Genomic DNA, 67,739 nt, shown 5'->3' with positions numbered 1-67,739 from the left:
GAATGAGATTTTGTGTTATTTGACGTCATTCTTCCCTAGCAAAGAGCCATGCCCTTGGTTCGGTATTTCGGGTTCTAATGGAAGAAATGACAATAGATCCAAACCTAATGGCAGAAGGCTCTCTTATGGGGGTGCCGTACATGGTGATGTCCTTGGAAGATTGTGGCTGTTCTGTTTGTGCATAGAAGGCTCAGTCATATATTTAGATAGCCTTCATTTTTGTTTGTACTAAACCCTTTGTTGTTTGTTACACAAACATTAACAGAATTCCTCCTTCTTCTTCTCTGTTTCGCAATTCGATTTGTTTGTGGTTCTGTTGATTCACTTGCTTCCCTCTGCAGATGGGTCGGAGCATCGAACATGAAAGCTCATCATCTACCTTGCCTTACTCGATATGACTGCTGAACGCGTACACAGACAAAAGTAAGAAAGATCTGCATTATCATAACTAAGTCGAAAAGCACGTAACTGGGGTCGAGTTTCTCGTGGGCATGGAGCAATTAATTAAGGGACTGTTTGTTGATGATGACATACATACAAGGGGACGTGGGTGGTTCCAAGTTCTTCCCATTATTTACTTTGTCCTTTGCTCTTACTTTTCCAAAAGATAGGACTGCAATTGAATTGAATCATCACATCTATATAGTTTTTGGTCACGTCTAGGAAAGCGAAAGGATATAACTTACTGATCTCGACATAATCTTCGTACTACGTCGGGATCTTAGTACGTCGAACTTTACTAATATTTTTGCTAGTAAGAGAGACATGGCAAAGTGCCTCATTTGCTCACTAGCACAGACAAACGACCATATGTACAATCATAACGATTGAATTCGGAGGACGATGAATCGAACTCACTCGGCCGGTATAACCGATTATGCTGCTGAGGACGAAGATTAGCATTAGAGAGAAACTCAATTTACGGATCGACCCATAAATAGTGAGGCTCGGCCTATAAACTTGAGGGCCTGCACTTCCAAAAATGGGTAGACGTCCATAGACAACAATCGGAAAACCCACCAAAGGCGGAGATCGGTCCTCTCGTTCGACCGTTAAATGGGTCTCGAGTTCGGCCCATTGAGATCGGTCCTTCTCATTGACTGTCGGTGTCCGAAAGCATTAACAAAATTTTTTTTATGTAAGAATAAGAAATTGAACCGACATGGTTGAGCTGTACATGTATTGACTTCAGAGACTGTAGATAATGATTAATTCTTTCATTGAGAAAAAGATAATTATATATAATTAGAGTAATGCTATTTGAATCGACAATTTCTGCCGAACTCTACCCCCGAATAGCGGTAATGGCAGGCGATGTAATATTTGACAACTTTATGGGCAATTTTATTGCCACTCTCATTTCGGCAGATTCGGAGGAATCAAATTCGCAGGAAGAAGCATTTTTCAAATAATTAACTTGACATATCAACCCTGCATGTTCTCAGCTCATGCGACCTCGTTCACAATCGTGCCCATCACCCTGGCACTGACATAAACCAATAAAATTATACTTGATCTGTTTTTTTTTTTTGCTCTAAATATAAGGACTATTTTATTTATACATATATTATTTTAGGACTTGTTTTTTAAAGAATTATAGGACTATTTTCATTGTTCAAGGAATCCCTACAAATCAAAGCAATAAATGATGTCAAATGGCAGTTTTTTTATAGTAAGAACATGGGAAGTATTATTCACCTAATTCTCGAGGGTAGAGCATTTAAAGTTTCTTCTACTCTCATTAAGTATTCTTCTCGAGATTTTTCTTTTTAGTTATAAGAGAAATTAATGAATCTAGTATAATGAAATAGAACTTTTAATATTAATGAAACGACATAAGTAATTCCATTGAGAATCGAACATGATGTAACATGATGTGTTTTTCTCTCTCTACAGGAGTTGATGTAGGTTACCATACCCAACCAATAACTTATTAGTAAATTTAAACGACAAACCTTTTGTTCATGGCAAGAACTCACAGTGAGCTCCATCAATATATCCAATGGAACAAATTTAAAGAAAATGGATGGAAGCCTTCCGTCAGAGTACTCGGGGTGCGGTCTTCTTTCGAATTCTGATAGCTGCGAATTACCAATAGTATTTTTTGCAATCATTTTGACCGGATGACAACGGTCGACCGACGCAAACACGTATTCATCATGTGGACAAACTCTTTAATTTGTGCTTTGCTGCTAGACTGGAAGGTTCTATGCTGTCATCAAATGATTTTCCATGATATTGAAAACATGATAATACGTAACCCAATTGTAGATTTGGTTTATCATCATCATCAAATGTGCAAATTATATATATATATATATATATATTATTTTTCGGTGTCAAAAGACACTCATAAATCTAATAAAATGAAATAAAAATCGTTATCTTAATAGCTAATTAAGAAGTACGGATAATCATACAATGATAATCGAATCTATAATTTATTTATTGATAGGCAAAAGCCTGCATCCCTATACTACATTTTGTTTTTTAAATTTTTTTTCCCAATTGATTATTAATCTATTTTTTTCCCTAATTGATTATACAACAATAAGTTTTCCCCTAATCGATTATTAATAATAAAAAAATGAGAGAAAGATAGAAGAGTAGCTGGCAGCTAATAAGAGCCTACATGAGGAAGCAACATATCAACTTGAGTTGAGACGACTGTTCTTGTTATTCCCAATGAGACACATAATGCTCACTATCGTACGTAGGTGGCCACAACACCGATTTGTCAATCATATTATGTTACCTTGCATGAATCATATGGCAAGAATTAGTAATGTGCGTCCACCTCTTGCAGCAATTGTATGTATCAGATCTTCACGATTTCATCGGTCCCATGTGTTCTTCTGTTTCATAAGCCAGCAAAGATCACACTGGCAAAGATCACCTCTTGCTATGTTTAATAATAAAATTTTTATTTTACTTAACTTAACTTATATTTTCTCTCAATATAACAACACAATCATTTTTTTTAATCTTTTTCTTTAAATTATCTTTTATATATATTTTATTTAAATTAATTTTTTAATACTAAATTATCTCAATTATTCAATACTTTTTTTAATTTCAACAATTTTTTTTCAATTTAACAATATAATCATTACTATTTTATCTTTTTCTTCAAATTCTCTCACATACTTTTCCTAATTACTTTTGTTTTCATCTTTTCAAATCAAACTAAATTAAATTAAATCAAACTTAACTTCGTTACCAAACGCTATCACAATATTTACATATGAAAGAATCCGAATATGATAAATCTAAGTGTAAAAGCATTCTGGCTAACATCTAAATGGAACGTTAATAAAAAACGTACATATGACGACTGTTTCGTTAAGGTTATATATGGCTTGTACCTTCTATAACTTGAATCTTTGTTATTAATTAGTATTTTATAAGATCGATATAGAATCTTAACAACGACTTCTGACATTACCCGTTCCATTTTTTCCTCATGCAGTGTATGGCGGACCATCTTCGTGTTATGTTCGACTTGAAGGCGATGCCAAGACATGAGACACACGTCAGTGCAATTTTTCTTAATAAAATCGCCATATATACCACATATTAACTCATCACCCTTAGGATCAGGGGCGGAGCCACTAAGGCTCCAGGGGGCAATTGCGCCCCCTGGCTTTTTCAATTTCCAATAATTACACATACAAATTTGTAAAACTCTTTAACTTTTGGCCCCAAATAAAACGCCAATGCTCCCCTAAATTATTTAATTATTTGACTTTTGCTCCGAAAATTTTTTATAAGTCCTACTAATATTTAGCAACTTTTTATTTGCCCCTGAACATTATTTCTAGCTCCGTCCCTGCTTAGGATGCCACTACTCATTCTAGCTTTATGGCTCACCTAAAGGCCGAGTGTCACGGCTTAGCTTAAACCAAACCAAAGTTCATGGTAAATCATTTGATGTGCATCATAGTGATAGAATGTGTCTCAACGTCAGAAAAATGAGTTTGGGTGGACCTATGGACCATGGTGGATTAATTATGAAAACAACTTGATAGAGTGAACGAACAATATTGGTGTGACTAAGAACATATGAAAATTAATTGATCCACTGTCTTTGTGCTCTGCACGTCACTCTCACTTGGTTGCTTTGAGCAAGCTTCTCATGACCCTACTCAGCGCTCACTCTCTTCATCAACTTTTGGGTAGAATTAACTTAGGATCATTTAAGCAGTTCGATATTTATTTCCCTTAAATAAAGTTTCGCATTTGAGTCTTATGACAAGAGAAAATTAATATACACCGGGAGATCTTTACTCCATAGTGGGTCAAACCAACTTGACCAGATTAGTCGAAGTTCAATTGGACGTTCGGACATCGCGATGCATATTGAAAAATAAAAACTTGTAGGTCGAAAAAGCTATGGATATACTCATATACATTGACCAGGAAAAATCCATCTTTTCTAAAATTCAAACATTAAAATGGATACTATGTTTTTTTAGATTATGATATATTCTCAAACTATTAACTGAATGTATTATTCAATGTAGAATTGTTTTTTAGCATAAGCTGCCTTCAATGTATTTGGAGTATGCTTCGATTGCAGTATTCATAACACGACAACAATTTCGATGAGCATAAAAACAAAACAAAAGTCAACCCACTTTTCACAAATGTGGATCCGATTTAAATAAAATAAAATAATGGTAATGTCCTTTACAGATGTTCGTGGCCCTTTATTATTGGCACATTTATAATAGAGTTTTATTGTCAATGGACATGGACAAAATGGTACGTGGACCTGAGCTTTCTCTTCTTCTTCTTTTTTTCTATTTAATTCACGCTCAGCTTTGGCAGAAAATGATTGCAATTATTTAATAAAAGAGAGAATAGAAATGATGGCAATTATGTAAATTAAATGACCACTAGTGGCGATGGTCTAGTGATTTCAATTTCACTCCCATATGATTTGGAGATCCTCAAGTCTTGAGTTTGAATCCATCATGGGATATATGTTAGGCTAGACTTTTTGCCTTGGGCCTAGTGTCATCTCCAAATTCTGTAAATTATACTAGACCTCTGGTGGTGTTATGTTAGAGAAGTCAGTGCTTACAATGATTGTTCAGTTTGTCTGATATGTTTGTGGTTGACGACGAGTGCTCGAACATTGCGTAGTGAGGGACAGCAATGTTGCCATTACTGCTGCCTACTATTTTATGGAAAAGAATTATGTAAATTGAGAGGACCTACTTTTATCAGTTCGAAAAGACTCTTCTGCCCTCCGTGACAATCCCAAGCCTCTCCCGTCTCTTGGGCAAGTAATTAACACGAAGACCCTCCCTATTGCTTTGATTCTACTTTTTTACTGATATGGTCTATTGTTGGATTTTATGTCTTAATAAACCGAGAAATCAAAGGGGAAAAAAAAAGTGTGTAGCAGTGACACACAACTTTATTCCAATTCGAGATTAGTTTTGATTGAATTTTTCATACTTATTTAGTTTTTCTCCATACTAGATAATGAGTTTTTTTTAAGAAAAGAAAAGAAAAGCGTATGATTACCCTTCAAAATAAAAATTTATTAAATCCTTTCAAGAGATATAAATTATGCAAAACAAATTCACCAAAAAAAAAAGATTGTGCAAAACAAAATAAAAAAGGGATGGAATCCGTCCACACTCCCTATCAGGTCCATTAATACACAAAGTCCCCTTGCGCCGAAGTGGAATCATTTTATATAGCAAAGCAATGAGCAAGGATCGAGTGGCACTTATAATTAACCTGTGAAAGGATTCTGAATTTGATTTTCTTTACTGAAACTTCTTATAATTTTTTTATTTCTCATTCTCCTAACCTTTGCTGGATCTACCATTCTCCCCTTGAGACGTGAAAGAAAAATGTTCCATGGTAACCCAGGGCAGTTCTATAATTTTTTTTTTGGGTGAAAGCCACTTGCGAAATTTTCGATATGAATATTGGTATTTAGAAATCCAATTGGACTACAACTAATCTAATTGAGCTGGGTAAGCTCATTAAGGAATAAAGCTCTGCCAGCATGAATTTTTTTCGTTTATAAGACTCGAATTCAAAATCTTGTTTAAAGAAAATAAACACTGAACCGTTTAAACCAACCTACGTTGGTTCTCTTTTGAAATTTTGAAAGCCATTGTGCATGCTTTATTTCTTATTCGAAAAGGAAAGAGAGGAGAGAAATAAATAAGTACTAGATGAATTTTTACATCCAGTGTGCATTATGATGATATTCAGAGTTTCAACATGTTTTGAATAATTCAATTCATGTTGGATCAACTAATTAAATGATAAGACTCTTCAAATCATGAATATTTTTTTTCCATATACAAGACTTTGAACTTAAGATTTTATTTGAGATAGATAAGTGTTAAATTATTTGAATTAATATATATTGGTATTAGATGAATAATTATAGCTAAACCTAACCTAACCTAACCTAACCAGCACAGATTTATTTACAGTAATAATTGTGGAGATTGTCAATGGCATTTTGACCAAATCACCCCTCACCTCCTCTCTCTCTCTCTCTCTTCCACTGTTTCTCCAACCTCCATAACAATAGAAGAACCAGGAGAACACTGCACAGCGGGTCTGTTCCTAAGCTTCAGCTCTCACCCCCCTCAACAGCACAACGGACAGCAAGCCCTGCAACTGCGAGGACTGAGAACAACGCAAGGCAAAGCGGAGCACGAGAAGAGGAGGAGGAGGAGGAGGAGGAGGAGGAGATGGGGCTGACGAGCCCATTCAAGGAGCAGCCAGCTCAGTCCCTGACCAGGAAGCTCCTGCCATGGACCATCTATGCTCTGGCCTCCATTGCTCTGTTCCACCTCTACTTCTATCCTCTCACTTTCAACGATTCTCCGGCGTACGAGCTCTCTCGGCCCACCCCCATCCTCATCTCCTCTTCCTTCTCCTCGTCGTCCCCTGCTCCTTTCCTTAAAGAAGGTCGAGGTGTGTGCATTCCCAGAATACTATGTGCATTGTGGAAAGGCAAAGTTCATTTCTTTTTTCCATCTCCCTTCCAGCTTTTCTAAGCCAGCGAAGGCATTTCAGAGTACCCATTGAAGTTTTTGAAGCCAAGATTTGCCTTTTCCATTAAATCATCCCAAGCTTGCCTTTTTCTATGCTGTTCTTGTCTGGTTTCCCTCTGAATCCCTTTGATTTTGGGGGTATTGGTGGGATTATTTGAGCACGAGATCTTGGGCATTAATCAATGCTGTTATGTATTGCAGAAGAGAAAGAGGGAAGGGAAAGGGAAAGTGAACCACAGCCCAGCTGTGACTACACCAATGGCAGGTGGGTCCAGGAATTAACCGTGGGGCCCCTATACAATGGCTCGAGCTGCGGTACGATCAAGGACGGTCAGAACTGCATGGCACATGGGAGGCCCGACCTGGAGTTCCTCCAGTGGAGGTGGAGGCCCCACCAGTGTTCCCTACCGAGGTTTGACCCCAATACGTTTCTTGACATCCTCAGCAACAGACACATTGCCTTTGTTGGGGATTCCATGGCCAGGAATCAGCTAGAGTCGCTCCTCTGCATGCTGTCCTCTGTGTCTGCCCCTAACCTGGTCTACACGAACGGGGAGGACAACAAGTTTAGGAAGTGGCACTTCCCCAGGGAGAATGTCTCTGTGTCTGTTTACTGGTCTCCTTTCCTCGTCAAGGGGTTGGAGAAATCTAGCGCAGGGCCTGAGTATAATAAGCTCTTCTTGGACTCGGTCGATGAGAGGTGGGCTTCAGATTTGGGGAGCTTAGATATGGTAGTTCTGTCGATTGGGCACTGGTTCCTCCACCCAGCTGTGTACTTTGAAGGGGATTCCGTTTTGGGCTGCCACTATTGCCCCGGTGTGAACTACACTGAGATTGGGTTCTATGACGTGCTGAGGAAGGCCCTAAGGACGACCCTCAAGGCTGTGTCGGAGAGGAGCCGGGCTAATGGCGGGAAGGGAAAACACATGTTTGTTACGACATTCTCACCCTCGCATTTCGAGGGTGACTGGGACAAGTTCGGGGCATGTCCCAAGACCCGGCCCTATGAGGAAGGCGAGAAGCCACTCGAAGGCATGAATGCAGAGATGAGGAAAATCGAGCTGGAAGAGGTCCAATCTGCCAAGGAGGATGCGCGTGATATAAACGGGTTCAGGCTCGAGGCCCTGGATGTGACCAGACTGTCACTGCTCAGGCCTGACGGGCACCCAGGCCCGTACATGTACCCATCCCCATTTGCAGATGGGGTCAAGGATCGAGTCCAGAACGATTGTGTCCACTGGTGCCTGCCTGGGCCGATCGATACGTGGAATGAGATCTTGCTGGAGGTGATCAAGGGGTGGACACGTCAATCACTCCGAAGATGAACTACGATAGCGAGGGAATGAGGTTTTGTGTAATGGACATCATTCTTCCCTAGCAAAGAGCCAAGTGGAAAGAGGAGAAATGGTCTCGGGTTCTAATGGAAGAAATGAGGATAGATCCAAACCTAATGGCAGAAGGCTCTCTTATGGTGGTGCCAGACATGGTGATGTCCTCGGAAGATAGTGTTAGGAAAGATTCCTCTGCAATAATGTTGGTTTTGTGAATTCAATTGATTGTTGTTGGAAGATTGTGCTGTTCTGTTCGTTTGCAGAAAGCTCAGTCATACTTGGGTAGCCTTCATTTTTGTCTGTACAGAAACCTTTGTCATTTGTTACCCAAATTTACAGCATTCCTCCTCCTCTTCCTTCTCTCTGTTTCGGAATTCGATTTGTTTGTGATTCTGTCGATTCAGTGCTTCCCCGTGAAGATGGGTCACTCGGAGCATGGAACATGAAATTCATCAAAGTCCAAACTAATCATTTCATCATCTACCTTCCCTTGCTCTGCTTGCTGGAATGCTGACCCAGCGTCTCCTGTTCTCCTATTTGATTAGATGCATCGATAATCTTATTCAACTAGTACAAAATGACAATTGGTCCATGAAAAATTCTGGCCCCCGACCCGAGCCTTGTGCACGTTAGAAGAATCAATGTGCAACTTGGTGCTGAACAAGTCTGTAGTGTCATTTTAAGGTCATGATCATGCCTAACCTTCCTTGGATGCTACCAAGGTTCCAAAGGCCTAGTGGGGACCTCCCATCACCTCTCTCTCTCTCTCTCTCTCTCTCTCTTCCTCTTTTAAGATTCAGATTTAAGGTGGGAAGGTGAGTGGAAAGACAGACTTGTTCAACTTCCGGCCATTCGGTGTGAGACCGCTTGCTCTAGATTACACATGTCCGAGGTCTCTCCATATCCCGTTTCTGTATGTCTCAACAATTCTTTTGTCGTTTTGGGTCTTCATCCCGTGCTTCACTAGGGATGGGAAAAAAAAGCGGAACTTGCCTCGTACAACATTTTTAACTCCATAAAGCAAATAGAGATATATCCAAACTTTGGTGGTTGGCTGATTGCTGTCAACTTTAGATCTAATTATTGGATACTTTACCGTTTTCGTGAATAAAGTTTATTCCTTTTACAGCAAATTACAGATGTTCCACAACAATGACATTAAAATCCATCAACATGTTCTGATGAGCAAGTCACAACCAGAGGAGAATCCCAACCAATAGATCGAAAATATCTTGTCATCTCTTTGGAAATAAAAAATTCAACATTAAGTTTACTGTTTTGGTGATTAACATGTATTCCTTTCCGAGCATATTACAGTTGTTCCACAACAATAATGTCAACAAAAAAAAAATCATCATGTTCTCATGAGCAAGCCGATGCCCTAAGGAGAATTAATCTCAACCAATAAGTTGAAAATATCTCATGATTTCATAAAAATAACCAAAGAAAAATCAACATGTCAATTATTTTTTTATCTGTACTTCCTCTTCATTTGGGTACAAGGATCTGTCTAATGTCAAAATGCTGCAGCTCCTTCCCTAAAGAAAAGTAAGGAAAATTGATTATTAGTGGATGTTTTTCTTAGTTCAATCCCAATTTGTGCAAAGCCATGCTCAGTCCCTTTGAATTCGTGCGCAAGATCAGTTGAAGCTCTCGGATGCATTCTTCCATCGAGGGTCGCTCGGTGCTGTCGGGACGAACGCATCGTGATGCTAAGTTTGCAAACATTGCAACTGACTCCAGGGTGTATGAGTTCCGACTCAGCTCGGGATCTATCACTTTCCTCAATTTCTTGCGGTCATTCAGTGTATTCCTCACCTGAAAATTCAATGCGTGTCGGTTTATCTTAATATGTATAAGACATTTTCGAAGTTCAGGAAGACGAATTCTTCCAAGTATACCTGAAGTACTAGACTTTGGTCATTCGGTCGTTGGCTCAGGTCCACAGCTCTTCGTCCAGTCAAGAGCTCGAGAAGGACCACTCCGAATGCGTAAACATCGCTCTGCAAAGTCAGTTTTCCTGTCTGATTCCCAAAGAGGACAAGATCAATGCTCATCTATTTTATTAGTTTAAGACAGAGCAATTTGAACAAAGATGCTGTGAGAAACATTCTCAAGTTACAAGAATGTGTACCGAGGCATATTCGGGATCGAAGTACCCGAAAGTGCCAAGAACTTTGGCAGTTACATATGCTTCCTTCCCTTCAGGCATCAACTTGGCGAGCCCGAAATCTGATATCTACTCAGGAATGAGAAAATTACAAAGTCTATTAACCTTAACTAAGCTGTCAATCATATGCATAATATCCTTAAGAAGTTGTGACTTACCTTTGCTTCAAAGTTGGCAGTTAGGAGAATATTGGTGGACTTCAAATCTCTGTGGATAATGGGAATCCCGACAGCTGAGCCCGAATGGAGATACGCAAGCCCCTTTGCTGACCCGAGCGCCACTTTAAGCCGTAAGGGCCATTCGGTTATCGGCTCCCCAATTCCTGGAATTAAGCTAAAAGCAAGAATTAGTGGAGGTCTTGGCAAAATAGTTACGAGTTGAGATGATGTATGTTTGAATTTGTTCTGGGTGGTATAGGAATTACCGTTTAAGTGATCTTGGAGGTTCCCTTTGGGCATATACTCGTAAACCAAGAAGCGATTTTTCCCATCTGCGCAATAGCCCATCAAGGAGACCAAGTTTGGGTGATCAAGCCTGCTCAGGATATCAACTTCAACTCGGAATTCTCGTTCTCCCTCGGCTTCTTTCACTAGTGGAAGATCCATCTTCTTGATCGCTACGACCTTCATTTCCAAATACATCAATGCAGATCTAAAATGTATGCTCTAAGTAAGTGTTGAGGATATTAATCTCAAATGGAAAGGGTGAATCAAAATCTATTAGCCTTGAGCTTTGAAGTGAAAATGGACCAAAGCCCGTGTGAGCTAAATAAAAATTCAATATGGTATCAGAGCTCAGGTTACGCGTATGCACGCTCACACGCATATGCGCACCCACACACGACAAACCCAATATATCCTAGTGCGGCCAAGAGTGCGCATCATGTTATTGTCCCCCCTCGCCCGAGCACGGAAGATGAGCCCGGCTCGAGGTCAATTGTTAAGGGCGAGTGTTTAAAGACACATGACAACGTACATTGCATGTAAAGGCGAGTGTTGAGGATATTAAATCCACATGGAAAAGATGAATCAAAATCATTGGTTTACATGAGACTTCGGTATCAATACTTATAAGTGGAAATACGTACAAGTCCGTATGAGTTTAATGAAAATTCAATAGTAAGTATTCGATTTGGTTTCCATAAACTCACCTCCCCTGATCTCAGAATTCCCTTGTAGACTCGCCCAAAACCTCCTTTACCGAGGAAGTTCTCGTCACTGAAACATAATGACGCCTCTTCCATTTCCTTGAGTGTGAACACTGAGGACCCATGCAGTCTCTTCGCAGGTCGGGGAGTTAGATCTTCGTGTTGCCATCGCTCAGCAGGTTTATATGTCCCTGGGTGGTTCTTGCCATATTTAGTAAGGCTACAGGACTCCAAACAAGAATTAAAATCCAAAAGAGCATTGAAAAATTAAGTAAAAGGAAAGGCCATCGAGTACACCGAACGGAGTACGTGGAATCCCGCGTGAATCCGCAAAGACTCAAAAAGGATTAACTAGACCAGGTTTATATTCTCCTTCCACATTATATCAAGTGAACGATTAATAAAAACAGCTCAGGCTACAAACAGACGTACAGGGGTCAGTGTGGTCTTGGGACTTGCTTCTTCTACGCTTGTTCCAAGCAGAAACCAACCCGAATGGCATTGTGAGAATCCGCTGAGACTATACAATATGTGAAAATTTGGACAAAATGGAATTCATCATTTGGCTCCGAGAAGGGGTTCTGGCTCATTCTTTGCATGAATATATAGGCTTCAATGCACACAGAATCATACAATTGAGTATGTATAGAGCAAGGTGAAGTAGAAGATTCAATTTTTGCTATAAGCTCCATCCTCCAACCACCCTCACACTGTCTCTTACATGTGCTTGAAGGAAAAGATTGTTCAGACTAAGGAATCTGTCTGTTAAGGACAATATAGGGAAAATTTTTACTTTTAATGCTTGCTTTAATGAAGGGAAATAGGCTGCTACTGACTGCTGTTGAGATGATCTTTTCATTCGTTCAGCAAGCCTACTGTTGGTTCTTTTTTTTTTTTTTTTGCGGGCCAAGTCATGGTGAGGCTTTGTTTTGAGAACATGGCTCGAGAAGCCTTCTGATTCGGGCCGACTTGTACTTTGCCTTGATAGGCTAGATTCCTCTGAAAAATCAAAGGCTGCATACTGTGAAGAGGCACGGACTTGTCCGGTTCCATGGATTTGTAATGTGTTCATGTGCTTGCATAGCCCCATCTGAAGCTCGTAATTAGAAGAAGCAAACAAGATGAAGATTCATATGCCCAATACATACATGCATATTGTATTTGGGAAAATGCATACTATGAGATTCCTACTGATTTTCGACATCGAATCGTGAAGTTATTTAACTGTCAAAAAGCATAAAGATTTATATATCAAAGTGTTTTTTCTGCAGAAGAGGTTCCCGTGGAGAGGACTTTTCTTCAAGCTTGTCTTCTTGGGCTTTCCCCCAGAGGACAGAATAGAATCCGAGAACTATCACGATTCCTCCGATCACACTGCACCCAGTGATTTTACAAGATTAACTTCTAGTCTTTTCATCAAATCAAAGATCTGTATAGCATATGATTCAATATGCCAGAGAATATTGTCTATACCTTCCGAGGTAAAGTGTATCACCCAGTAAAGAGACTCCCATCAGGCTCGCGGCGATCATGCCTATCGGTTTAAACATAGACACAAACAATGGCCCTTTCATTTTGCAGGCCCATGTTGTGATTATGTTCCGAAGTCCAACTCCCAAAACTGCCTGTAATACGACACTAACCCTGAGACTGACTTATTTTCAACGTAAACTAGAGAAATCCCGATTAAAGTGATTCCTAGGATGGTGGGTTTGTAGTAAATGGACCTGGCACACAACTGCTATCAACTCTATGTCAGGCTTCAGAGTCCAGGCTCCTGGACGGCCCCGTTCAGCTATCAAAGCCACCCCTGCAGATTCGAATGTGACAATGATGCAGCCAATAAATGCCATCATCAGCTCCGAAGGGTAATCCCGGATTATCCACGTCTGATGAGTTGCAGCAGAGATTTCATTACTAATTGAAACAACTGTCATGGGGAATTCTCAAGCAATAAAAAATAAGATTTTTTTTTTCTTTACCTGGACGATGATCAAAAGGGAGAGGAAGAAGGCAGAACAAGCAAGGAGGAATCCCCCTATTATCCAACTTTTTTCCGACGGTGAGACAAGCTGTAGAGTGGTACTTGTGGAAGTGTTCATAATAGGAAATCCTTTGTATAGAGTCACTATGAGTGCTCCTGTGATCGATACCATCGTCCCGGTGAACTTTGCCAAGCTACTCTGAACTCTCAAGTCTAGCGTCTCCATCCTTCACCAGAACTTGGTGTTAGTATCCCGATTAAAATTTACTTCGTGTTTTTGCGCCATATAAGAATGATGATCTAGGCATTGCTTGCAATAAGATAATGAGTCTTATAAGTTTCACGGCGACTCTAATCCATTACTGATCGGGTGGATAGTGGATCCCATTCAATCAGGTGTCTCTGCACATTGTCGAGACAACAATATCGTCGACAGCGATCGGTTGTTGTCCACGACTCTCGGGGATATTCTTTTGCACAAAGAAAGATCTCCAAGTTGTACTATCCCAAAAATTCTAACTAATCGGGGACAAAACTTGACGATTTATGAAAAATTCTCAGAACTCATCAACTAGCGCTCACAATTTCGTCAGGCAGCCCATTCAGATATGAACGAGGGGCTGCAAGAGACAATAAAGTATTCATCTGACGTCGTCCCTGACATCATTATAACAAGTTGGGCCCACAGGAATCATCGCCATTGATGTCCTTGTCCAATTATTCAGTCTGTGCTTCCATGACAAAGATAACAAAAGCATTATGGTGCAATAATAAAGTAACCAAAGATCTAGTACTCGACAGTGTATCACGTATGATTATGTTATAAGATATATAAAAAATATTATTTTTACTAATAATGAATTATTTTTGTTAATAATAAATTTTTTCTATTAAAAATCAAAACGACAAACCCTTATTGATTTGTAATAGTATCACCGTTGCATATAAGACTTTCTCCATCTACTAACAATTATACATGATTAACCAATAAATTAAAAGATGGAAGAGTTTTATTCCTTAATGGGTCGATCCGGCTCGACTGAATTAGTCGAGACCAATTGAATTTCCGGATACCATGATTCACACCCAAAAAAATTAAAAGATAATTTAACAATAAAGATGCTTCTACGGTATAAAATTGATTATCCGACCCGGCATCATTCATTGATCAATTATGAAAATGTGCCGTTTCGTTGTGATAATTATATACCTGGAGAAAATGGCGAGAATGAATGTGAAAGCAGGAGTTAGATCAGTCATCACCGAGCCCAAAGTCGGGGAGCTGTACGCAATTCCGGCATACAGCGATAGCTGCAAGCAGCATCTTTCACACCAGCGAAAAAGATGTACAATTACCATCAGGAACTGATAAACAGAGTTCACTAATAACTGATCAGTTGTGTGAATTGGAATGATACCCGAGAAACGCAAGCAGGAAGATTTTAGAAAATACGGGGAGGGTGAGCTTGGGAAGAGGCCTTTTCCTGCAAAAAAATCGATTTTATGGAACCAAAGACCAGAAAGATGATTCAGTAACTGCTACGGATTTACAGAAGCAGTACCGGTAGAAGAAGACGCAGCTCGGGAGGAGAACGAAGAAGGCAACGAAGTTGGAGTAAACCACGAACACGAAGTTGCTCATCCCTCGGGTCATAGCTGCTTTGCTCAGCGTGGAGAGTCCCTGCTCCAAGAACTCCGCCATCACCATCGCCAGGGTCACCCCCGACGAACCCGGAAACACCATCTTGGCTCCTTGAGTGGGTTTGCTGACGCGGCGCCTTACGTTTGGTCCCTTAGGAGTTTCGCAGAAAGAGAGAACTCGAGTGGATGTTAAAGCAGCAGGTGAAGGTAATCACTGAATACTGAGGATTCTGCTCGAGAGTTTGCTTTTGTTCAAAAGATCTTTGTTCTGTATGTTGTCTCCTTGTGTTTGTTGCCATGTGCTCTTTTGTATTTGGCTGGACATGATTACCTTTCAGACAAAATATTCTTCGTGTATTACTCATCCGCTTTGAATAAGCAATAATCAATCAGAATAAGTGGGAATTTATGAACCCGCTGTAGAGTAGTTTTTCACTTTTAAATATTATAATCAGGTGTTACATAACCAAGTAACTAAGTCATATTCACCAAATATTTGCTCTACCTTTCCATTTCTTTTGGAGTCAGCATTGCTAGTGACAACTCTAATCTAAAAGTTAAAATGGAATAATTCTTGTATGGCGAAAACGGTTTATTATGATCTAATAATTAAGAGGAAAATGAAATTTCATACTTCCTTACTGGAGTCATGGCATCTTACCATGCACGTTCTCCATGCGTTGCTTTAATATGCTTAAACATATTTTCATCAACAACCTTGTTAGCTTTTACATTTAACAAAGGAAAAGACCTTCAATGTGTGGAGTTATTGTACTTATGAACTCAGCTTCACCACGTAACTGTATAACCAACTAATGGTGAAATGCGTAATTGCGCATGTACTTGTCTGCAACTCCAAATAACATTTTCTCGAGAATCAGCCTTCCAGCCCTTGAAGGTTGGCATTATATTCGGGGCACTGGATCCCCGAGACACAGCCGTGTCTTGCATGTGGCGTTTCATTTGTTGGCTCTATAAAACTCGGGTTTTAGGGGGGGTCATTGTATAACTTGACTAATCAAGAAGATAGCATAATGCTTATTACTAAAGAAAGGTTTACAGTTCTTCCACAAAAATAACACATTAAAATTCATCATGTTCTCATGAGCAAGCCAACCCTCCAAGGAGAATCAATCTCAATTAATAAATTGAAAAAATCTTGTGGCCTCATCAAAAGGGAAAAAGAAAAAAAGAATGAACATGTCAATTTTATTTTTCTTATCTGTTCTTCCTCTTCATTTAGGTCCAACTACAAAGATCTGTCTAATGTCAAAATGCTGAAGTTCCTTCCCTACACAAAAGGAAGGATAATTGATTATTAGTGAATGTTTTTCCTAGATCAATCCCAGTTTGTGCAGAGCCATGCCTAATCCCTTTGAATTCGTATGCAAGATCAGTTGAAGCTCTCGAACACATTCTTCCACTGAGGGTCGCTCGGTGCTGTTGGGACGAAAACATCGTGATGCTAAGTTCGCAAACATTGCAACTGGCTCCAGCGTGTACAAATTCTGACTCAGCTTGGGATCTATCACCTTCCTTAATTTCTTCCTGTCATTCAGTACGTTCCTCACCTGAAAATTCAATGTGTGTCGGTTGATCGTAGCATGCATAAGACTCTATCGAAGTTCAGCAAGAGGAATTCTTCCAAGTATACCTGAAGTGCTAGATTTTGGTCATTTGGTCCTTGGCTCAGGTCCTCAGCTCTTCGTCCAGTCAAGAGCTTGAGAGGGACCACTCTGGATGCGTAAACATTGTTCTGTAAAGTCGGTTTTCCTGTCTGATTTCCAAAGAAGACAAGATCAATGCTTATCTATTTAATTAGATAAAACAGAGCAATTTGAACAAAAATGCTGTGAGAAAATTTTTCAAGTTTCAAGAAATGTGTAACAGGGCATACTCGGGATCGAAGTATTCAAACGTGCCAAGAACTTTGGCTCTTACATATGCTACCTTTCCTTCTGGCATCAACTTGGCGAGCCCAAAATTTGATATCTAATCAGGAATGAGAAATTGAGAAGGCTACAAACTTCATTAGCCTTAACTAAGCTGTCAGTATATGTATTATATCCTCAAGAATTTGTGGCTTACCTTTGATACTGTTGATGCGTAATCCGTTTTGATACCGTGTAAAATTTTTTCTAGACTTATAAGCAATTGGGTCATCTCTAACTCAAAAGGTAGAGCTTACAAATTGTAGTATCCAATCTCTTAAAAACCAATGATTTTCTTGTTAACTTTCCGATGTGGAATACTTCTTGATCCATCTCAAGACCAAGAAGGGTTTTTGGCTTATTCTTTGCATGTATGTATAGGCTTCAATGCACACAGAATCATACATTTGAGTATGTATAGAATAAGGTGAAGTAGAAGATTCAATTTTGGCTATAAGCTCCATCCTCCAACACCCTCACACTGCCTCTTTCAGGATGTGCTTGAAGGAAAAGACCGTTCAGACTAAGGAATCTATCTGTAAAGGACAATATAGGGTAATTTTGACTTTTAATGCTTGGTTTGATCAAGAGAAAATAGGCTGCTGTTGTTGAGATGATCTTTTCATTCATTCGGCAAGCCTACTGTTCTTTTTAGTTTACATCTCTCAATAAGCGGGCAATGTACTTGATCATGGGCCAGGTCATGGTGAGGCTTTGTTTTGAACAGATGGCTTGGGAAGCCTTCTAATTCGGGCCAACTTCTAATTTGCCTTGATAGGATTGATTCATCTGAAAAATCAAAGGCTGCAATGAAGCATTGTGAAGAGATCCGGATTTGTCCGGTTCGATGGATTTGAAGGGTGTTCATGTGCTTGAAATAGTTCCATTAGAACTTCCTTACCCGAAGAAGGGGAAAGAAGATAAAATCCTTACACCCAATACGTACACACTGAACCTGCATTTCTGTCAGCGGCAAAATGCATAATACAAGATTCCGACTGATTTTTGACATCGATGGTGAGATGGTAGAATACAACTGTCACAACACGAAAAGATCTGTACATCTAAGTGTTTCTTCTGCAGGAGAGGCTCCTGTGGAGAGGGCTTCTCTTCCAACTTCTCTTCTTGGGCTTTTCCCCAGAGGACAGAATAGAATCCAAGAACTATCACGACTGCTCCGATCACACTGCACAACGGGTTCACTAGATTAACTTCTCATCTTTTTCATCAAGTCAAATATATATATATATATATATATATATATATATATATGAATGTACATGATAAAGAGGATAATGTGTATACCTTCCGAGGTAAAGTGTGTCTCCAAGTAAAGAGACTCCCATATCGCTTGCGGCAATCATACCTAGCGGTTTAAACATGGACACGAATACTGGCCCTTTCATTCTGCAAGCCCATATTGTGATCGTGTTCCCCCGGTTCCCAAAACTGCCTGTAATTCGACACTAACCCTGAGACTGACTTATTTAAACGTAAACTGGAGAAATCCGGATTAAAGTGATTTCTAGGATTGTGAGTTTGTAGAAACGGACCTGGCACACGACTGCTATCAACTCTATGTCAGGCTTCAGAGTCCAGCTCCTGAATGGCCTCATTCAGCTAAGCCACCCCAGCAGATTCAGCGACAAGAATGCAGCCGATAAATACCACCATCGGCTCTGAAGGGTAATCCCGGATTAACCGAGTCTGGAAAGACGCAAAAGATATTTCATTGCTTGGAACAACTATTACAAGGAATAAAAAACCAGATTAATTTCCTATTCTTTACCTGGACGATGATCAGAAGGGAAAGGAAGAAGGCAGAACAAGCAAGGAGGAATCCTCCGAGCATCCAATTTTTTTCCGGTGGTGGGACAAGCTGTAGAGGGATACTCGTGGAAGTGTTCATAATAGGAAGTCCTTTGTATAGAGTCACTATGAGCGCTCCTGTGGTTGACACAATCGACCTGGTGAACTTTGCCAAGCTACTCTGGACTCTCAAGTCTAGCATCTCCATCCTTCACCGGAACTTGACTGTGTAAGTATCCTAAAAAAATTTACTTCGTGTTTTTACACCATATAAGAATGATGATCTAGGCATTGCTTGTCTATAGAAAAATGAGTTTACAGGTTTCACTGCGACCTTTATCCATCAATGATCAGGTGGATAGTGGATCCCATTCAAACAGATCGGGTGTCTCTGCACATTGTCGAGACAACAACGTCATGAACAGCGACCGGTTGTTGTCCACGACTCTCTGGGATATTCTTTTGCACATAGAAAGATCTCCGAGTTGAAATATCCCAAAAATTCTAACTACTCGTGAAAAGAAACTTGAATGTTAACTTATCAACTATCGTTCACGATTTCGTCAGACAGCGCATTGAGATATGTGCGAGTGGGCTTCAAGAGACGGAGTATTCATCTGACATCATCTCTGACATCGTCAACCCAAGTTGGGGCCCACAGGAATCATCACCATTGATGTCCTTGTCCAATCATTCAGCCCATAGGAAGCTCTGTGCATTGATGAATGAGCAATATGCCAAAAGCATTATGGTGCAATGATCCAAAGCTGTCATGTTGGGTTGTCCTGACAATTCCATATGATTAACCACAAATTAAAAGATAATAACTCAACAACAAAGAAGCTCTTGCGGTATGAGATTGATTATCCGACCCGGAATTCGCTGATTAATTATGAAATGTGCTGTCTCGTCGTCCTAATGATATACCTGGAGAAAATCACAAGAATGAATGTGAAAGCAGGAGTTAGATCAATCATCACCTAGCCCAATGTCGGGGAGCTGTATGCAATACCGGCATACAGTGATAGCTGCAAACAGCATCTTTTGCACCGGCAAAAACATGTAAAATTCCCATAAAAAAAAAAACTAAACAGAGTTTACTTGATAACTGTTCAGTCGAGCGAATAGGAAAGATACCTGAGAAACGCGAGTAGGAAGATTTTAGAAAATGCGGGGAGGGTGAGCTTGGGAAGGGCCCTTTTCCTGCCAGAAAAAAAAAATCGATTTTATGGAGAATCAAGAAACCGATGACCTGAAAGGTGATTCAGGACTGCAACAGGTCCACGGAAGCAGTACCGGTAGAAGAGGATGCAGCACGGGAGGGGTATGAAGAAGGCGGGGAAGTTGGAGTAGACCACGAGAACGAAGTTGTTCATCCCTCGGGTCATAGCTGCTTTGCTCAGCGCGGAGAGTCCCTACTCCAACAACTCCACCATCGCCATCGCCAGAGTCACTCCACATGAACCCGGACACACCATGTTGGTTCCTTGATTAGTTTTGCTAATGCGGCGCCTTATAATTCGTCCCTTCGGAGATTTGCAGAAGCAGAGAACTCTCGTGGATGTTAAGCCGCAGTTGATTGGAATCCCTGCATCCTGAGGATTCTGCTGCAGAGTGACTTCTCCCATAATATCTTTGTCCTGTCCATTGTTTCCTTGTTTTTGTTAGTAGTCATCTGCCCCATGTGCTATTTTTGCATATGGTTGGACATGATTACATTTCCATTCCTTTAGGAGGCAGCATAGCAAAGGACAAGTCTAAACAGTTAGAACTGAACAATTCTCGTATGGTAGAAACGGTTTATTATGATCCAATACTGAGGAAAAGGAAATTCGTACTCACTTATCAGCATTGTGGTGCCTTACCATGCAGATTCTCGATGCGTCACTTTAATATGCTTACCGCATATTACATCGACAAGCATATTTACATCAACAACCTTGTTAGCTTTTACATTTAAGAAAGGAAAAGACCTTCATGGCATGGCGTCATTATATTTATGTCCCCGCTTTTAGGGAGAACTTGGATACCATGACTACTCAAGGACACAGCAACACTGCTTATTACTTAACAGAGGTTTACTATTTTACCCAGCGTTCCTTCTGCAGTTCTTCAGGAACAGATTTAATGTCAAGGGTCCACTGCTATGTAGTCTGCTTCGTTCCACAGTTCGGTAATGATCCCAATATGACCCGGAACAGGTCATGCCTTCAAGTTGTCGAGATTCAACCACGGTTCATTGCTTTCCTTCGAACAAAAGAAAATGTTGATCTTACTCTGAGCAATGCCCATCACTCCCAGCAATCAGCTATGCCAATAGTCTAATCATGAAAGCAGTCAAGAAATTGTAATGTCTAAAAACCGAGAGACCACTCATAATTTAAAGCAAATGAGCAAGACTACAACACAGAACACGAAACTTCGAGTACTGTGGGTTGTACAAATCCGAACTAACGTCAAATGGATTCCCCTATTCTTCTCTATAACTCCAAAATGGAGGTGGAAAAAGTGAGGCAAGTTCTTTTAGTATCAATGAGGCTTTTGGAGCAAAAGCCACTCAATGAAAAGCATCAATTTCGTCCTTGAAGAATTTTAGAAGGTCCTCAGTGCTCATGACGGAGTGATCAGCCTTGTCTCTTACCCGCACGCTGACCTGCAAGGACAAGCACGTTGCACGACTCAAGATTTGTTACAGTTGGAAGTAAAGATTCCTCCCATTCTTCAAGCAAAGGACGTTGGACAATTCTAAGAACGGAATCCATAGGCAGTTATAGTATACACCGGCTTCATGAAATTAGCATGTTTCAGTCCATAAAATCAGCAATTGGAAATTTGAGTTTTTGTGGAAATGTTCATTTGCCTCTAAATGGATTAGTCACTACCTTTCCAGTGTTGGCCTCTTCTTCACCGACGACTAATATGTAATTGTATTGGGCCAATTGAGCTTCTCGAACCTGCAGGTAGATAGTAAGTCAACAACCATGCTGCTAGAATGACTGGAGAAAGAGAGACTGAACCCAACTTAAAAAGAACACAAGACAAAAGTTCGAGTTTGAAACAACTAAATGAACTAAAAAAATGTTTAATGAGCCACGGGACACAGTATCAAGGAACAGGCAGCATTACGCGAGATATCAACCATGAGGTCTATTAATAGTTAGTGCAGATAGAAATTATTGGAGGATGTCTAAACTTTGTAATAACCTCTGGATATTAATTCAAGAATGTCAAGAAGTTTCAATTACAATCTATCAGTTCAAACAATTGAAAGCAACTATCATGGACTAAGTAGACAAACAGTTTGCTAGGGAGGAGTTTAGGTTCAGGATGCACCTTTTTCTGAATCTTACGATCAGTTGTGTCGACATCAACAAAGTAACCGGCTTCATGAATCTGATCCCGCACCTGTGAGTAGGCACATGTAAAAAGTTACTAGGAGAAACGAATAACGTATAATTATAGATATCCTTCAAGGAAGGTGAAGTTCATCTCCAGCAATCTTTTCTCAGGCTGACAGATAATCAAAAGGCGGTGTATCGCAAACATCGTGGGCCCAAAGATTTGACTTACCTGTAGAGCATATGCCTGGGATTTATCCGATACAGGGCAAACAATTGCCTGACGCGGACTTAGCCAAAAGGGCCACTTTCCTTTGTAATGCTCCAATAATATAGCTAACATTCGTTCAACTGAACCTAGGATGGCCCTGTGTATCATAACAGGAGCCTCCGTCTTCCCTTCATCCTCTGCCGAATAAGAGAGCTCGAATCGGGCAGGGAGCTGGAAATCCAACTGCAACCACAGGCATTCTTATCTGTTATAAAATTGCGCGGAATGCACATGAAGTTACCCTCGAAAGTGCAGAAATACTAAATGGATTCAATATTACACCTGTAGTGTTGCACACTGGAACTTTCTCTTCAGTGCATCAGAGACGCTGATATCTATTTTCGGTCCATAAAATGCACCATCTGCCTCATTTATCTGGCAGACACAATTCAGAACATAAGCATCAAGGCAACAGAGAGAAGCACGGATACTTATGTGAAAAGAGAAAAACAATTGCCGCATTCTGAAATTATTCGATAAATTGGCAAAACCTGAATTATAATTTCAGCAGAGAGATGCATCCGGTAGAAACATAGCAACAATAAGAATGATAGGTTTCAAGGCACTTTTCACTAGACTCAGATTATGGAATCTGGTAGAGAAAATCACCTGCCATGGCTGCCCAAACTCATCCAATGCTTCTGAAAGGGCAGCTTCAGCTTTGTTCCATGTTGCTAAGTCTCCCAGGTACTTCTCTGGCCTCTACAGTTCATAAAATGTTACAAAATATTATGATAGGCAAATACAACTGAATATCGAAATTATAACTGGTACTATACAAAAAGAAAACTTCATCTGCTTCCCCATCCCAAGAGATAAGTTACCCTAATAGTTATTGTAAACTAATTACATCTAGAACAAAAACTTGGATTGTTCGGCCACTAAAAATCACAAATGCAACAAGTATCAGACTTCCATGTGACAACCACAAGAAGTAAAATTGAAAAGGAAAATATATCAGGGTTGAATATTTGGGCTTGAGTCCCATCTCATGTTTATTTTAGTGATGATTGGAATTACACATAAGGGCTCAAGCAATGGTTACTGAGATAAGGTAAATTGCTGAGAAATGGCATCTTTGCTAAGCAAATTATGCAATACCATCAATCACCTATGATAAAATGCATATATATGTAGTATAAGATATATATGCAGTCTGAAAGCTTCTTTAATCAATTAAAGTGAAAGCTCAAGTTAGAACTAGGGGAAAATTATAGAAATTTGAATGAAGACTTTGTGTTAACTTTTTATCAAATAAACAGTAGATCCAGAGTAGCATGGAAAAGATTATACAAATCTAATTAATCCTTCTTCTATGTTGGCAGTTGCTACCTTTGCATTTTGTGGACATAGGTCCTCATATCAAGCACATGTTCTCACCTAAAAATAAAAGGAGGAGCTCGACATATCTTTGACTTCATCAAAAAGAAGAGGATATAATCCAAAAATACAGACTGAATATTGTCAACCAACCCGTGTCTCTCAGCCAAAAAAAAAGGACAAAAAATCAGCACCTGTTTTAAATAAAAGAAATATCATACCGTAGACAACTTCAGATCAAAGGTGAAGCCAAAAATTCCGTAGACATAACTGATAAACTCCAAGACACCCCGAACTTCGTCTTTTATCTGCATATACAGAACCCAATAATTACTAAAGGGGCATATGCTAGAAAGCTTGACTCTTGAGCCACATTCACTGCAGATTAAAGATCGTTCTAACCTGAGATTCTTTGCAAAAGATATGAGCATCATCCTGCAGCAAGAGAGATAATATTTTAAATACCAAGTAGCTTATAGCTTTAAGCTGATTCAGAGTGCAGGTTTAAACAGCTCAAAGTTTAAAAGATGAAAATAACATATTTAACATGGTTGCTCAATATAGTCAACATTATTTTGTACTTATATGAACCTTCAAGATCCAAAATATCAAAATATGAAACTTCCCTAAAACTTAAGAAGTGGCGAATTAAATGTTGCTATCAGATACACGGAACATTATGATTATTCAAATCCTGGAAATAGTAAGCTCCTTACTCTACACAATATGCTATACAATCCAAATGATCAAACACATGTTAAATGATACCTGTTGAAATCTCCTAACACGTGTTAATCCAGTCAGAGCACCACTGGCCTCGTTACGATGCAAGACACCAAAATCAGCAATTCTAAGAGGAAGCTCTGCAGAATAACTCTACAGTAAGAAGGATAAAATATGCAGAGCGCCAGAAAGGCCTATAGTTAAAAGAATAAAGCCCAAGGAGAGCAATATCGAGAAAATCATCTTTCCCACTGATTCACCTCTATATGAACGAACTCTATGCTTGAACATCAAGCAGTGTCCAGGGCAATTCATCGGTTTTAACCCGAATTCTTGTTTCTCAATCTGCAAGAAAGATGAATTATTAAAAAAATCTACAAGAAATGATGAGAAAGGCATTGACATTTCAGCATCAGCATCAAATGGAGTTTACCAACAGTACTAATAAGTGCAAGGATTCCAATTCCAAGGTAGTAAATTTTACCGGAGATGCATTGACTAAACGACTAGAGTAATAATTTCAAAGCAATACAAGGTCTCACCTCAAAGACAAACATATTCTCTTTGTAGTTGGCAGCATGACCAGATGTTTCCCAGAGTTGCATGTTGTACATATTTGGTGAAAGAACCTGAGCCAATTAGGTAGACTGAATACTCATCTATAAAGTTATTTCAACTGTATCGCAAGATCTGCTTCTCACCTCCTGGTAACCTCGTTTTCTATATTGTGATTTTATAAAATCAACTAATTTGTTGTAAATTCGAGCACCATGAGGAAGGAAGAACCAACTTCCTGGGCTGCAATTCAGAAAAAAGTTCAAGCAAGAATTATTGGCATTCTAGTCGAGATAAAGCAAAACAGATCAAACTGACATACAACATACCTAAGTGGGTGGCAAAAGAAGAGTTCCTGTTTTGTACCCAACAACCTATGGTCATACTTCTTTGCTTCTTCTAGCTGCTGTTCATATTCCTAAAAGATGAAAGAAGGTAAAAACATTTATCAGCTCTGACTCATATTATGTTAGGAAACTTAAATGTGACAAACAAATGTGCCAGCATATTTATAGGAATTACAACAGATTTGCGGATAATAAAAATCTGAAATCACCTTCAATTGTTTCTTATCTGGGAAAGATATCCCGTAAACCCTTTGCAAACTTTCACGATCTCTGTTACCCCTCCAATATGCTGAAGAAGCCTTATGTTGCAAGACAATACATAAGGAAAATATAGTACACGTAAGCAAAAAAATATTTCAATATAAAGGATAACTACTATGCCAAATCACCTTCAAGCAGTTAAATGCCTTGACATAAGAAGTATTTGGAATATGAGGCCCACGGCACAGGTCTACTAAGGGTCCACATCTGTAGACTGTGATGGTTTTGTCGGCGGGCAAGTCATTGATGATTTCAACCTGACCTTGAAAGAGTAGAAGACATAAGTATTCTATGGTAATACAACATTCATATATAGGAGAAAAACGTAGAAATTGGTTTAAACAATTCCTTCTTGCCTTAAAAGGGTTGTCAGAGAACATATCAAGTGCCTGATCCCTCGATACCTCAATGCGCTCAAAAGGTTGTCTATCCTGAGCAAATTAGAACATTCATATTAATCATTCAGTCCAGAGAGGAGCACCACTATCTAGTGACAGAAGATTTCAATGTATTCAGTCGGTACATAAAAAGGAAAAAAGCAGTAATCAGCTAAGTAAGAACAGTTGATCTAGTTCATTGAATAAAATGTTATCTTGAAAGCACTTCACCAATGAGAGGAAAAATGTATACTTTACCACATCGTACTGTGCTAATGCATACAATCCCAACACAACAGAGTTAACCTTTCTTGAGATTGCCAAATGTCCTAATGGCATTTACAATTACTATATGCAAACGAGCCTTTACATAAAAGCACATACTGGAGAAACAGGCATACTTGGTAGCATTCAATTTTTTATATTTTGGATTGAAAACATCCACAAGACAAGATAAGCAGCTCCCATAGTGTCAAATGTGCTGTGTAAAAGCAACGGAAAAATTCACATTCTTTAGGAACTACACAACATATTATGCCTAGCTCGAAGGCATGATTATGCTGAATTTTTCAGACATCCAAACAAAGAGAAGAAAAGTAATGAATTTCCTTCAACAGATGTTTGTGGAGATGATACAATATGATGCCATGAACTATTTAGTCAGATGTAGATTAGTACCGAAACAGCTTTGCTTGCCCCTGCAACAATTTGCTTGAAGTGATCTTCATTCAAGCCCAAGTCACCGTAAAAGGCATCATAGTAAAAACCCTGAAGCAAAACTCAGCAAAATTTTACGATTAGAATCGAATGGTAAATGACAAAAACAATTACCCAAAGTGCTACCGATATTATTTCCACAATTGGGAGAAGCTGATAGATAAGTTTTTCTTAAAAAGAAAGCATGAGGAGTTGGTCCTTGCTCAACCTAAACTAACTAATCTGAACGGGCTAGTTAAAACACAGTATCCAGCGAACACATGTTCTTGGATCTCAGATAGTATAAATCAACGCAAGCCCTTCAGCTTTCTGCTACATTAAGCCAAAAATAGAGAGATAAAGCCAGTCCACTCTTAGCCTCCCGACTCAACAAAGAAACTGAGATTTCTATCAGTTATCCGCTTTAAATCATGTACTTCTAGAAAACACTTAGTGTGCTGTCAAAAGCAATGCAACCTTTTACATTCATACCTCTCCTCTTGTGGTGCAGGGCCCGATGCACAGCTTGCAGCCATACTCCATTTCTAGCGCCTGCAGAGTAACTAAGCTCAACCGTGACTCATGGAAAAACATTGACATGTACAACCATTCAAGGAAAATAAAGAGATTATGGACCTGTCCCAAGATGTGGGCACTCGAATGCCAAAAAGTATCCCGCCCTTCATCGTCTTCAAATGCGTATATCTTCAGCTCACAGTCACCTTCCAGCGGCCTTGACATGTCCCACAGATCCCCATTGACCCGCGCAATCAAATACGCCTTCTTGGGCAACTGTTTCGCGATATCAGCTGGTGTGGTCTCCCACCTCTTCCCTTCCTTCACTTGCCCTTCCACAGTGATCCTGATACAAGCAATTCATCATAGCCCACTACAGTCACAAACTTGAACAATTCCTCACTGGTTCAGCTCGAAGTCCATGCCATCAGATGAACAACACGTCACAGACAACTCCGCAAGCAATTCAGAAGTAGCGTTAGAGCATTATCACTGAGTGAACGCACTTGATAGGGTCGTGAGGTAGGGACTGCCGCTGAGCTAGCTGCTGAGCTTTGATGGCCTCGAAGAGGGCGATGCGCTGGGGGATTACTGCATTGAGGTAGGCCTCGTCCTTGGGGTGAGCAGCCATGGCAGACGCCGATTCTGGCGGCGGCGGCGGAGGAGGAGGAGGAGGACCGGCGGTGAAATGGCGGGGGAAGAGGGCGGCGGCCTTGCCTCGGAGAGGGAGCGGGTAGTGAGAATAACGGCGGCTGTGGTGAAAGGCCTGGAGGATGTTACGACATAGCATGTGGAACGGTACAATGGGCCTCCCCAGTTGGAGGTTTAGGGCTTTTATAGTTTCTTTCATTTTTGGTTACTATATTTCATTTTATACATTTTTTTACCTAATTTTGACAAGAAAAATAAAATATGTAGATAAAAAAAAATTGACTATCAGTTCATTTTTTCCCAAATAATTTTGTCTCATTTTTTGCAAATGATAAATTGAATTCCAGGTTTTCCATATGTATGTTAAGAGTGGTATAAGATTGATTCGGCTTAGCATTTTCACTTTTTCAGAACTTAGTTGATCGATAATTTTGCTCCTATCAGTTTTCATCTGAATCATTTTGGTTAATAAAAGCATAGCTTTTCTAAGCTTATATAGAGCAAAATAAACTATATTCTTGCAATTCTACAACCACAACATTTCAAATTTATTATGTTTGAAATGTATAATCGTGTAATAATGAATCACAAAAAAATATTAATATTCCAATATACTTGCGTATATGGTATAAAATCACTTTTATAGGTAAAATTCACAAATGACATATACTACTAATCGATGACGAAATTGACGGAGCATGCATTTTATGGTAATATTTTGTCTTTTTAGTAGAAAGATAGCGCATGTCATTATATTTTTATCATATATATATATAATAAAAATATGCATGTACAAATGTATATATATGTGTAATTATAAGTTCAAGTTAAATTCGATGTTTACAAAAGAAAAAGGCGTATGATAAATCAGGTCAAATTCCGCGGGCTCAAAGGCATTTGGGAACAAAGATCGAATAAATAACTTATATAGTTGGATTCTGTTGCGTGGCCACAAAGCAACGGCCGAGATCGGTTTGATTTCATCAGAACAGCGCTCTCTTTCGAGAAATTAGACCAAAGGCCCAACTTAAAGCCCATTGGGCCACGAATAAGCCCATCTTCCATTTCACCCGTGGGTCAGCAAGATGGCATTTGGGCCATGCGATTGCCTTCTATAGCCCATTTTCCCATTTTGGCCCGGCATTGTCGATCAAGTCGGAAACGGATCACGTCCATGCACGGTACTTCTTAACGAGGATGGTGGTTAGTCAACTCAATTATACAGAGAAGGTGGGAAGGTACATAAGATGACTGTAGATAGATAAGTCGGGCCGGCCTGAGGGCGAGGGTAGAACGAGTCGTTTCTTGATGAAATAGAGAGAGACTGCGGACCTGTGGGATCGGCCAGGTCAAAGGCAGAGACCTATCTAGCTCTTATTCCTAATCCAAGTGCACTCTAATGGTTTTTTTGCCACCCCGCATGTTCTTACGACACTCTTTGCTGGTAGTGGACTTTATCATCCGTCATTTTATATATATACCGATGGAGCTCGAACTTACAATGGAATTTTTGCAAAGATGAAGCATCGCTGACCTTGACTGCTCTTCTTGGCATTTCTCCATGCAACATTCCTGGGTGCGTCGCATCAAGGATGCGTGACACATGCATATATGTTTGTTTTTTGGTTTAATGTTCACGTGGAGGGATCATGCATGTAGTACATGAATTTATGGAGACAGTGGAACGTACATAGATGAATAGGACGACGATGCATGTGATATTGAAGGAGAGGGGGTTTATTAATGATATAGCTAGCTGATGATGATCAGAAGCCAGAAGGGGGATGTAGGGACCCTCCTCGATCCGAAGAGCAGATGATATTGATCTCAGAAACTTATACATATGGGTCATGTGGCCGCATGTCGCACAGTCGTTCCTTGAAGGCCATTCACTCAATGAAGCATCATTTCAAGCACTCAACGTATCACGTGACGGTCCAAATCTACCTATGAGAGATAATTGGAACGCGTACAATCACGCTGGGAAAAGATGAGTTACCTGCAATAATTAAATTTATTGACATAAATGTTTTATCAGCATTACTAGGGATTTCGAGCTTTGCCATAGGTTGTCCTTCGTGACAACTCAATAATGAACTTATACTTTTAACACTGAGTGTCGATATTACTGATTAGTATATTATTTTTTCCCCCTTTTTCTAGATATGAGGGATGTTCGACTTTACTCGGCTAATTTCCACTGTCATGTAAAATCTCTGTAAGTCACCAGACAGATTAGTTCAGCCACAAAGATGATATGTTACCTAATTAAGAGTATTATTTTGCATAATTGTACAGCGACTCGAGTTCAAAGTCTCTCCCAAGGAACTTACGCCCTTAAACCACTGTGCCACCCTCTATAGTTTAGTTGACTCATGTTATATTTGTTTGTTTGATTTCCCTTTTATTTTTATTTTTTTGCCAGGATTGATTTCATATTTGTTGAAAAGTTATTTTTTCTTTTAATTTTATCCTGAGAAGGTTCTTGACTTTCAAATTTCAATATTAATAGAATCATGAAAAATTTTCTTATAATCAGGAAAATCATTTATTTATCAATAATTAAATCGGATAAACTTTTCTCCATAATAGAAGCCATTCAATTCTGAGAGAGTAGCGAATTATTTATGAATTAAAATAATTTGAATACTTATCCAAAAAATTAAATTGAATAATTTTAAATTGTAGACTTATCCGGCGCAGATGTCGGTCGCCACTGATGATGTGGTATTGTCATTTGAGATATAACCAGTTGATCAGGACTAGTTTTAGAAAGCATACTAGTCATGAAACCCATACATTGCACATGGTAAAACATTATCCATTTTTCACTTTTTTTTAATTTTATTATATATCTCATGTATGCTTTAAACTGTTATATATAACACGTAATCTAGAATTAGTAAAAATAGTATATTAGATATATATATTTATATATTTATATATATGTGATGGATGTTAATTAAATTTCACAAATAAAATAAGTAAAAAGCTATATTAAAGATTGTCCATGCATTCATATGTTATTAGAAAAAATATATATTTATTTGTTTTAATATACTTATATCATATGTATAAATGTATACTAGTTGTTGACTCTTGCCATACATGTGTAATATTTTAATTATAATATGATAAACTACATTTTCCTCTTTCAAAATTTTCTCAAATGACATTTAGTCCCATCCTTAGAAAAGATGGACACTCCCTCCATTTAACAACGGCAGCAGTAGAAGTTAGTGGTAATAGCAGCAGCAATAGTAATAGTAGTAACAGTAGTAGTAGCAACAACAACAATAGTAGTAACAGTAGCAATTGGTAGTAGTAGTAGCAACAACAACAACAATAGTAGTAGCAATAACAAATTGATAGTAGCAGCAACAACAACAATAGCAGTAGAAATAGTAATAACCAGTTAAGATAGTGACGTTGTGGACCTCGCCGAGGGAAGTAGTGGCCACCATCGAGCCCCCAACGACCATTTACAACCTTGCCGAGGGAGTGACTATCATCTTTTTAGCCTTTTTTATCCATTCTTATCTTTATTATTGATTATTTTTCAAAATCTTGAAATTATTAAAAAGGTTAATCATAATATTATACAGAATATTCTAAGAGTGACATGGATTCTCGATCGAGGGTGGTAGTGGTGCTGGCCTTATCTGTGGTAATGATCCTTACATACCTTCTCTACCTTTTATTTATAATTTATTATCCTTACTTTATTTTTATTTTTTGAGATTATTAAAAAAAATTAAGCAGAATATTTTGAGAATACTCTACCTATAGTCGGTGGCTGTTGAGGATTCGATGGCAGCCGCCAACCCACTCGAAGAAGCCCACAACTTCTCTACCTTTACCAATTATTATTATTATTGTCATTGTGGTTGTTGTTATTTTTGTTGTTATTATTATTATTATTAGTACTATTACTACTAAAAATAATTATAAAAGTTAATGGATATTCTACAAAATATTCTAACGATGCTAGTTAACATAGTGAAACGGGGAATTGTCAATTCTTCCTAAAAATTGGGTTAGGTGTCATTCGAGAAAATCTCAAGGGATAAAATTGTCTTTTTATTTTTTCTTAATAATGGGGTCAAGTGCTATATGAGAAAACCTCAAGCGAGGAGAGTATAATTTACTTAATATAAAATATAATTATATATCTTTTAACGGTACGAATTAAAAGTGATTGAACTAAAAATTTGATTGGATGATATATGCATATATATATATACATTAAAAAAATATTACACACGTATAGCAAGGCCACAAATAGTATAGATTAACTTCGTTTAATTTTTTTCGACTGTAAGGGAGATCTATAAGTCTAATAACAATCAAAGCTGAAACATCATTTTATTTATCAAGTAACAGCATGCTTTACTACGCTACACCATTTTTAATAAATTACCTTCGTTTGAATTATATATAAGTTAATACATTCTAAATGTTTTCATAGAAAAAAAAGGAAAAAAATAATAAAGATCATGATGGAAGTTGTGAATGGTCATGATCAATGAGTTGTCAAACCCACATGCACAGTATGGGCTGTAGGGTGCAAACTAAACTCTCCAATTCATTCTCTTATGGTCATGTTTTGAGTTTGTGATATAGATGCCGTTGATGATGATGCATGATGGATGATGATGCATGATGGATGAACAAGCTTGGCCCAGCTTCCCATTGGCAAGTCGGCCGCTCATGCATGGCCTTTTGGAAACTTCACTAACGTCATTTCCCTTTTGCTGCTTCTCCTTTTGGCTCCATACATTCACTACTCCCACGAAGAGTAGGATTCTCTCGACCGATTGGGTGATTCCTTTTCTCATCCACGCGACCTACATGATATATATAACCCAGGAGTAAATGAAAAATCAGATAAAAGTTATTAATCTCTATACATTATGCGCATATGATAATCAATGTAAAATACATATTGATCACCTCGTCCTTCTTGCAGGGAATTGGCCCGCATCGTATCTGTCAGTTGATTTGATGTATTTTTGGAGTAAGCCCATTTCACATGCATAATGAAAGAATAATGGTCCCGGATCAATGCATGGACCGATGACTCGTCTCAAGGGGGAATCGCAATGTGTCTTTGATATTAACAAATGAGCTAGATAATAATATCTCTAACGATAATTCATGCTTATGGTGAACATAGCACATGCAATACTTTTCCATGATCATCGACATCTTTATTATCATTATTAACATGATATACCCAAGTTGTGTGTTATATGTTTTCGTGTACATCTTAATGGCATGTGTATGTTACGTCACATCAATTACTCACATGCACTAACATATACAGATAAATGTATTATACTTCGATAATATGTACGCGTGTATGTGCATACGTATTTGGCTTGTCTAGGGCTTCCTTTCTGACTTTCTTTATTTGCATGCATGTTACATTAAGGTTAGACATTATATTCATCGCTCTCATTCATTCACATGGACATCGATCATGTGGCTTTTGATGAACTGTCCGCACTTCGTTCAGCCAACAAAACTGAAAACGCCCGCTCAGCCTAGCTACCCGAAAGGAAAAAGGAATGAAAAAGTAAAAAACGCACATATATATATATATGTGTGTGTGTGTATGTATGTTAATGAAACACACTATAATTCTTCACCATCGTGATTGACCCCCTTTTTTTTCCCTCTCCCTTTCCGATCTTTTTTTTTTCACCTTCGTAAAGTAGTCTTCGAATTATGTTTTTCTGAATTCATGAAAAAATAAAATTGATATTCATATATTATTAAGAGAGGCTAAAAAAATATAGCGTTGGCTAGGGGTGATCGATTCTGAGTATCCTGTATTTTTCACAATACCTAGATCCTACCCTGTTGAATCCTGGAACTGGAACTTACCCGGAACCTGTATTATACCATAGGTTTCGAGTACCCTGTAGGAACCTGTAAATTTTTTCTCTTACTAAATAAAATCGAAAATTTCACATACATAATCAGTAATCATGCCAAATAGAATATCAACAAAGATTTATATTAATCCACAACAACAAAAAAATAATATGTCTCATCAATCCATCGACAAAATTAAACATCCATAATACGATTCCACACAACAAAGTGCATCTGTTCTGATTCATTAGAAGAGACAGTAACTTTACTCTTTCATATATTTTTTAAAAATAAATAACTGATTTCGAGTACCCTATAGGGAGGAACTGGAACCGGAATCGATTTTTTCCAGTTTCTAATTTTAATGTCCGGAACCAACCTTATTTTCAATACGAGCTACCCGGACTCTATCCTAACGGGTAGGTTTCGATCGGTTCCGGATATACCCGGTATCCGTGCACACCCCTATCCTTGGCTGTGCTCATTAAATAATATGTTGTAACAGTACATAATTCAATTCCAGGGCTTGACTTTAGTGTTTCTTGAAAAGGCAAATTTTAGCATATAAGTTGGGAAGAAATAGGGCAGAAGAAACTTGGGGCAAGCGGAAAGCAATCGGGAATGAATCTGGGAACAAAGTACTCAGAAAAAAAAAAGAATAGGGGGACAAAGTTTATGTGTTTTCTTTTCTTTTTCTTTTTAAAATTTTTCTAAAAAATAAAGCCATCTAGATATAGTGAACTTTAAATTAAATTGATGACAATTGTAAAAAGAAATACATATTAATAATATTAATATAAGAAATATATAATTATAATAATAATAAACTTTTAAGCTGTATCTTCCCAAATCCCATATCATATTAATATATTGCATTTAATATATATAATTTTGAGTGATTGAATAAATACCAGAGGTTGCGCACTGCAAAGACACCAAGCGGCATCGTATTATTATTATTATTATTAAAAATTCTGGAAACCTCCGTTCAGTTTGTCTTTACTAATTGGTTCCTCCAAAGGGCTGCCGACAAAGCATAATTGTCGCGAAAAGAGATGTCGAACTCGATTAAATGCATTCCATTGGGGGTCGAAGTATTGAAAGAACCGGAAACTACTAATGTTGTACGTTTTCCTCCGCATCCACATATTAATTTTATTTTTCCCTTCTTTTTTTAATTTTTAATATAATTTAACGGTTGTCAACCAATTAATGTCTTTTTAATTTTACTATATATATATATATATATATAGTCAGATTGCGAATTATTTTCAACCTGATAATCTCCATACCAGAGTGTTGGCCGATTAATCACAAGGTGATTTCAAAAGCATTTTCTGCACTTTATGTAAAATTCACCTCCATTAAAGAAATTTAGATGATACCAAAATGAAAATTGAATCTTAAAATTTATCAGATAAGAGTGTAACCACTTTATTATGTTTTTGAAGTATTTCAATTCTGCTCCTGCTTGACTTTATAATGAATGTATCCAGCATATCATAATTAGCAAAACAAAGAAACATTTTGGACATTATATCCTGCCTGTCATATCATAATAGATGATGATTATGCATGCAGGTGCATGCATATATATTAAGATTTAATTGATTAATGATGCAAATCTTATTAGTCCTTTCAAAGATACTTTCTATTTGACATGTAGAGAATCCAGTAACAGAAATTTGTGGGCCTACGTTCCTAATCCAACCCTTCTTCTTGAGAAAATAACCGAAATTTAGACTAGAGTGATTTTAGAGAGAACCATGAATATATTGTATATTATTCATGTAAATTTACCATATATTTATAATTATCAGATTAGATATCAGATTTATCTTTTTATGTATTTTCACTCCATTTATCTAAAATTTCTAGTTTTAAAAAATGAAACTAAAATAAAAATAAATAACCCTTAAGAAGTTGAACAAAAATGTTTAATATGTTTGGCGGGTCTTTTGTCTACCTCATATAAGAAAATACTAATGGTGTGTTTGGTTTCAAAATTAAAGTAATTTTAATTTTGATTGTAGAAAATGATAAATGATTGTATAGTGTGTTGAGTTAAAGTTAAAGTTAAAATTTTTGATTTGGAAAATGTATATTTTTATTGTATAGTGTGTTGAGTTAAAGTTAAAGTTAAAGTTTTTGTGATTTTAACTGCGAAATCAAACGGAACATAAATGTTCGACTGATTATTAGAACTTCTATTTGCACACGTTTTTAAGTATTGCTATTATTATTACAGCTAGCTGGATTTGTTAGCCTGGGATATCCAAGTTTCAAAAATGCCTTGACTAATTAAAGTTAGCTATGGCCGTTTAAATGACTCAAATGTAAATGAAATGATTGATATGTAGGTCATATAACTCGTCGTTCAACTTCTTTACCATTCATAAGGAGGCATAATCAGCTTTCTCCAATTCAATCTTCTTTCGACCGGACGATCTTCGCCGAATGAGTCAAATCATAATTAACTAGTTCCTTTTTTGTTATAGAAGAGACTCACGGGAAATAAATTAAGTGAACATAAAAAGGCTCACTGTAAAACGGAGACTAGATCCTAGAGGTTCTAGCTAGGATTATATCATCGTACTACATTACTTGTTTTTTCGATTTGTTTAAGAAAAAAAAGAGTGAGAGAGAGAAATTTTGCAATTTAAAATATATTTCTCAAAATCATCATAAAATTTCAATTAGATTGCGATAAATAAAAAAATGAGTTAATTATTTGAATAATTTTCATAATAAATTTTTTTTTTCAGTGGACACCTTGTTATTAAAAAACCTATGAATCTTGATTAATTTAATTTGAGTTGAGTTTAAATATTTAACGACAAATCTCTCTCAGCATAAATTTTCTCCATATAAGATTTGAATTGGAGATTTTACGAAAAGAGATAAAGTGTCGAATCGTTTGAATCAATACAACACGTGATATTATCATAATAAATCTTAATTAAGAGAAAGAAATAACATTGTGAAGCAGGATGGATTAAAATTTTCTCGAAAAGGAAATCGACGGTCACAAACTCATTCCCAACTTGCAAGGAGGAGGGGGCCCACAGCGTTTAAGATCTGCTCGAAAGAGGGTGGATGGACGGCCAATAACGCCACACATGCGTCTCCCACCTAAAGTCTCTGCAATCCTTTCCACAGCCCCCCCGCGCATGTGTTGGTGGGCCCTCGCTGCAGCAATCCTCCCTGACGGGTTTTTAGCCGTCCGATCGACGCCGCGTAGGTAGGGTCGGCCGTATGCTAAGGGGCGCGTGTGAGTGCGGGTCCCTTTGGACCCAGTAGCTGTCGGGATTCGGGGATTACGAGGACAGATACTGTAGCGTGGCGGGGGCGAGTGGGCGGAGTGAGCCTGCGAGATTCAGACACGTGTCTGGTCGTCGACATACAGATGCACTTGGGCCCCACATCAACTAGCCGACAAGCCAATCCGAACGTGTGAGGAAAATTAATTTTTGTATATTTTGTCGAAAAAACTAAATATGCCTTCAAATAAGATTTTAAGTTCAAATCTCATGAAAAAAAGAAAATAATTTACGATTATAAGTTTGATTCATGAATCGATGGATTAATACTGAAGCTACATTATTTTCTAGATTGAGCGTCTATCCATCGAGCATCAGTCCATTTCAATGTGATGATTTCAATTAGTTCTAAAACACTTTCTAACAATTACAGAATTAGAATTTTCAGTTATTTGTCTTGGTATCTTTTCTTCGGCAATAATAATTGCAGATGACACTAGGTCCGAACCGGATGTTTGGAAAACAAAACGAAAGAAAGAACTTAAACGACCCTACTGTTTGGTCAAAACAAAAAAAAAACGACCCCCCATTGAGTTATATGATCCTAAAGACACATCACTTGTTTGGTTTCACAAATTAATTTTAACTTTATTCTATTTATTTTTAATTTAACAACACAATCATTATTTTCTCTCAATTATTCATTACCTTGTTTCACAATTTAACAACATAATCATTATTTATTCTCAACTATTCATTACTTTTTCACATTTTTTCTCGTAGTTCAACAACACAATCATTACAATCCAATTAAAATAAAAATTCAATTCTATTTAACTCTAAAACCAAATACAAACACGTTCTTGAAATTACGTCATCGAGTCAATGGGTAAATCAAATTTTAAATAGAGACTAATGAAATCTTTTTTTTTTTTTAACTTTGACCACAATATCGTTAGTCTCGGTGTTAGCTTAAAGCGAGCAAAAAATAAATGATATTACCGAGATGGAGTGTAGCACAGTAGCGTGCGTTCTTACCTAATAACCAAGAGATTTATGGCCTGTTTGTTTTCCCAGTTAAAATCACAAAAATTTTAACTTTAACTTTAACTTTAACTCATCACACTACACAATAAAAATGCACGTTTTCCAAGTCAAATTTATAATATCATCTCATTTGTCATTTTCCACAATCAAAATCAAAGTTACTTTAACTCTGAAACCAAACGCACCGTTCAAGTTCAATATTTATGCCTAGTTTGGTTTGTGAGTATAATTTTAAAATCACAACTTTAACCTAATTCTACCAACAACAAAACAAAATAACTCATACAAAGTCAAAGAGTGGGTTCCATTTATACCACTTTTTTCCACAACAAAACAACATAATTCATACAAAGTCAAAGGGTTGACTCCATTTATATCACTCTTTTTCAAAATCAAAATTTGATTCTAAAATTTTACTATGAAACCAAATGCAGCGTTAGTATGACTACTCATATTCTTTTATTATGATATTATAATTTTTATTTCATTGTATTAGATTTATAATTCCCCTTGTAACAAAAAAATAATAATATCTACAATAATAAAAAGATAAATTACCAATTACACCACTTGATATTCGGAAGTCTTGAGTTTCACTGATTTAGGTTCAAGCCGAATACCAAAAAGGAATAAGGCTCTCTCTCATCTATATTTTTTTTTTCCTGCCATAACTTTACTTAATCAAATAAGCAATGAATCATATGAATCTCGGAGAATTGGGTGATCTTCCTTACCTTCCCCCGGCCACTATCCCAATCTTTCTCTCACTCTCCACATAATGACAAAAGACAGCATGGGCTCATCTCACATGGCCCGTACTCTCCCAAGCTCAGTGCCCTTCCTCTCCCCATTTATAGCCACCCCCTTTCTTCTTTTTCGTCATCTTCCTCCTCTCACTTACTCCCTCTTTCTTCACTGCTCCCAACTCTCCTCATCTTCTTCTTCTTCTTCTTCTGCTGCTGCTGCTTTTGCTGCTGTGTATTCTTCTGTTTCCGTCCCCATCGACCAACTTAAGTCAACCCTTCATACAAACGAAGAAGAAGAATAGAAGAAGGAAAGACATAATTTCCATGCAGTCGACTACCTCTATCATGAGCTGCAGAAGAGCATTGTGGACGACTAAGCTGGTGGCTGCGAAGTCCGGTAAGAGGAGGCGGTGGCAGAAGAGGGCAGCGGCGTACCGGTTGGTCCAAATGAAGGTGAGGAAGCTGCAGAGGCTGATCCCTGGCGGCAGACGGCTGCAGCCCGACCGGATCTTCTCGAGGACAGCAGACTACATCTTGCAGTTGAGGTGGCAAGTTAATGTCTTACAAGCTCTTTCCGAGATTTACCGCCCATGAATTTTTATTTAATATTTATTCGATGCAACATAATAGATTGGTCTTTCTATATATATATATATATATATAATCTAGTTGTATCTATCTATACACTTATAGTGTGTGCCGCCATTGTTGGTTATATATGTACTTGTATTTGTGATGATGATCAGAAACGGATTCAGTTCAATATATAATTTGCTTCGAAAAAGCTTTATGTTCGAACATATACAAGCAATAATAGGTATAATGTATGCATACGTACAGCCGTGACGGTGGCTTATACGTGTACAAGAAGAGTGCTTAATCCATTAGCACAGTTATTTTCGAAATTCATAGGTTCATTTGGCATTGAATTTCGATATATAATGCTGTTCAGAGATCTGTTTTCCTTCCATTAATGATGCATTATCTTCTATATATATATATATATATATATATATATATATTTTGCATATAACACGAGGTGGTTAATGTAATTCCAAGATATATGTTCGATGTCGCACGCGATTTTTATTGTACTCCTACCTCCAACAGTACAGTAGCCTCCGATGCGACTAAACAGGTCAGCCCACATGCTACGTACAGCGATAGATTGGATATATATTTTAACACTTTAGGAAATTTGTTGAGGTTGGCCCCTAGGCAGCTGATTCAAGTACCTTACATTACATCGGATCGAGAATAGTCTGCCGTGAGGCCGACACAAGCTCATTTCGACCTAAAATGACCTACCCTCAACTGCTCTGTTGTCGCGAACAAAAGGACCATGTATATATAGCGGTTCTCCTCAATATATGGATCAGCTCCTTCTTCTTCCCCTTCTTCTACTTCGGTTCACTTGATATGGGCCGACTGCGCAACACAGGGTCGGCCCCTGCAAGCTTAAGCCGATGTTGAGCCCAACTTCAGCCCCATGCCATGTCCCAGCTAGCTAACTCATACATATGCACGAGAAGGATCGCCGTTTCGGCCTAGGTAGTCTTCTCTAATGCCATGTTACTTAGGAGGCTCGGTAAAAGGATTATCCGATTTTAATGGCCGTTTGAATTCAGAGTTAAAGTTATTTTAATTTTGATTTTAATTTTGATCGTGGAAAATGATAAATGAGAAGTGATTATAAATTTGACTTGGGAAATGTGTATTTTTGTTGTGTAGTGTGTTGAGTTAAAGTAAAAGTTAAAATTTTAGAATTGAAAAATGTGTATTTTGTTGTGTAGTATATTGAGTTAAAGTTAAAGTTAAAATTATTGAACTCGGAATCCAAACGGGCATAAAATTTTCATTTTGGAGAAGCCCCTTTGACATAGGTCAATTTAATATATTTGGCCCATGCGGGTCTGGGTTGCTGCGAGGCCGAGAATTGGTCAATCCATCCACGTCTAAGTTGAATTTTCATACATTCTGACATGTTTAGAAAGGACTGAAGTTATGACTAAATGCGAGAGACTACGAAAATGCTCAAAGCATACGCCAGAGGAGAAGGATGACAGCTTACTGAATTACTATCCGATAACTCCGACCCGGGACAGAAACTCGAAAATATTAAGCGAGTAATACACAAGTACTTGATTGTATAAAAAAAACTCCGTCCATGAATAACACGTGTACAATAAGAAAGAAAGAGTAATATAGTGGGATACTTGTCATTCATAGATGAAATTTTACACAACCAAGTGATTGTGTATTACTCATCCAATATTTTCTCATAAACCCGAACTTCGGAGTGTAGATATTATATGAAACCACACAAACTTTAGAGTTCAAAATGCAAAATAGGTTAAACTTAGGGTGCAAAATCGAGTTTCCACAAAATTGAATACTTCTGCTCCCGTTAGAAGCTACTTCCCGAAGAAGTCGCCATTCCCAAGTCGCAACAGCATAAAGATCACTCCACTGCACAAGGAGAGGGCTTTATCGATCGTCAATGGCGGCCCTCCGCTCCTTCCTTTCCCTCGCTCTGTTCCTCACTTCCTCCCAGCTGCTCCTCCTCTCCGGCTACGGTACGTCAACCCACCTCCCAATCTTTTGCTAATCTTCTTACCCCCTCTCCCTTTGGAGATCAGTGACTGAAATCGCCATCAAAACCCTGGCTTTCCGTTTGTTTGTTGTTGCAGTCTCGCCAGCCTCCTCTGATCGCGTCTTGCTCGAAGATGGGTACACTGTGACGACGATGATCGACGGCCACAAGCTCGGTGTCAATCCTCACTCGGTCCTCCCAATGTACGGTTCGTCCGATTTGATCGTCCTCGACTCAGTCGGCAGTGCCTTCTACTCAGTATCGCTTCCCATTTCCGAAGGTATACTCTCTCTCCTTCTTCGTCTTCCTCATTTGCCCTGTCTAGGCATTTCTCTGCTGCCCTGTTCTTTTATGTTTAGGGCTTTGATGCTGGGAATGTTGCTGCATATCTCAAGTTAAAGTTTATGTCCTGTCGTGATTTCTCCGTTTGCTTGGGTCATGAAATCCCAAACGTCAAAGAGTACGATTTGTGAAGTGAAGAGAATGAGAGCTTCACGGAATGCAGGGGTGGTCGCTGGAATTTACTCTTTGTTTGATATTGCTGATTTTGCGTATATGAACTCGGACTATGTAGATATTGTCATCGAGCGGTGGTCAGGAGATGGGGTTCCTGGGTACTCAGATGGGGACATGGCTTCCGCCCAGTTCAATCGGCCCCGGAGCTTTGCAGTTGATTTCAAGGGAAATGTCTATGTTGCCGATACGCTTAATCATGCCATTCGCAAGATCACGAGATCAGGTACCATTTTGCTGAATTCCCCATATCGTGATCCCATTTTATAAACGAATCATGTATTCTAGTGTTCAGCTACTTTTGAGGATGTTACTACCAAAACCCTTGACCATTAAATTCATATAATCTAAGGTGTTAAGACGATTGCTGGGGGTTACTCCCAGAAGACAGGCCATGCCGATGGACCAGGTCAGAATGCTTCATTTTCAAGTGATTTTGAGCTATCCTTCATTCCAGAAAGCTGTTCTCTGTTGATATCGGATCATGGGAATCAACTGGTTCGTCAGATTCTCCTTAAGAAGGAGGACTGTGGCAAGAATAACGGCTCTCCATCCGGTGAGTTTCTCTCCATTTTACCATTTTCATCATCTGCTCATTAAGGTCCAGTTTGTACTCAGGGATGCATCGAACAGTATCCGTTAGACTGGATCATTAATGTCATTTGTATCGAGTTTGATGTTGCTAAATTTTATGTCAACCAAGAAAGAAAAATTATATGCATGTTTGCATTCAACCAGTGATGGGTACTGTTTCAATTTGGGCTCTGGGGCTGTGCCTCTCGGGTTTCCTTGGCTTAGCCATTGGGATTGCAGTTCGTCCCTACATCTTTCCTCAGGTAAGTTCTCAAATTCGAACTTTCATGCCTCGTATGTTTTTGTCGATTTACATAGACTCTGCATAACTTATATATGTGACTCGAATTCAATAGACAGGAAGGCTCCAACAGCCACTCTTTCAGTGTGACATGGAACCACTGCATAATCAATCTGGGGAAGCAAGCACAGAGACATTGCTCCGGCATCAGAAACGAAGTTGCTAACTCGAGCCTCTTCGAGCTTCTAAGAAGGCTCGTCATGTTGAGCATTTCTCACCTTTCCCTCATGTTCAGAGTCTACTGTGTACATAAGCCTACTAGACAAGAAGAATCTGTCTCTCTCCTCAATCCTGACAATACGAGTTCTGATGAAATAGTGAAGTCACAATGCCCGCAGCGCTATGATGATCAGTTGAATGAACTGGTAACTTTTGACAGAAATTTCAGCTTGCTGAATGGGAGTGATGAGAATAGCGGGAATATCTTGCATGATTCAGAGGGTAAGTTAGATTCAGAGGGTAAGTTAGATGATATGATACGGGCAAACTTAAAGGCTTTTGAAGGAACAAACAGTTTGGTTAAACGGAGATGAAAAGCTTTTGCAGGGATATTTCTCTTTTGTTGTGGTCGAGTTAAGTCGAATGTTAAGTAGTTTTCTGTGGGTTGTGTGAAGCTAGTAAGCTGAACTTCTGAACATCTCAGCTAATTTATATATTAGTAGTTTCATTTGCACTTACGAACTGTTATGTATAATGGATTTTCACAAGAGATGATATCCTTAGTACATTTGTTGTAGATTGCCTGATGAATGCATTCGAGTCTCAGAGTTTTCCAAATGATGGCCCCAAGGTGCTTTCAGTTTTGACATTAATTATCTTATAAATTATTGGTCAATCTTAACTAAAAGGATCCAAACTGATCGTATCAAAGGAGAGAAGACAAGTTATATACCTGAATTTTGGATCTTTTTCATTGCTTTTCTTGCTATAACGTTTCCTCTCATCTCAAAAACATTATGTCGAAACATTTACAAATGCTTCAAACTATGTGCAGCCAAAAATTCAAATGGGGTAGACCATGCCTACCTCTAGGGTAGATGCGTGAGGCACGCTGAGCTCGTATGTCGGCGGCCGGGAATTTCTCCTCAAAAAATCAAACACGATGTTTATAACCGCCCTCCTGAACAGGCCTGACCCCTGCTTTGCCCTCACGTATGAATGCCCCAGTATGTACGCTACCCCTGCATCACGAGCCTCCATGAGTTCCCGGAGCTCGTCCCGGGCTTCCACATCGATCTTCAGGCTCTCAGGCACAACGAATCTCACCCTCTTCTTCCTCTTCCGCTTCAATACTGGTGGTGATTGTAATTGTATCTCTCTGAGCTCGGAAGTGCCAGGTGATTCTGCCTTGTTTTCCATGTCGTCCTCCCTCATCTGAATCCCATCCATGTGTGTCTCACACGTCCCGACAACAGCCATTGTCTCCTCATCCTTTAGGTCTACATCCCCACCATTCTGATCTGCATTTCCCGATCGTATGAACTCTGCTATACTACAAACAAGATCCTTCTCAAACTCCACATCGTCCTTGTGGAAGTCTCTGTACCCATATCGGACTACGCATCGGTAGATTCGGAACTCCCTCGGTCCAATCCGGCCCAAGAGGAATCGCTCTTCGGGCTTGACATGCGGGACAGGGACAGACTTGATACAGAGGAACACCAAGACTTGGTGAAAAGCAGGGAGGTTTGTCACAAAGTGGGAGAAGATTGCAGGGATCCCAGAGACGAGCTCGGTGTGGACGAGCCCGATCCCACGGACTCGGACAATCCCAAGGCTGGGACCCAGGCTGAGGAGCCAGTTAATGGAGACCTTGTTCTGAACATCGTACTCATATTTCTTTAGTGTCCCGTAGTGCCAGACACACATGATGATGAGGAAGATAAAAGCGAGAGCAACTGGGACCCATGCTCCCTCGAGGAATTTCACAAGAGAGGCCGAGAAGTAGAGCGCTTCAATCGTCCCAAACAAGAGCACGAAGCAAACTGCTAGAAGAATGCTTTGGTGCCAGCACAGGACGATGACCAGAGACATTAAACAGGTGGTCACGAGCATAACAGTAATAACCGCCAAACCTGCTCCATAGAACAATTCAATCATCAATCTGCAATCCCTTTTTATGCGAAATAATCTTAACATCAATAGCATTAAGGTGATCTTTGGTGCAGAGGACAAGCTGGGACAGATTTATATGGCAATTGCATTCCAGCATCTTTATTTTCTCTCAAAGCAAACATGGCATGAGTTAGCTGTATTATATACCTGATGCATTGCCCATCCGTTTGGTGTCTCTGAATCCAATTGTGACAGCTAAGCAAAGAAGCATCAATGTCCAATTAATCTCAGGAATGTAAATCTGCCCATGCACTTTGGAAGATGTGTGCACTATTTTAACTTTCGGGAAACAACCGAGGGCAGAGCACTGCTTAATGATGGAAAATGTTCCAGTGATGATGGCTTGGCTTCCCACAACAGCAGCAAGTACGGCGATTACTAGGACAGGCCATCTCAACTTATCTAGAAGTAATTATTAGACAATCTTGATTAGATGAAAGCGCAAAAAATTTCAGAAAACACATGCTAGCATTAGAGGATTGAGCTACTGACCTGGTACAGAAACATAAAAGCCAATTTGGTAGTGACCGTCCATCGAGTGATGCTTAGACAGATAGGCAGCCTGCCCCATGTAGGCAAGGATCAGGGAAGGATAAACGAAAGAGGTGAATGCTATCTGCAGAGAAGAAGCTTATGTTAAGCATCGGACAGCGAGTCGCAAGGGAACGACGAACTTAAATTAGCTTAGCTGTCTTGCCCAAATTGAAGCTGTACAACTAGTCAAGTACAAGGTCAAACTAGACATCACTTCAATTCATCCTTTGCATTCTAGCATCTGACGTACAAGCTAAAATTGGGTGCCATGAAAGGTTTTAAGCCACTTTAATTTAACAAGATAAGGAGAAAACATTAAAATCTAAGGATTTTCTGAACAAGAACAGTAATCAACTAAATGAAGAGAAGTCTACACCCTCAAGGGCCTCAACAGAATTTTCAGGTATGCACCAACCCAATAAGTCTGGCTGAAATCCAACTAATCGACTTTTGCCTTCTTGCTGAACAAATTTACATGGTCAAGGGTCAGCCTGATATGGGAAGACCAACGGGTAAAGAATTTGAAGTGAATAAATAGAAATCATTAGCTCTATATACCTGAATTGAGAGCTGAGAGAAGTGCCCAAGGTCCGCAAACATTGCTTCTGAACCTGAATTTTTCAAGAAATTCATAAATCAGCTCCTGTTTCTTCCTGTGCTCATCAAACATCATACTGCTTCTACTTTCGAAACAAAAGTCAGCCATAACCTCTTAAAGCCTACCTGTTATACAAAGGAGAATGCCTCCCAAGGACATCCATCCTCCTCTCTGAGTCTTCCTCAGGAATTTGTACATGTAATAAGGAGAAAGCGCTTGGTATACATGAGGATTCCAGTGGAAGATATTATACAAGCCAATTGCACTGATGCACAAAAGCCACAGTATAACCACAGGCGCGAACAAGAAGCCGATCCTGTGGGTGCCATAATGCTGAAGGGCAAACAGGCCAATCAATATGACACACGCGACTGGGACCTCCACGTCTGCAAAATAATCAGAATCTCAAATATGAGTTTGAAAATATAAAGCATACAAAGAACAGAGAGAAAACTTGCGGACGAGTACAAGGACTCTAGGAGTCCAATAAAATTAGATATATCCAGGCAGAAGTATCCTGAGAAGGAAACACAGATGCTCCATAGTCAAGCTAAAGCTGTACACGCCACTATGATCTCCGTGTTCGTACTCTTTCGAAGCATGATGAATCACAATGGCATTGCAATACTAGTCAAACAAGAAAAACTCACACTTATGGTGCTCCTTTGCCATGGAAAGTTCGACACCAGAAACTGCAGAGAAAACTGCACCAGGAAAGAACAATATCATTAGTAATAAACAAAAAGACGCATCTCTCATCCAAAGTTTTCATTTTTCAATCTCCGACCAAGCCAATTTGGCTACTAATCGAATTTTCCCCTGCGAGTGCTCAATAGTAGCTGCAGGGGAAAGCTGTAAGCAATTGCCGAATATAGACAATGGCACGAGAAAACAAAGTCATAAAAGAAATTTCGTTAGACGTCAACTTGTACGTCGAACAGCAAGAAATTGGTGATTTTGATTGAACAGCCATGAAATTGACGTAATTCGATCTATTTCGGAAAATAAAGCAATCAATTAATCAAGGTTTCGGGAATTGAGAAAACCGAATTAACAGGGAGGTAAGAAATGGAAGCCTCACTAGAGAGGGACGGCGTGAGGACACCATCACCGATGACCATGCAAGTCCCAATCAGAGCCAGAACGAGCAAAAACCTCTGCAAAACCTTATGCCTCTCGAGAGTAGACTTCAGCCTTGACCCGAAGCTCCTCCCCATGGGGGACGTCCGCTTCCCGTCCTTCTTGTACTCCGAGAGCTCCTCATCCGCGAGCTGGCAGCTCGGCAGCGGGTTGACCCGGGCGTGCCGGCACAGCAGCGAGTACAGGGCGAAAGTCCCACCCTCGCCATTATCGTCCGCCCTGAGCACGAAGAAGACGTACTTGAGCAGTGGAACCAAGGTGAGCGTCCAGAACACGAAGGACAGGACGCCGTAAATCTCCTCGTTCGTCTCCGTGTGCTGGATATCCTCGGCAAATGTCGACTTGTATACGTACAGCGGCGAGGTGCTCAAATCTCCGTACACGACGCCGAGGCTCTGGTAAGCCAGAGTGAGGACGGTCCTCCACGACGCTCGCTGAAACAGCCATGAAATCAAGAGTCAATCACCAGGGGAGGCAGCAAACAGCTCGCCGCGCCGAAATGAGCTGAAAGAAATTAGACGCCTTCAGTGGCATTTTCGCAGCTCATACCTTGGCCTCGTTGTGGTAAGCTACGGCTTCGAGATCCATTGGACGAGGGGGGACTCAGGGCGAGAGGAGGAGCATCTCCGGGTGAGATCGGAGGGGCGATCGAGCGACGGAAACGGCCTTCACCGAAATGCGACGGTGATGGAGATTGTGGGAGGGAGGGAGGGAGAGAGAGTCCTGTCTTGGTATTATAATGAAAACGTTGGGGGGAAGGGATTGTTTAATGGAGGGAGGAGGAGTGTGAGACTGACAATGGACGGAGCAGTTGAACCTCCATGGAAGAGAGAGAGAGAGAGGATGAGAGAGAAGCAGACACGGTGTGAGTAGTGACACAGGCGAGTTGATGGCTGCTCGGAGTAAGCTCGTAAAAAGTAATATTTATTTCGGGGGTAAATACCGTTGGAATTTCATAAACTTTTTCTTATTGTTAATGGAACTCCCTACACTTTCGAAAGTAAAATTTTACTCCCCAAACTATCATGGAAGAAAAATAACACTCTCCAAATAGTCAAAAGATAACTTAAAAGGCCAAAAAAAAAACCCATTTCTTTTCAGTTACAAGGAATGTTCATGAACCTAATATATTGAAATAAAAATAATAAATATCTAATAAAGGGGCGCAGGTAGTCTCACTGAATATCGAACATGAAAACTCTTGATCGCCGGGTGAAAAAGTGCACCACTGCGCTATACTTTCTCTTGATAAAAATGTCCCTTCTTTGCTTTCTCCTTTCATTGCCGTATCGATTAACTAGTGAAAGTTTGGGGAGTAACATTTATTGAGGAGAAAAAGTTTGGGGAGTAAAAATGATATTTATCCTTACTTCAGAATAATAATAATGATAAGGACAAATTAAAAACAAACTTATTCTATCTCTTTTTTGTTTACAGTCGGAAATGAAAGTTTTTCCAAATTTAGGGATGTACTTTCAAATTTAAAACGCTTATGTTCAATTTTTTTTCCATTAAATTTTCGTCCTCTATTCATTTTTTCTTTTGTTTTTCGTTGATTTTCTTCTCCTTTTCTTTTTATATAAATTTCAACAAAATAACAATAATTCAGAGAATTTAAAAGAAAAACAAGAGCGAATGAAGGGGGGAATTTAAGAGACACGGGTTGGGAGAGACTTATTGACTATGACAATCACCATCAATGGCCGCTGCCAATGGCGTGGTCATCGAGCCCCTAAGAGGCCGACACCGACCTCGCTAGCCACCATGGGCGATGGTGGAAATCCATCGACCTCAGTGAGGTTGCTAGGAATTTCAGTGGGCATTGGCAACCTTATTGAAGGTAATGATTTTCAGAGTTGATCTTTACCGTCACTCTTATTGTCAACGATCTAATACTTTTTTTAAAGTATTTTATCACTTTTAAATTTTCTAAAATTAATAAATATATTTTAGAAATAAAAAATATATATAATTGACAAAAAAGTTAATGAATTTACTTTTGGCCATAAATAATAAATTTGAAAATGCATGCTTAAATTTGAAATAACTTTTGTTTTTTACTACAAACAGAAAAATGGGATAAATTACGTGCTTTTATTAAATTGCCCAAATAATGATGATGATGATGATAGTATTTTTGGCGCTTATGATTTCGAAACCTACCGTAAAAATCACATAACCAAGGTTCAACGGATGCTCTAGCGTGGATTAGTCTCGCTGAATAAATTGTGGACTCAACATGTTTTCATCAAAAAGGACAACTTTGAGAACAAGGAGTTTGACAAGATAATGTTTTTTGGAAATACTCATAAAATTCCTAAAACTACTAGAAATCATGTCATATGTTTTATGTGAGGCATGCTCCGGCTTATTGACCGAGACAGATTCTCGCGAGCATGTCAAGTTCTTCTTGACCATGAGAAATTATGACATATATTACCTAACTAATTAATAGTTATTCATGTGTTTATTGTGATTTTGTCATTATTTTTGTTATGTTGTAGAATAAGGTATGGGCGCTCGAAGAATCTAGAATGGGAGGTGTGGCCATGGACAAAGCGACATACTCATTTTCCCTCCTTTTTGTGATCACTAGGTGTCCTTAATCTATTAGCCGCAACTAAGTCCCGTTAGATTTACCTGTCCATATAGTGTTAGGTTTATACGTCGTGGTCGGAGAAGTGGCTATTTGGATTTGGCCGGGCCGAGTAGAGTTGACTGCGTTTAATTAATTGATACTGATGGTTGGTTCTTATTAAAACGGAGAAAGGGCATGAAGGATTTAAAAATAAACTGACTGTATTAAATTCTAATTGTTAGGTTTGACTCGTCCACACTAATTGGTTCTTATATATACGCTAAACGTTATAAAGCATTAGCAACTCTTCGTGCTCTCCGAAGAGTTACCATATAGCAATATGAATATGGCCCTGTCATATAGAGACCTTATTATGTAGATTTTGCGTATTTTAGATGTTTAGTCCAGTAAATTCTTTTACGGGATATCGCACAGTCGCGTTAGCCTTTGGTTGCTTCTTGTTTTTGTGTTATTTATAAGCAACCATAATTAATGGATGAAATCGCAAAAAACAAAAGATATAAATATTCAGAAAAAAAAACATGGGGTTAAAATGATGAATTAAGAAATATGTAATGGACCAACTAACAAAAAAAAAAGGTTTTCAATCATGATATTAGAATGTTCTTATTTCAATCTATATCTAACCTAAAGAAGAAAATCTCAGTACCAAATATGAAGAACAAATTATAAGAAATTCAGGGAACAAAGAAGTGCAATGATTAATTGTAAGCACGAAATTTAAAGGTCTAATGAATTAAATATATTGGAAAACATGAGTTAAACAAGATCTAGAACTGCCAAACTTAGCTGCCATGCCATGCACAAGCCTATTGGCGCTATTTATGGAATTTGGGCCGATAATTAATTAACCATTAACTAGTCTATATCTATCAATCTAAATTTACTGTATTCTCCTGAGGGCCTCCTGTTCCAGCGATAATAAGCTTCCACGTAAGCAATTTTGATAAATCATCAATGATACTGTATTTTTTAAAATCTCATCTCGTGATTAATTATTTTTTCACATACTCGGAGGATTTAATATCATCAATAGAATTATGATCAATCTTAATTATTATACCAAAAAAGAAAAATTTCTCAAATTTCGAATTTATATCAATTCTTTTTGAAAAAATAAAAGTTTTCCAATTCATGAATGAATATTAAAAAATAATCTGGAGGAAGAAAAAGTCTCTTAATAAATCAAAGAATTTCAGTATAAATTAAATTAAATTAAATTTAGTTAATTTTTTCACACGATCCCGCAACTCCCGAGCTGCACCTAGTTTTACCTTAATTCAAAGTACGTACACAGTGCACCTACTTTGTTAAGTTATTGGGATTGATTGGAAATGTTTCTTATGTAAAGGAACAAAAGATTATAGTAATGCGTGAGGAGAAAACGACTTTATGAGTTTTTAATTTATAGGGGATAACTAGAGGAGTCGACCATGCAATGCACGGATCAAATATGTGTATATTTTATTTATCTTATTGTTATACTTTGTTTACACATGAGAATTAGGCTTTTCCAAAATAAATAAATGTTGAAATATGTCTAAGTTAGCTCGAATTTATTAAAAAAATAACGTTGTGCGAAAACAACAGCAAAGGAGTAGAGATGTGAGGCAGGATTTGGTGAAAAGAATATTCGCATTTTCTTTTTTCAACTCCATATAAACAAAATTGGAAAGAAAACCCGCCCAATAAGGAAGAGGTCGTCGGAAGAAGTTAATTTACATAAAGATAATGCTTTAAGCATATGAATAACAATTGGAACGACGTAAGCTGAAACTGAAAATATTAAAATGAGAAATTCTAAAGCCACGAGTTTCAAAAAGGCACTTGAGGTTTGATTGTCACTATCATAGCTTGGGGCAAAACAGTCCGTGGATTTGTGCCATTTTGCCTCATAGTATATATTATATACTTTCATTTGATTATAGCTAAGGATCTTTTTGAATATGACCTTCAAACAACTCTGTAATTTATGCTCATATCGAAGCTGGTACTGTTTTATATGATCCAATTTTGCCGATGCGCTTTAATATCACAATTATGGAATTGTGATATCTATGTGCTATTTGCACCATACGTGTGATCTTCACTTACAACTGCACATTTTCCCGAGTATGACCTTCAAACAACTCTTAACTGTTCATACTCGCGTTTGAACGGGTACGGTTCAGGATTTGCTTTAATTCTATCGATTGTGTTTCAACTGCCGTCCATTAAAACCTCGGACTAGAAAGGACTATCTACATAGTCACGAGTACCTGTCAAGTGTCATGGCTTGTTATCTTCTTGCTTGTTACATGCATGATTTGAAATTAATATCTCGGAGTGGACTATCAGTTGACAAACTATTGGTGTTTGATAGGCTATCAGCATCATTAGCTATGAGAAATATGTTTATTTTGGCATATCTTTAGAATCACAGCATAGTGATTAGCAGAAATACGATCATTTCAAGACTAGAAATCCAAGACCAATGATTGAAGATATGATTTCTGCAAATACGAAAAGATACTTATCAAAATATATATATTCTACGACCACAAGAATATCTAGCCTTTCCGCTCGAGCAATAAATTATTTACAAAAATTCTATCTGAAATCTTCCGATATAATTTCAAACAGAAGTCTATCAAAACTTTTTCTTTAGAAAGATAAACTCTCACAAAATATTTGATTGGAATGTATGTCATTATTTCATAGATTATTTAAAAATAAAACTTATAAATATAAAATATTAATGATTTATTTAGAATATAAATATTATCATTAAAGTATAATAAATAATAAAAATTACAAATTTAGACAAGTAAGGAACATTGGTGCATTGGATAAGGCAACGTTATACTAAATGGAGGATGAGGGTTCGAATATCTCTCTTATAGAATTAATTGTATTAGTGAATTGAGTTGGTTTGTTTGATTTGGAACACGTTACTTGGTTCCGTAAAAATATTTATCTTTTTTGTAGAACTTTATATATAGGAATAAAAAATATATTCAGGCAACTACATTTATTTCTAAAAAGTATATAAAGACAATTTTATGAGATATCTTGCTTATTTTTAAAGCCAAATCATTTGTTTCCAATTACACTAATTAATTTTATTTGTTTCAAATTTGTCTCTAAAGATTTATAGAAACAGTAGCAACATAGTCAATTAATCTATCTGTCTCTAAAAGTTTTAGAGGCAAATAAATAGCTTATAAAAACATATAATGTTGTTTCAATAGCTCATTTGTGTTGTAATGATTATAACATATTATTTTCGATAACTAGTTATAAAAATAATAATGTTATTAAAAACTAAAAAGAAAACAGAAGAAGGAGAGGAATCTAACCTTTCTCTAGGGAAAAAAACAAAAAAAGATGAATATCCCAAATCAAGTTTAGATTAATCATGAATTATCATTAAATATTGGATCTGCAATAGCTACTTGTTATCCACCACATTCACGAGTTTTCGTATTGTTTATATGATCACACAATCATCGTGGTGGTAAATGTATATGAACGCATCTCCCGTAATGCATAATCATGCGTGAGACCCTGATAATGTAGTTACCCGAATGACACCCCGTATGTGCCAAGAATAAACTTGATAATTTGAAATGATAATTTTCTCTAATTAAAGAATGTCCCGCGGAAAAGACTTAATTATATATATATATATATATATATATATGTACAAGGCACGAGGAAAAAGTGATAGATCCCTAAAAAAATTTGCCTGTATAGCCGCATGAGGGTATAACATTGTCTTTACTTACAAGGCATAGTGTATACATATATATCAACAAAAGAAAAAGACATGATATACATAAATGTATGGAGGCAGGGATGCGTAAAATAAATTGAAAACCTAACTATTCGGTCAAACAGTTTTGTATACTAATACCGGATTAGTCGGTTTCGAAAAAAAAATTTGGTTTGGGAGTAAAGAGAAAACTGCCAAATTCTGTACCCGCGCATTTAATCAACATCAACTATTCCACTCTTTGTAGATATTTTCAATTTATATTTGCACTATGGCTGCTTTTTAGCGTGGATTTTTAAATATTTTATGCCATACAAAATTAATGTGAACATTTAGATCACCGTCTATTGTATATAATTTTTAAAATATTTTCATTCTTTAATTTTCTATTTTCATCCAATAAACATTCAACAGTATTGTAAATTAGTCTGATTTTAATTTAGATGTGACATATATGGATTAAAATGGTGACTTATTGTTAGCGGGCGACAGCTTACTCACCGAGAGGCAAATCCTCCATCTCCATACTAATCAGTTAACTCGGATTTGGCTCGAATACACCCGTAAGATAATTCGAAACAGGTTTTCTAGTTTCTTGATGTATACTTATTGTACAGTACACATGATCTATATGAGTAGTTATGCATTGTATGCATAGATATGTATGTATATGATGGTATACCATATCGTCTTATATAAAAATATAATATATGAATTGTAGGGCCGAGCCATTCATACTGATGATAAGTTCCAACAGTCCCCAGTCCATCAACTTGCGAAATCGTTCGATAGAGATAGAATTTGTTTTTATTTATTATCAACCCTATCTATGTAATTAAGAACTCGCGATACCACCAAAATTTTGCAATCTAACTTGACGCGACCTGACAAGGTCGAATCCGAGGTAAGAGATATAACGATCTTACTGATTCTGAACACTTGTTTAGGTTAATTAGTTGTTGGGATACATTATTGAAGGCAAAACGTGCATTCCCAATAGTCGTCACCGATCATACCCGTCCCTTGTAAGATATAAGTGAGAACTAATTAAAAGATTATTAGTTAAGATAAGGTGATAGACAATCGGATAAGAATTTTTCTTAATTGAACATTACATCGGGTTTGGTGAGTGGGATAGGAATTGAAGGGGCTTAGAATAAGGAGGGAATTGGATTTAGATGGGATTTGAATTGAAATCGAGGTTCAATTATTTTATTTGATTGGAGTTCGAAATAGACAAGGAATGGTATAAAGTTATAAATCAAGAGATTAAATTGCCCCTTTCTAATATAATTTTTTAATTAATTCTTTTTTTGTAATTATTCTTTTGGGGTTTTTACCTAAAATGGCTCATGATTTACCTGTTTTGTCAAATCTATTCTATGCTTTTTTTGTCAAATTTATCCCATGGTTTACTTTTTACATAAAATCTATCACGGCGTTATCTTTTCTGTCGATATCTAACGGCCGTGCTGACGTGGCCCTTGGAGAGATAGTGGGCCACACTTGCCACGTGGGCGCCACGTTAGCATGGCCGTTAGATGTCGACATAAAAGATAATGCCGAGATAGATTTGATGCAAAAAGTTAATCATGTGATAGATTTGACAAAAAAAATATAAGATAAATTTGACAAAATGGATAAACCATGGGTCATTTTAGGTAAATTTCCCTATTCTTTTTAACCCTTGGCTTCGACAAACAGTAAAGTAGCAAGCAACCACCACATTCCAGCGGCTAGCATTTTCACTATCGACACCGACCAACCATCACCCCGGAGCCTCGAAGAGACCTCTCCCCAATGGTCTCTACACAAGAAGGCAGATTTGGCCTTTTCGTGTTCATATTTCTCGTCGAACTTGAAATTCCGGCGTCAGGGCCTTGTAGGGTCGAGAGCATTGACGACGAGAGGTGCATTTGACAGCGAGCCTTGTGGGCTCGAGAGCTCTGAGTGATCTCCTTCTGAGGTTGCCTAGACATTGCAAAGCCAAGATAAGCCTTGTGGGTTCCAGGTGAGGCTCGTCCTCAGCCGTGGATCGTGGCTAAGGTTTCGTCAGGACTTTCAGTCGCCAATTCTTGGGAAAGACATGATATTAGTCAACTTCGAAGCCAGAAATAGCATCTTCGTGCCGAGACTAGTCTGATGAGGTCACTTAGAGCATCGGCGGTAGAGAGCTGGTGGAGGAGAAGACGAAGGCATCATCTTTAGAAGTTGTAGAGAATTGATGGAAAATATCATAAATTAGATTAGTCGATGGAAAATTAGACTTTGGATTATGCTGAGCCCATCAGAATTGCAAATCTGACTAGGGTGCTCGGATTTACAAATCGACCCTTAGGGTACGTTTGGTTCTCTGTAATTGAATTGATACATAATATAATAGATATGGATTAGAATAAACATGAATAAAATAAAAATTCTGATAAACATTTTGTTTGGTTTCAAAGTGTGATTTTAAAATCACACTTTAACTTAATTCTACAACAACAAAACAAAATAACTCATACAAAGTCAAAAGGTGGGCCCCATTTATACCACTCTTTTTTCCACAATAAAACAAAATAACTCATACAAAGTCAAAGGGTGTGCTCCATATATAACCATTTATACCGCTCTTTTTCAAAATCTGATTTTAAAATCCTACTTTGAAACCAAACGCATCATTATTTGTTTGGTTGGAACAAAATTGAGAATTATAATTCTGAAATTTGGTTTGCTTGTATAAGGAATGGAAAGAACAAAAATCGAATGAAAAGACAGAAATACCCTTCATGCTCGATGACTCGGACATAACAAAAAAATAGAAGAAGTGGAGGAAGAAGACACAATGAAACAGAACAGAAGCAAATTAGAGAACAAGATCCCATCAAGAACGAACCTCAAAGCTCCCAATCGGCGTCAATGGAGGACGACATGGACTCCCTGTTCGAGGGCATGGTCCTCTTTACTCCTTCCCAGCTTTCAGACCCTCCTCTTGTTCCCCAGCCCCAGCCTCAACCCATCGACCCATCACCTCCACCTCCACTTGATCCCCCTGCGGCGTCTTCCTCTTCGGAATTGCTCAATGAGAACCTATTCTTCGACCACACACTCATCACTCCTCTCCCAGGTTATCCGGGAACGGCCACGAAGAGCCCCAACTGAGCTTCTCTGCCCCGATTGAATTGTTGATCGCTGGCAATTCGATCAAAGCGAGAGAGGCAGCTCCACCCTCGGCGGTGTCTCAGGTTTAAGAAGGCTTCAACGATTCTAGGGTTCGGGGGCAGCAGGATCGTGAGAGAGCGAGGGCATCATATAGAAATTGGGGATAAAGATGAGGCTATTTTCGATTTTTTCACACTTATTCCTGATGGGGCAATGCTATTCAGCATGTAGAAGGGAAGCACACCTATTCCTTACCTAAGTATGAAAACCATTCCGACCCGTAATAGCTATTCCGCATGCCCGTTTCCCAAACATTAGAATGAGTATTCCGCACGGAATACGAACGAAATGGAATCTGATTTCAAGCGAACCAAACATGGCTTTAGCTGGAATTGGCCCGGATTTGGAATAACTAATCCTAGCCCAAAATCGCCACCAAAGGAAAGAATAGCTAATCTGGCATAATTGGGTCGGATTCCTAATTCAGACGAGCCCAACCAAACAAGAGGTTAGTTTTAGGTGTTCCGTGTTCCTTTTCTTCCTTGTACCTTGGCTTGATGTGAGAGCGGTTTAAGTGCCTTCCTTCTTCTGGAATTTCTTTGATCCGATGAAGTTTTGGACTAACTTAGCTTAGAACTAATTAAAAGAATACTCGGATCTACTCATCCCTAATATATATGTATGGATCCCGAAAGCTTCAAGAGATCAAAATTTATCCTTCAGCGTGAACTGATGAATAAAATTGCGAACGAAAATTACATTTTATATAATAAATGGATCGTATTATGATTTTTTAGGAGTATTTATGAAATTTTAAAACTTATAAATATGGACAATCTATATTAGATTGAGGGGATCTAAAGGTTCGAATTAGTTTTGTATGGTGCGAGAAAACTCAAAAAATGCATATTAAAATTTCGATTGTGTATATATACATAGAAAATTTAAAGGGTAAATGTGATGCACTCCCTACATTTTCTTAATAATACCTCGTATTTTTCCTTCTTTTGAATTAGAACACTTGCCATCCCTACGGTTACTGATTTAGCATCTGACTTATTGCCACAATGTAATCAAGCTAACGTGGCACCATTAATATTTTTCAAAATAAATAAATATTTTATTATTTTTTAAAAATAAAAATCAAGAATTAAAAAAAAATTCCGGGGAACTAATCAGACTGGGGGCTCTCCGCTAGCCACCGTCCCCACTCACCTAAGGTCCCTAGAGACCGTACCCCATAATTTTAATTTTACTTAAAATTATTTGGTTTCTTTGACATATTGATCCATAAAATTCTTGTCCCGAGAATTTGGAATGGTCCCAGTTTAGGCTAAAAATCTAAAAAATAATATTGATGATCGAGAAAGTTCGACTTTGATGTGCTCGAACAGTCTTAAATAATTCTCGAAAAAGACCGCTTGCACGGCTTGACTTATTGTGGGAGACCCACTCCCTTTTTGTATTGCAGCAATGTCTTGTCTCGAAGTACGAAAAACCTCATGGCATAACAATCAAAATTAGTTGATTAAACTTCAAATTCCACGTTTTCCACAAATCATTTTACTCCCCCCTTTACCAACCGGCCAATTTTGGTCAAATATCTACTTCTCGATCAAGAAATTTAAGCTCTGGTCTCCTATAATACCCAATTAATTCAAAATGCATGCACAACGACTTTCTTAATAATTTTAAGATAACTATATGGCATTAGATTCGCATGGGTGTCACTTTGAGTTAATTAGACCGAGGATTCTTCGTCACTGCTATCGTGCATGATTCTAGTAGCTAGGAAAGTTTTGGCCTCGCGAGAACATGAAAGTTGGAAATATTCTCCTCGGGTAGCTCCATATCGATATTAAAATAACCCTGAACTCGGCTTTACCGATTTCTAAAGGGGCATCATCCTCTAAAATTGTTTCTTTTTACTCATTCTAATGAGTATCTTCTTGTCAAGCACACGGACGTCACTTACCAGAAAAGCAAGAAATATTAAATGGAAAATCAACAAACCTGAGGGGCACGTACTATTAGTATTTAACAACAACAGAAAAAGGTGGAGAACCAACTTATTAGTGGATAAAATATTCAAAAAAAATTGTGAAGGGAATGTGGATGTGACCGAGAAGAAAATATTCATATTAGTGGAGAACCAATTGGCAATGTCATGTGTGTGTATATATATATATATATATTGCATGTCGACGCTCTTGAGAAAATTATCCCTTCTATTAAAATTATCATAAAGTAAGATCGTTCGAAAAGGTTATCATATAAATGTAATAAATTCAAAGTATATCCAGGGCATGCCGGAGAGCTTACATTACACGGGACCCGTATTTGCAAACTATTGAATTAACTCTTTCTAGATAAAATGTACACATTATAAGATGTTAATCTGACGGAGTACACACATATTGAATGATTCTTAAAAGAAAATGAATAATTTCTTATTATCATGTTCCTCTTTTAGAGCGTACGTGTCAATTCAAATGGCTTTTAGAGCATCTAATCTCATATCTCATGATGAGGCGTAAATTGAATAAATAAGTAAATAAGTAAATGAATCATAAACAGACTTTCATTCCTATATGCAAATACCTTCTATTCTATTCAGTTTTCTAACCTTCTCGATATATATAAGAACTTTTATTTGATAAGAGAAAGACGACAACTAAAGAGAAGTTAATTATAAGAAAACTGTCTTTGGCTGCTTAATTAATTAGTTAATTAGGTAAAGAACATAGAAGATGAACTATTTTATATATAAATCGAATCACATCTCCAGCATACACAACATTTGGAGCAACGATGTTAGGTCACTGAGCACGGGCGAGCCATTAATTGGGTATTGAATTTGATTGATTAATTAATTAATTGGGTAGGTTTAGCTAGCTAAAAATGATACGTGGAGGATCCTCCGATGGATGACGTGAGCCCCACTCATTACTTAATTAATTAATTAACAAGTTTATTATTTTAGAAACGTTGGACAATTAAAAAAATACACGACGTCATTAAAATCTGTATAATTCTTGAAAATACATCATTACAAATAAGAAAAAGGAAATACAATTGAAAAATGTAATAAAGTTTCATTAATAAGGTGTTGTTTATACTAGTATAAAAGCCAGTTATAATAGTAATTATACTACTAGTAGTAGTTGTAATAATAATTCAATTCGACCATCCGAGAACTGCACTGTCGAGACCTGATAAATAATTGTCGTAACCAAAACGGGATATTCTGGATGTCGTTGGACAGACTTAATTACCACGTATAGTACATTGGCACTATTTATATATGAAGCCATCCCAATAAAAATGGTGAGAAGAGACGCGCAGGAATTAAGCAAGTTTTTGGCTTATTATAATATGTGGGCCCTATTTCTCGCATGGCTGCTATCAATAATTTGGATTCAGACAGGAGACATCCTTGATTTGAATGGGAGAAGCAGTATACGTACTTTTCATCCTGGAGACCAGACAGGAGACATCCTTGATTTGAATGGGAGAAGCAGTATACGTACTTTTCATCCTGAGAGACCGTTCCCATGGACCCTCCATGACATAATTGCGAGACACGGTAGCGGAAAGATCAATCCCGTGGCCGCTCGACGACCTTATCCGAGACTCCGAAAGAGTCGGCATTCCTGAAAGTTCGTTCAATTTGATCATCCGTTGTTCTTTGTATCATTACTCTCATACGACTGTGTTCTAAGTTTGATAAAATACGATTGCAAGAGTCACAAGACATATTACGTGCAGTTATTTATGTTTTTTTTTAAGGTGACGATTCCTTTCGAATTTCAAGTAGAGCTTGTTTATTTTTCGTCTCCTACTATATAATGTTTCTATTCTTGTATCTAACTGTGAATATAACACAAACTGAATAATCGGTGCAAGCACCAATCGATTTCATAGCTTATAGCATCTTCAAAAGGATAGTATAATTCATGAAAACTGATATCCTCAGAACTCAGACCCAAATTGAAATCAATCGACCTCTAGCTCTGCTGGTAAGAGTTGGCGTGTGAGAGCAGCCGGCGCGGTCCTCAAACTAGGCTGGATTGCCCAAATTGCCACTAATACGTGTACACCTATGGTTGACTTGGCCCACTGTTCTTGTCATGTTCGCTTTGTAATATCCTTTTTTTTCTTCTTTTCTTTTTTGGGCCCTGCGTACATTCCCCCGCTTTTTATTTCCTCGCCTACCCGTCCGGTGAACAAATATTGAATGAATATTACTCATCGATTTAAATGTATAATATCTACTAAAAATACTTGAAAGTGAAAAATTAATTTCATAATGAACTTATAGATTCTCATTTATAAGCATTTTAATTGGTTCTTACTCTTTTCAAAGTGAATGAGTAATGCTGATTGAATATTTTCGTCCGTTAGGGCTTGGAGCAGAGTATACGAATGCGACATTTCCACGCTTACTTATTTTTAATCTACGATGCTTGGCCGAAGTCTCCAGCTCGAAAACATGCGAACATTTCGCTAATAACTTCAGTTGTGCGACTGCTTTTCAAGTCTGCCAAGCTCGATTTGATCATAGAAACCGTGGCCTTCTTGCTCCGAAGACTACCCCATATCCCCTTCTTTGGATCCCGTTATGTGGGAGTTGTCAAAGAATGACTTCTCTTATCGACTGGCAACGGAACGCTGATGCATTCTTAAACAGCAAAAATAAGCGATGAAGGCAGGATCACTCGTTGGAATGGGCTAGTTCATAAAGCGGTTGGGTCAAGAAGCATTATGGGCCACCTCTGGGCCCATAAGGGGCTATCATTAAATCTTTTGCTTTAAACGGAGGCCCATTAGCCCAATAGGGATAGTGGAAAGGAAATTGAGGGAAAGAAAGTCACAAAAAAGAATATTGATGGTTGAACTCGAAAACTCTTAATTCCAAATTGATGACTTCTTCCGTTGAAAAAAAAAAAAAACTTATTCTCTATAAGAGAAAATTTTCCATATGTTTTTTGATCATAGAAGAGAACATTAGTCGACAAAACACTTTAGTATGATGTGCAACCAAACTGTTGTACTTCTTCTTCTTCTTCTTCTTCTTCTTCTTCTTCTTCTTCTTCTTCTTCTTCTTCTTCTTTGTTAATCGAGAGCATTTGAATTTCGCTCGACTAATTTTTGAAATTCCGTAAACTCCCGATAACTCACGGGAAGAGTAATCATGTTAAAACCGCTCCGATTGCTCCAAGAAGTTTCGACCTCGAGATTGATAGATACACGAACTCCTCCTTAACTATTCGGTCAAATTCCATAGGCTTTATTGTACTGCTTATTATACGCACGTCCACTCGCACAAACTCATAATATTGGGACTTCAAGTCTCACATCAAGAGGGTGGGGCCCTAAGCATGGCAAGAGGTCACCGCACAATGAGTTTCATTCACGCATGGTTTACCTTCTTGTTTTTTTTTCTTTACTACTGAAGAGGGGAAAATAATTTTTTTACTGCATAAGATTATGGGTAACAATATGTGTCGTGTTGTGTTTAAATAGGTTATATCCAAACGAATTCATATAAAAAAACTCTAAACTTGAGCACGAGACATAACGTGCCAAGATTAGCACGACACATTTAATTACCGGTTAACACGGATACGACATGTCTAACTCGTTTTACTAAACGTGTCTAAATGTATATATATAATTACCTACACGATATGACACTATTACCTTTAAGTATATATTATATATACATGATATGACACTATTAATTTTAATTATACGTTACTACTCAATTGACATAATAAAAGTACCGTAAATTGGTGATTTATATAAACAAATTTAGATTATTTTAGTGTACTTTTTTTTATAAATTGATACAATATGTGAAACAAATTTATTAAGACAATAACACCTAATATAAACGAGTCTAACTGTGTCTAAACGGGTTACAAGGGTTGAGTCCGTTTAAATACGTTTATTTATTGTGTCTAAACATGTTTGACCTGTTTAGATACAAAATACATTTAGCCTTAATCCAAACCCACTTAACTCCGTGTTGTATCCCTGTTGGGTTATTGTGTCGTGTCAAATACTGTCGGCCTAAATAAGATGATGGATAGTAGTAATTGCAACCTTATTGCTCCTCACTACGTAATGTTCGGACTTTCATGTTCAACGTCGAATATTTGAGATGAACTGAACAATGAACACAAAGCACTTACCCTGTTAATATAGTATCACAAAAAGTATAATATAGTCCATACAAATTGGTGTCCATTATGTTCAAGCGAAGAGGGAAAAATGGCTGGTAAAGCACCCTATCTCGGAATGTAACAGCATGCACCAGCTGTATTATCTCCTGTACACACACCCACGTCCGTCACAAAAAAATATTTTCCAACTTTATTACCAACTAGGTTTATTGCTTGCACTTTATATGGGTATAAATAAATTTACTCGTAGCGCTGGAGTTTGAAGCAAATAGCAAGTCTTCGTGATAAAGGGCAAGTTGAAGCTTAAATGGGATTTAACTTCTGCATAGATAGAAAATATTTCGCAATCTAAAAAAAGCCTATAAATAATTTTTTTTAACACCCTATTATTAAAAAAAAAAACAACGAATCCAATTAATTCAGCTCAAATTAGATTGGTTCATTAAGGAATAAATTTCTCATAATGTGTAATTTTCTTTTGGCGTACACTATGATATTCGAAAGTCAATAGACTCCTGACTAATCTAGTTGAATTGATTCGGCACACTAAAGGATAAAACTCTCCAAACGTGAATTTTTTTTATTCATAAACTCGAACTTAAAATTTCGAGAGAAACAAGCGTCGAAACGCGTAAACCAATTAATGTTGATAGCATGCAATCTATATCTATATCTGTTCGATTGATGATAATCTTCCATTTGTAAACCTCAGCTTTGAGTCGCATTCCTTATGCATTAATATATATTTAGATTTTTTCATATTTTCATAAATAATTTTTTTTGAATTTTTATAAAGTACTTATATATTCGATACTTTTGAACAGATTATTTATTTTAATTTTTTTATTATAAAATTTGTAAATATATAATATCAATATAAAATTAAAAATCGTAAAAAGGTCTGCGCAACCAGCCGGTTCATGACTAGTTTACTTTCTAGACAACAGTATTCAATTTAAAGCCACGTGTGCACGCTGGGCTTATATAACCTCAATAGCGGTGACAGCTTACCCCCTGTTTCAGAGGTCGCACTTCATCATCATACAAAAGAATCTAGGGTTTTCAGGACCCTGGATTTCGATTCCCCAATCTTTCCCGAAATCTTCTTCCCGATCATCAAAGCCCTAGTTGGTAACTTCATAATCATAAATTCTCTCCTGTCAAGATCCAATCTTTTTAGGCAATATTTTCGCTCACACGGAGATTTTTTTTTCCGTTACTTGTCACTCTCTAGAATCAACTTTGGATTCGGTTATCGGAAGGGATTAGGGATTGATCATCTTATTGGGTGTTGGAGTGTAGGTTGAAGCTGGTTCCGCGTTAATGGCTCGGGTGTATGTCGGGAATCTGGACCCGCGGGTCTCAGAGAGAGACCTTGAGGACGAGTTCCGTCTGTTCGGTGTGCTGAGGAGGTAAAAAGTTTGATGATTTGTATGAAAAAAGGAGTATTTTCTGCAGTCATTAATCAGTTCTTCTTGCGTTTCTGTGAGTTCAAGCGGTTTATGTCTCTGTCCGCCCAAAAGGGGCTGTTTCGGCTGTTTTAGTTTCGAGGGTAAACGATATTTCTTTTGTATAGCTTAGTTTGTGGTGGAATTGATGCAGCGTCTGGGTTGCTCGAAGGCCGCCAGGCTATGCATTTATTGAGTTCGATGACCGCAGGGATGCTATGGATGCAATTCGTTCACTGGATGGTCAGTACCTTACCCGCAAGAGTTAGATGTTTTACCTTTCTGATTGTTGCATCCAGTGGTATTCCGGTGTTGTCTGCTTGGCAACCTTGTGGTCCCTGAGGTTTGTGAGAGATGCTGCCTGCATAGATGTTTCACCGAAGAAGTTAATCATTCTGATATTGAGATCCTTTTGTAAGGGTAAGCTTTTGATATTTTTGGTGGTCTGCCTATGACAGGGAAGAGTGGTTGGCGTGTGGAGCTCTCGCACAATTCTAAAGGCGGTGGCCGTGGAGGGCGTGGTGGAGGTGATGATATGAAGTGTTACGAGTGTGGTGAACTGGGTCACTTTGCTAGGGAATGCCGCCTTCGTGGTAGTTCCCGTGGACGGCGTCGGAGCCCCAGCCCTAGGCGCCGTAGAAGCCCTAGTTATGGGTATTATGGGCGCAGGTGAGTGGAGGAATTGCTTAGGAAGTTTAGCACAACTCAGTGAATTGATTCTTCTCAAGTCATCTACCTTCCTTTGATTCTGGCATTCTGCCATTACAGATTACCCTTTACTTAGGAAAAGAACTAGCTGATTAGATTTTGAGATTGGATCATGACTTTGAGCTTCTTGTTGGGTTTTGATAACATACCAGGAGTTACAGCCCTCGTGACAGGCGATCTCCACGGCGCCGCAGTGTTACCCCACCACGTCGTGGCCGAAGCTACAGCAGGTCCCCTTCATATCATTATAGCCGCCGTGATTCTCCTTGTGGCCGCCGTGATTCTCCTTATGGCCGTCGTGATTCTCCTTATGGCCGCCGTGATTCTCCTTATGCTAATGGGTATGTTTTGGACTTGCAGCTTCCATGTCTGTGTCCCAGGGAATCTCAAAAATGATTAGAAAATACGACTTCAGAATACAAATAATATTTATCGATGCGATGCATGAATTTCAGAGACTTTATTTTTCTCCCTGCAGAGTCTAAGGCTGGAAAGTCGATGAAGCTGGAGTATGAAATTAGGGATATGGCTATGGTTCAGTGCTGTAGGTATTATAGGTAAGCTGAATGGACAGTGAGGATGTTTAGTTAGGCATATGTCATGAGTAAGACTATGGAGTAAGTATAGCATACTACCTGGATTGGAATGGCTTTGGATAAGCGACTTTACTGCCAGCAGACTTTTGCATCATCTTGCTCTCTCGACTGAATCTCAGAGGTCTCTTTCTTACTTTGGTTGTTACCTACATTTCGTATATACTTGCAGTATGCTAGTGTTGTTTAACCTGTTTGGAGTTGATGTCTCTAAGATGTTTGGGTTGTTTCTTTTTGAGGTCTGTGACTCACTCGGGGCTAAATCGGCATCGTTCAACTTCACGCGACATCTTAGTGCGCTCAATTTTGTTTATCTATGCTCTCTGCTCTGCCTGACTGCCCGTCCTCTGCACCACTTCTGCTTCTCTCTGTCACATACAAAGCAGAGGAAGATGATTGCGATTTGACACTCGTCTTCTGCAAGAGCTTCTGATATGCTAAATAAGACCCATCGTTTCTGTTCACCATCTTGCGAGATGAACCTTGTCTTCTGCATAGCTTCTACTTTTAATGGCCACATGTTCGGTTTGTGAAAGCAGAGAACCTTGATCGCAAAAAATCCTTCTGCCTCCTGCCACAGAGCTTATGATCTGCTAAGATAGGCCTGCTATGTCTGCTCACCGACTTGTGAGTTGAAGCTTGGCGTGTGCCATGGCGTTCTGCATTTTATTTGAACACAAGTTGAATCTGCAACAGCTGAGAAACTTGAACATGGGCACCCTTCCTGAAGCTTCTGATCTTGTTAGGATCTATAATATCTGCCTGCTGACTGCGGCAGCGCTTCCGAGCTTCACTAGGAAAGTCACACAACCCTTAAAAGGACTAAAAAAGATTGAAAGCATTGACGCTGCTCTTTAGTTAGGTAGGACCCCTACACCTTCCTTGCCAGGACAGGCTGAAGTCCATCAATGGTCTCTTCACGTCGTCTTCTTCACAGGCTGAACTTCATCAATGGTCTCTCTACATCTGTTTTCTTGAATGATCTCCTCTGGTGTCTCACTTACATCCCGTTGTTCCTCCTCGAGCAGCAAATCATCTTGGGAAGTCTAACGACTTCCCACTCCCCTTGAGCAATCCTTTTTAGCTTCTGTGCTTTTTGCTGGCTGTTTCCATGTGAATGTAAGTCTTTGCTTAGCTCTTACTAATGGAACTGCTAAAGCTTTGTACACATATGGTTCTTCTCTACTAGCAATGGGTTCGCAGGAGCGAAAAGTAAAGAAGAATGGAACTGGGATGAAAACATTGACATTGACGATTCCATTCTATTATTTTCCATTCCATCATTCCTAATGTGACCCAATAAGATCAACAACATGTCGGTACATGCTACTGATCTAGATTGCTTTCTTAATTTTGCTGTAATTTGTTATGCTGGTTGCAGAAATTCCGACTTTATGTGTTCTACCTTTTCATGCAATTTCCTTAAGCTGTAATTTTCTGACTTAATTCACCCTGCTGAGAAGTATACTCCGAGGTGAAAAAACTAATGCGCTTTGTCTGGTTAAACCACGCTTGATTTGAACCTCCGACCTTCAAAACTGAAGAAGCAGCTGAGATGACCGATACTTGCAGTCTATCCCCTTCATTGTCTCGTCTGTGCCAGGCTTTGGCCTTGGCCGTTGGGATGATAGGCAACAAAATCTCTGGGAAGCACATTCTTAAACTCATCCTCATCGCATCGCCTTTGAGTTTCTGTCATGATTGCCGGCTTAGTCATCGTCTCTTCACTGCTTTTCTTTGCTTCTTCTCTCTACTTCAAGCCAGTCCTCGAGCAGGGCCTTCTGCAAACGCTACAGATCCTCGGGCGTGGACCCTGTGTCTTCCCTGATGGAAATCTGCCATTTCCTCCTCGCTTGATGAGAAACGTTTCCACCTTGCTTGGGAAGAGACGTGGCCGAGA

General features: G+C 38.4%; 11 protein-coding genes and 1 long non-coding RNA gene across 15 annotated transcripts in view; 5 read left to right on the top strand and 7 right to left on the bottom strand.

Moving 5' to 3' along the window:
- LOC116199860 (protein ALTERED XYLOGLUCAN 4-like) overlaps positions 1 to 283 on the top strand; it is a 2,247-nt gene extending 1,964 nt beyond the window's left edge. Inside the window, exon 2 of the mRNA XM_031530422.1 lies at positions 1 to 283. This exon is cut by the window's left edge and continues 1,133 nt beyond it. The gene's annotated coding sequence lies outside the window, so the exon portion shown is untranslated.
- A 6,127-nt stretch (positions 284 to 6,410) lies between these two features.
- Positions 6,411 to 8,720, top strand: LOC116199859 (protein ALTERED XYLOGLUCAN 4-like). Its single transcript, XM_031530421.1, has 2 exons — positions 6,411 to 6,957; positions 7,239 to 8,720. The coding sequence occupies exons 1-2, from the start codon at positions 6,732 to 6,734 to the stop codon at positions 8,360 to 8,362; spliced, it is 1,350 nt and encodes a 449-aa protein (XP_031386281.1). The 5' UTR covers positions 6,411 to 6,731; the 3' UTR covers positions 8,363 to 8,720.
- A 1,053-nt stretch (positions 8,721 to 9,773) lies between these two features.
- On the bottom strand, positions 9,774 to 12,584 carry LOC116199880 (probable serine/threonine-protein kinase PBL28). Of its 2 annotated transcripts, XM_031530454.1 has the most exons (7): positions 12,118 to 12,584; positions 11,689 to 11,876; positions 10,963 to 11,161; positions 10,697 to 10,860; positions 10,503 to 10,607; positions 10,270 to 10,392; positions 9,774 to 10,186 (listed from the first exon to the last, which is right to left on the bottom strand). In XM_031530454.1, the coding sequence occupies exons 1-7, from the start codon at positions 12,185 to 12,187 to the stop codon at positions 9,950 to 9,952; spliced, it is 1,086 nt and encodes a 361-aa protein (XP_031386314.1). In that variant the 5' UTR covers positions 12,188 to 12,584; the 3' UTR covers positions 9,774 to 9,949. The 2 variants fall into 2 exon arrangements, with proteins under 2 accessions (XP_031386314.1, XP_031386315.1); XM_031530455.1 differs by lacking the exon at positions 12,118 to 12,584 and having other exon boundaries at positions 10,963 to 11,189; positions 11,689 to 11,811.
- Positions 12,585 to 12,788: 204 nt separating this feature from the next.
- LOC116199886 (WAT1-related protein At3g28050-like) lies at positions 12,789 to 15,573 on the bottom strand. The gene is made up of 7 exons (XM_031530468.1): positions 15,232 to 15,573; positions 15,088 to 15,153; positions 14,880 to 14,993; positions 13,668 to 13,896; positions 13,413 to 13,574; positions 13,159 to 13,310; positions 12,789 to 13,059 (listed from the first exon to the last, which is right to left on the bottom strand). The coding sequence occupies exons 1-7, from the start codon at positions 15,411 to 15,413 to the stop codon at positions 12,930 to 12,932; spliced, it is 1,035 nt and encodes a 344-aa protein (XP_031386328.1). The 5' UTR covers positions 15,414 to 15,573; the 3' UTR covers positions 12,789 to 12,929.
- Positions 15,574 to 16,644: 1,071 nt separating this feature from the next.
- On the bottom strand, positions 16,645 to 17,473 carry LOC116200592 (probable serine/threonine-protein kinase PBL28). The gene is made up of 4 exons (XM_031531427.1): positions 17,399 to 17,473; positions 17,252 to 17,302; positions 16,965 to 17,120; positions 16,645 to 16,881 (listed from the first exon to the last, which is right to left on the bottom strand). The coding sequence occupies exons 1-4, from the start codon at positions 17,471 to 17,473 to the stop codon at positions 16,645 to 16,647; spliced, it is 519 nt and encodes a 172-aa protein (XP_031387287.1).
- Positions 17,474 to 18,091: 618 nt separating this feature from the next.
- Positions 18,092 to 20,586, bottom strand: LOC116200591 (WAT1-related protein At5g40230-like). Its single transcript, XM_031531426.1, has 6 exons — positions 20,347 to 20,586; positions 20,188 to 20,253; positions 19,031 to 19,977; positions 18,871 to 18,948; positions 18,547 to 18,707; positions 18,092 to 18,427 (listed from the first exon to the last, which is right to left on the bottom strand). The coding sequence occupies exons 3-6, from the start codon at positions 19,256 to 19,258 to the stop codon at positions 18,208 to 18,210; spliced, it is 687 nt and encodes a 228-aa protein (XP_031387286.1). The 5' UTR covers positions 19,259 to 19,977; positions 20,188 to 20,253; positions 20,347 to 20,586; the 3' UTR covers positions 18,092 to 18,207.
- A 425-nt stretch (positions 20,587 to 21,011) lies between these two features.
- Positions 21,012 to 28,275, bottom strand: LOC116199817 (threonine--tRNA ligase, mitochondrial 1). The gene is made up of 20 exons (XM_031530352.1): positions 27,961 to 28,275; positions 27,575 to 27,800; positions 27,431 to 27,490; positions 26,921 to 27,010; positions 26,222 to 26,296; positions 25,994 to 26,122; positions 25,814 to 25,903; positions 25,587 to 25,675; positions 25,404 to 25,500; positions 25,245 to 25,331; positions 24,963 to 25,047; positions 24,748 to 24,842; positions 24,382 to 24,414; positions 24,201 to 24,287; positions 23,269 to 23,361; positions 22,942 to 23,034; positions 22,621 to 22,842; positions 22,384 to 22,455; positions 21,933 to 22,004; positions 21,012 to 21,703 (listed from the first exon to the last, which is right to left on the bottom strand). Exons 1-20 carry the CDS (start codon positions 28,242 to 28,244, stop codon positions 21,608 to 21,610), a joined length of 2,175 nt encoding a protein of 724 aa, XP_031386212.1. The 5' UTR covers positions 28,245 to 28,275; the 3' UTR covers positions 21,012 to 21,607.
- Positions 28,276 to 39,157: 10,882 nt separating this feature from the next.
- Positions 39,158 to 39,822, top strand: LOC116199953 (transcription factor PAR2-like). The gene has a single exon (XM_031530549.1). The coding sequence runs from the start codon at positions 39,363 to 39,365 to the stop codon at positions 39,630 to 39,632; it is 270 nt and encodes an 89-aa protein (XP_031386409.1). The 5' UTR covers positions 39,158 to 39,362; the 3' UTR covers positions 39,633 to 39,822.
- Positions 39,823 to 41,453: 1,631 nt separating this feature from the next.
- On the top strand, positions 41,454 to 43,754 carry LOC116199871. Of its 2 annotated transcripts, none has more exons than XM_031530439.1 (6): positions 41,454 to 41,614; positions 41,729 to 41,911; positions 42,206 to 42,370; positions 42,497 to 42,700; positions 42,883 to 42,980; positions 43,078 to 43,754. In XM_031530439.1, the coding sequence occupies exons 1-6, from the start codon at positions 41,539 to 41,541 to the stop codon at positions 43,549 to 43,551; spliced, it is 1,200 nt and encodes a 399-aa protein (XP_031386299.1). In that variant the 5' UTR covers positions 41,454 to 41,538; the 3' UTR covers positions 43,552 to 43,754. The 2 variants fall into 2 exon arrangements, with proteins under 2 accessions (XP_031386299.1, XP_031386301.1); XM_031530441.1 differs by having other exon boundaries at positions 43,074 to 43,754.
- Positions 43,755 to 43,888: 134 nt separating this feature from the next.
- On the bottom strand, positions 43,889 to 47,993 carry LOC116199809 (potassium transporter 6-like). The gene is made up of 8 exons (XM_031530331.1): positions 47,955 to 47,993; positions 47,347 to 47,839; positions 46,916 to 46,969; positions 46,391 to 46,651; positions 46,226 to 46,278; positions 45,626 to 45,749; positions 45,281 to 45,535; positions 43,889 to 45,093 (listed from the first exon to the last, which is right to left on the bottom strand). Exons 1-8 carry the CDS (start codon positions 47,991 to 47,993, stop codon positions 44,021 to 44,023), a joined length of 2,352 nt encoding a protein of 783 aa, XP_031386191.1. The 3' UTR covers positions 43,889 to 44,020.
- Positions 47,994 to 55,413: 7,420 nt separating this feature from the next.
- On the bottom strand, positions 55,414 to 57,491 carry LOC116199958. The gene is made up of 2 exons (XR_004155621.1): positions 56,637 to 57,491; positions 55,414 to 55,932 (listed from the first exon to the last, which is right to left on the bottom strand). It is a non-coding gene; the product is annotated as an uncharacterized LOC116199958 (long non-coding RNA).
- Positions 57,492 to 64,061: 6,570 nt separating this feature from the next.
- On the top strand, positions 64,062 to 67,190 carry LOC116199932 (serine/arginine-rich splicing factor RSZ21). 2 transcript variants are annotated; one of them, XR_004155616.1, is made up of 7 exons: positions 64,062 to 64,221; positions 64,393 to 64,502; positions 64,693 to 64,781; positions 64,997 to 65,207; positions 65,399 to 65,587; positions 65,725 to 65,963; positions 66,079 to 67,190. XR_004155616.1 is itself a non-coding variant. In XM_031530522.1 (6 exons), the coding sequence occupies exons 2-6, from the start codon at positions 64,414 to 64,416 to the stop codon at positions 65,729 to 65,731; spliced, it is 585 nt and encodes a 194-aa protein (XP_031386382.1). In that variant the 5' UTR covers positions 64,062 to 64,221; positions 64,393 to 64,413; the 3' UTR covers positions 65,732 to 67,122. The 2 variants fall into 2 exon arrangements, 1 of the variants encoding a protein (XP_031386382.1); XM_031530522.1 differs by having other exon boundaries at positions 65,725 to 67,122.
- The last annotated feature ends 549 nt before the right edge of the window (positions 67,191 to 67,739 follow it).

Source organism: Punica granatum, chromosome 3 (assembly GCF_007655135.1).
Source record: "Punica granatum isolate Tunisia-2019 chromosome 3, ASM765513v2, whole genome shotgun sequence".
NCBI classification, from domain to species: Eukaryota; Viridiplantae; Streptophyta; class Magnoliopsida; order Myrtales; family Lythraceae; genus Punica; species Punica granatum.
Note: the sequence above shows the minus strand (reverse complement) of the source record. Positions and strands in the feature narration are given on the sequence as shown.

Excerpts from the sequence above, each read along its gene's own strand:
- LOC116199859 (XM_031530421.1), top strand. The coding sequence starts at position 6,732 with ATGGGGCTGACGAGCCCATTCAAGGAGCAGCCAGCTCAGTCCCTGACC. Across the intron at positions 6,958-7,238 it reads TTTCCTTAAAGAAGGTCGAG|AAGAGAAAGAGGGAAGGGAA; the intron begins GTGTGTGCATTC and ends TATGTATTGCAG.
- LOC116199880 (XM_031530454.1), bottom strand. The coding sequence starts at position 12,187 with ATGCCATTCGGGTTGGTTTCTGCTTGGAACAAGCGTAGAAGAAGCAAG. Across the intron at positions 11,877-12,117 it reads CCAAGACCACACTGACCCCT|GGACATATAAACCTGCTGAG; the intron begins GTACGTCTGTTT and ends AGAACCACCCAG. Across the intron at positions 10,187-10,269 it reads ACCAAAGTCTAGTACTTCAG|GTGAGGAATACACTGAATGA; the intron begins GTATACTTGGAA and ends TTGAATTTTCAG.
- LOC116199886 (XM_031530468.1), bottom strand. The coding sequence starts at position 15,413 with ATGGTGTTTCCGGGTTCGTCGGGGGTGACCCTGGCGATGGTGATGGCG. Across the intron at positions 15,154-15,231 it reads AGCTGCGTCTTCTTCTACCG|GAAAAGGCCTCTTCCCAAGC; the intron begins GTACTGCTTCTG and ends ATTTTTTTGCAG. Across the intron at positions 13,897-14,879 it reads ATTCTCGCCATTTTCTCCAG|GATGGAGACGCTAGACTTGA; the intron begins GTATATAATTAT and ends GTTCTGGTGAAG.
- LOC116200592 (XM_031531427.1), bottom strand. The coding sequence starts at position 17,473 with ATGACCCAATTGCTTATAAGTCTAGAAAAAATTTTACACGGTATCAAA. Across the intron at positions 17,303-17,398 it reads ACGCATCAACAGTATCAAAG|ATATCAAATTTTGGGCTCGC; the intron begins GTAAGCCACAAA and ends ATTCCTGATTAG. Across the intron at positions 17,121-17,251 it reads CAGAAGGAAAGGTAGCATAT|ATAAGCATTGATCTTGTCTT; the intron begins GTAAGAGCCAAA and ends CTAATTAAATAG.
- LOC116200591 (XM_031531426.1), bottom strand. The coding sequence starts at position 19,258 with ATGGAGATGCTAGACTTGAGAGTCCAGAGTAGCTTGGCAAAGTTCACC. Across the intron at positions 18,949-19,030 it reads CCCTTCTGATCATCGTCCAG|ACTCGGTTAATCCGGGATTA; the intron begins GTAAAGAATAGG and ends GCGTCTTTCCAG. Across the intron at positions 18,428-18,546 it reads GACACACTTTACCTCGGAAG|TGTGATCGGAGCAGTCGTGA; the intron begins GTATACACATTA and ends CCCGTTGTGCAG.
- LOC116199817 (XM_031530352.1), bottom strand. The coding sequence starts at position 28,244 with ATGCTATGTCGTAACATCCTCCAGGCCTTTCACCACAGCCGCCGTTAT. Across the intron at positions 25,048-25,244 it reads AGAATATGTTTGTCTTTGAG|ATTGAGAAACAAGAATTCGG; the intron begins GTGAGACCTTGT and ends TCTTTCTTGCAG. Across the intron at positions 23,362-24,200 it reads TTGATCTGAAGTTGTCTACG|AGGCCAGAGAAGTACCTGGG; the intron begins GTATGATATTTC and ends TATGAACTGTAG.
- LOC116199953 (XM_031530549.1), top strand. The coding sequence starts at position 39,363 with ATGCAGTCGACTACCTCTATCATGAGCTGCAGAAGAGCATTGTGGACG.
- LOC116199871 (XM_031530439.1), top strand. The coding sequence starts at position 41,539 with ATGGCGGCCCTCCGCTCCTTCCTTTCCCTCGCTCTGTTCCTCACTTCC. Across the intron at positions 41,615-41,728 it reads GCTCCTCCTCTCCGGCTACG|TCTCGCCAGCCTCCTCTGAT; the intron begins GTACGTCAACCC and ends TTGTTGTTGCAG. Across the intron at positions 42,371-42,496 it reads TCGCAAGATCACGAGATCAG|GTGTTAAGACGATTGCTGGG; the intron begins GTACCATTTTGC and ends ATATAATCTAAG.
- LOC116199809 (XM_031530331.1), bottom strand. The coding sequence starts at position 47,993 with ATGGATCTCGAAGCCGTAGCTTACCACAACGAGGCCAAG. Across the intron at positions 47,840-47,954 it reads CTTACCACAACGAGGCCAAG|CGAGCGTCGTGGAGGACCGT; the intron begins GTATGAGCTGCG and ends TGGCTGTTTCAG. Across the intron at positions 45,750-46,225 it reads TCTCTCAGCTCTCAATTCAG|ATAGCATTCACCTCTTTCGT; the intron begins GTATATAGAGCT and ends TCTTCTCTGCAG.
- LOC116199932 (XM_031530522.1), top strand. The coding sequence starts at position 64,414 with ATGGCTCGGGTGTATGTCGGGAATCTGGACCCGCGGGTCTCAGAGAGA. Across the intron at positions 64,782-64,996 it reads TGCAATTCGTTCACTGGATG|GGAAGAGTGGTTGGCGTGTG; the intron begins GTCAGTACCTTA and ends TGCCTATGACAG. Across the intron at positions 65,208-65,398 it reads TATGGGTATTATGGGCGCAG|GAGTTACAGCCCTCGTGACA; the intron begins GTGAGTGGAGGA and ends ATAACATACCAG.